The sequence below is a fragment of the Magnolia sinica genome, chromosome 17 (genome assembly GCF_029962835.1).
Source record: "Magnolia sinica isolate HGM2019 chromosome 17, MsV1, whole genome shotgun sequence".
Classification (NCBI taxonomy): Eukaryota; Viridiplantae; Streptophyta; class Magnoliopsida; order Magnoliales; family Magnoliaceae; genus Magnolia; species Magnolia sinica.
In genome coordinates this window covers 7,701,006-7,773,094 of record NC_080589.1, presented here as the reverse complement: position 1 = coordinate 7,773,094, position 72,089 = coordinate 7,701,006, and the positions used below count along the sequence as shown (strand labels likewise).

The 72,089-nt window shown below is 41.7% G+C and overlaps 2 protein-coding genes across 3 annotated transcripts; both read left to right on the top strand.

Annotated features, from left to right (window-relative positions):
- Positions 1-30,047: 30,047 nt before the first annotated feature.
- LOC131230911 (uncharacterized) lies at positions 30,048-34,493 on the top strand. 2 transcript variants are annotated; one of them, XM_058226933.1, is made up of 2 exons: positions 30,048-31,188; positions 33,864-34,493. In XM_058226933.1, exons 1-2 carry the CDS (start codon positions 30,092-30,094, stop codon positions 33,874-33,876), a joined length of 1,110 nt encoding a protein of 369 aa, XP_058082916.1. In that variant the 5' UTR covers positions 30,048-30,091; the 3' UTR covers positions 33,877-34,493. The 2 variants fall into 2 exon arrangements, with proteins under 2 accessions (XP_058082916.1, XP_058082917.1); XM_058226934.1 differs by lacking the exon at positions 33,864-34,493 and adding an exon at positions 33,581-33,782.
- Positions 34,494-46,180: 11,687 nt separating this feature from the next.
- Positions 46,181-63,854, top strand: LOC131230717 (uncharacterized). The gene is made up of 3 exons (XM_058226653.1): positions 46,181-46,390; positions 48,982-49,082; positions 62,726-63,854. Exons 1-3 carry the CDS (start codon positions 46,286-46,288, stop codon positions 63,408-63,410), a joined length of 891 nt encoding a protein of 296 aa, XP_058082636.1. The 5' UTR covers positions 46,181-46,285; the 3' UTR covers positions 63,411-63,854.
- The last annotated feature ends 8,235 nt before the right edge of the window (positions 63,855-72,089 follow it).

Sequence of the window (72,089 nt, the reverse complement as noted above, 5' to 3'; positions counted from 1 at the left end):
TACACCCCTTTATATAAGAATAGAAAGAGGTATAATCAAAATAGGAAACAAATTCCGCAGAATCTGCATTTCCACAATCGCATCTGCATAACTCTTCAATGATATCGAAGGTCTCTCGATAACAGTCATTGATATCATCTAAAGTCCTTCGATGATATTGAAACAGGACCAAAACTGTCCAACGATCAGGGGTGAAAAATTCTGACAATTATCGATGTCATCGAGCAACCTTCGATGGTAGTTGTAACATCCTAGATTTTCACTGTTTTGGATTTTCAAAAATCCTTAAATTTTTTTAATGTAATTAACTTATATTATCACTTACTGACCATTGACACTCAATGTTAGTTTATACACGGGTGATACCAGTAAAGAACCACATAAGTCCGATTAATCAACTGTAGGAAGCCAACAAATCCGCCGACCACTTGAACATTAACTTTAGCCCTATGATTTACTCATATAGGACCCAAATCTAATCGAACCATCGTTAATTAATCAAGACAATCATAACTAAATTAAAGATCTAACCGAATCCAAGTCGGATAAGGCCCGGATCTTGACTAATAGACCAAATCAACCACATTACTCTTTTAACTTAAAACTGACGGTTTAGAGTAATCATGACCAAATCTCCACTTTCACTGGCTATAAATAGGCCACATTATGAACATAGTTAATCCAAACCCTAATTATTGCCCACGAGAAATCTCAATACCTAATTTATTCCAGAAATGCCCTGATTTTCCGAACAAGCTCTAGACCGCTCGTTGGTGGGCCACTAATTTCAAATTTATAGAATAATGTTCGTCTTACTGGGCTTGACGTCCATCGAGGGAGTCAGACCTAGGTACTGTCCACAACCGCTCAACTTGAGCCAAAGGACGAGTGTATGAGAAATGTAAATACCCTAAAGGAAGAGGCTGAAACTTAAGTGAATTGGGTCGTCCATTCTTATGCAAAGTTGAGGATTTCGGACCATCTGTTTATGACCAAACTTCACACGTGGAGTAGAGATATTTCCCTACTCATATCCGTATAGTCGCGGCCCCGATCGACCATCGGTGACTGTTGAACAGACTTCTAAACATACCTGTCGATCGGCGCACCCAAATGGCGGGCCGACGTAGATCATCGTTATGGTTAACTATCCTACGGTGTATATCAATATGTACGCCCCATAGTGGGCCCTAGAGCTTAAAAAGACCCTCCCATAGGTCTAGTATAGTAAAAACCTAGCCCTTGGGGCCATTTACAACAAATCCGGCCCTATATAAGGGCTTCTTTGGGGCACCCCTCTCCCCATACGAATTTGCCCTAGAGAAAGGAAAGAGAGAAAGAGATAAAGAGAAGAAAAGGAGAGTGAGAGAGAAAGTGGGAGCCACCGCCTTGCATGCATCCCGACGGTTGGGTCTCGTCTATTCTGACCTCTTTCTTCCCTTCTCCCTCAAAATCCTCAAATTTCTTGTTATTGGAAGATGGATCTCACCTTAATTAAGGTAATGTGGTGATTCTCCCTTCAATTTCCATGAAATTCAGCTTTATCTTTAATCTTTGTGCATTATGCACGATGTAGGGCACTGACACTTCAAGCATACAAACCCGGCGCCGTTAGGATCACCTCTTCACTCTCCGATCGTAATTAGGTGCGGACTATTATTCTTAGGTGGCCTAACACCAATTTTAGTATGAATCTAATGATTTTGCTTATTGGATGATGTATTTGGGTAATCTAGAGAAACCTAGACAAGACTTTATACTTTAGGTCCTCCCCAAATTAATATGAAATGATTATGGATTGTTTGATGTTTCTCAACATGATTGGGTATGCATTTGATGGTTGCTTGTGTAAGATCCGTGTCCTAGTCCGTACCGTTCCGTTAGCTTCCGCGGTCCTTCCGGTCGAATTCCGGCAACCTTCGCACCGTATCCGACGTTTGCGCACGATCCTAAGCCGAGTCCCGCTTACCGAAGTCGGCTCGAGCCGAAACCTGTAACTTGGTGACCGCGCCGTCGCCGCAGTTCCAACGTCGCGACTCGCGCACCGAACCGATACCCATGGTAGAAGATGTAGGCCCACGTTCAATTTGAAGAAAACGCTGCACGTGCGAATTCTGAGAGAATTTCTACGACTTATTCCATCAATTAATCAATCAATCCCATCAATCCAGTACACATCACACATCGAGTCAAGTACAAGCAACCCATACCCTATCCTTACCTCTCTCTTACACAAGCTACCCAAAGTCAACCCTCACATCACTTCATCCATCACTCAATCCATCACTCCATCACCTCTTATCATTCCCATCACCTCACTCTCTCTCTCTCTCTCTCATTTCTCAATCTCCCAAGCAACCCAAACTCTATACGTCCAAGCTCTCTCCCTCCCAAATGTTAAGTGTGGCCCACTTTCCCTACTCTCTCATCTCCCATCTCAACCGTTGATCCATCATCTACCACCATCAAAAGAGAAGGCAAGGAGCTAAGGAGGCTAAGGGAGTAAGGAGGAGACCGATAGGTGGGTAATCTACGGTTGTTTTCAATTTTAAGGGTCATTTGTTGTGAGACCCACTTGATATATGTGTTGTATCAATGGAGGGCCCATAGTGGCAGGGTCCCTCCTCTCTCTCTCTCTCTCTCTCTCTCTCCTCTCCCTAAAATGAAGTGGGCCCCACCAAATCATGTTAAATCCACTCCATTCATCAACGGTGAGGCCAACCACATTTAGGCGAAATCCATTGTCCATTTTTGAAATGGTGGGAAGTCCCACATGCTATATATAGCATATTATAATTATTTTATATTAAAACTATATATATATATATATATATATATATATATATATATGCAAGGTGGTGGGCCATGTACATGTGGGACCCACCATGGTGCATGTGTTGTATCAACACTGTCCAGCATCTAGGGACTCTGGACGTGCACCCTTGAACGGGTGTGGCTAATGTGGAGTGTATGCACTGACAGGGGTGTGTACTTGTAAGCTAAAAAAAGGAGAGAAGAAAATGGTGGGCTACTAATGCAGGCCCCACCTTGATGTATGTGCTCAATCCAAGCCGTACATCCTTCTCCCCTGCTCATTTTAGGCGTTGAGCAGAAATTTGAGGGCAATCCGAGTCTCGGGTGGGCCATATCATAGGAATCAGTATTATTACCGTCCAAAACCCGCAGTGTCATTTCACTCGCCCAATCCTAATGAATATTGGACTCTGTTTGACTATATCGAGCAGGGGAATATAATGGGCGGGGCAGATTTCCTCGATGTGGGCCCCACCTGTGAAAAACTACAGAAAATCTTGTTTTTTTTTAAAAAAGGAGAAAGCAAGCAGCAGCAGTGCTGCTGCTGTCAAGACGCCGCAGGCAGCGCCTCAGCGTTGGCGGACGAACGGGCTGGACCCACGGTCCAGCCGTGGGCCCCACCACGATGTGTGTTTTCTACATCCAAGCCGTCCATTTGTTGGTCCCCCTCCCCGGCTGTGGACCATCCAAAAATCAGCCGTATATGGAACTCAGGTGGGCCACGCCATTTAAAATCACGTGAAGACATGCGTAAACATATAAAATCACTTGGTGGGGCCTACTTGAAATTTGGATGCAGCTGAAACTTGGTCTGTACCCTCAGCCAAGTGGGACCCACATGATGAGTGGGCTGGATTTGTGAACCATATCACAGTGGGCTCCTTGTCCACATGATTAAATGATAATAATAATAATAATAATAATAATAATAATAAAATAAATAATAAATAAATATTACGGTGGGCCCCCGCCCCCTGACCGTGTGACCTTATAAACAGTTTGGATGGAAAATAAACACTCCAGTGGGCCCCAGTCCAGTGGTCCCTACCCTGGTCCACGTGATTTTATGAATAGTTTGGATGGCATGAACATTACAATGGGCCCTACCCTAGTCCACGTGACCCCTTTGAACAAATTGTGTGGCAAATAAACATTACTGTGGGCCCAGGTCTGAGTGACCTTATCAAAGGGTTGGATGGAAAATAAATATTACAGTGGACCCAGGTTGTGTGGCAAATAAACATTACTGTGGGCCCTAGGTCTGAGTGACCTTATCAATGGGTTGGATGGAAAATAAACATTATGGTAGGCCCCACATGGGACCCACTTATATATGTAATGTAAACCACACCCTCTATTACTGTGGGCCCCACCATGATGCATGTGTTTCATCCAACCCATCCAATCATTTGGAAATTTTTTTAAGACCATGCGATGAGGCCCATCTTGGCGTATTTGTGGGCCGTTCATTGAGACCCACCTTGATTTGTATAAGGCCCATATTATGAGGCCCATTGTGACGTATGCAAGGCTCATGTGATTAGGCCCATCTTAATGCATTTATGGCCGCCCACTAAGGCCCACTTGAGATATATGAGCCCATGGTTTGAGGTCCATTTGATGTATTTGGGCCCTCGAGTCGAGGCCCAACAAAATCTATATAAGACCCATTGCAATGTATAATTCATGGCAGGCCGTGCCTTGGGAGCAATGATGGTTTGATGTCCACATTGCAAGTACAATATTGGTTAAATGTCTGCATTGTCACTCTCCCTAGGGCCCATTAATAGGCCCATACTTGCAGTGTGTAGGCCATCTAAGCCCATCTTCGTTTTGATCAGAGTCCATCACCATATAACATGTATAGCATAGATCTATGATTCATGATCATACGCATCATATGTATGCCTGATATGAGAAGTGACTGATCGTAGCATATGCCTTCGGGCAGATCATTTATGGGCTCCCTGATAGGCGGAGTCGCCCCACATGAGAGCTCGGTATGCGCAGGATTGTTGCATATTTGGTAGGGTGATTCATGCATTTGCATTTGTGTGATCATGATTATTGTGTGCTCTAGCAACATCAGGGCCATAGCCTCCAAAGACACATCGTGGGTAGCTGGATTGGATGCCGAAAATGTTTGGTTCTAGCATACGGGCGCCATAATGTCCCTGTGTGAAAATCCATAAACCCGATGATACCAGAGGATGACTCCAACGTAGATACTGAGTGGATATATGAGCGCACGAGGGCCGAATACTAGGAGGCCGCGTCTCCCATTGTGTCGTGGTCGGTTGGAAAGGGGTGTGATCTTACTCGCCCGAGGGTAGGGGCAATACTAGGCTGAGTTTGACCAGCTCGTGAATGGGTCTGCTATCGACGTGCCGAATAGGTATTGGCAGACTATTGGTTAGGCGGATAGTGAGGTTTCTTACGCTCACTTAGACTGTGCGGCTAGGAGAGAGGCAGTGCCATTTGGAGTGTACTGAACCCCGGTGATTATCTAGAATGAGAACTGTACTGATACCCGTTGAGGATTGGCATGCTTGAGTTGCATCTTGCATCGCATGGCCATGTTATGGCCGATAGCATTCATATCTTGCACAACATAGCCTTGGTACAGCTGATTACATTCATATACTCATCACCATAACTCTGCATTACTCTGATCTTGCATTCTGAGCACGCTTATATTGCGCACACACTTACACTGCCCTTTAAGCTTTCTATAAGCTTATGGACGATTGATGCATGCAAGTGATGCCAGGACGTAGCCGTAGCATAATAGCAGCAGGAGCGTGCAGTCGAACTTTTGGAGTTTTTGTCATCATCATTATTTTGTATTTCCTTTCAGACGCATTGTACTTAAAATTTGTTTATCATAGTGGATTTTGTGATGGTGTTCTTATGGTTATTGTTCGTGGGTTATGCTTGGTTATGCTCATTATGAATCAGACTGATGATTATAAATCCTCCTTCTAGCATCCAGGACCGGAACCTGGTGTATGGATGCCGGGAGCCGAGAATGGGGTACTACGGAGGCTATCGGTGCCGAATTCGGTGATCGAAAATTTTGTGAGCCCAGTTTCCGAGTTCGGGGCGTGACAGAAGTTAGTATCAGAGCATAACTTGAGAATAATCGAGAACAACATCACATGTTTGCTATGACTGTAGGTTCCGAGTGCGTAACCTTCCGATTGAATTTCTAAACGTGCGATTGTCAAGGTTGATCGGCATTCTTATTCTTCTTATAGGACATGCCGCGTATGAGAGTGACCCGATCGACTCTCACTCCACCACCTAATGCTCTCGCTTTACCACCTGCGTCTCCGTTCCACTGCTAGAGATCCCTCCTCTACAGCCTGAGGATGTTGTTCCTCCACCCAAGGCCGGTGCGGATCCGACCGTGCATGTGAGTGCCTCGCAGCTACAGCAGATGTTGCAGGCCGTGACGGCTACACTTCAGGGGCAGGGCAGGCGCCCAGTTGTTTCTCCAGCTCATGCCGAGCAGGAGCGTGCAAGTGCCCTTCTTCGAGAGTTCAGACAGCTTGATCCCCCGCGTTTCCAGGGCGAGCCAGATCCAACTGTAGCTGAGATGGCGCTCCGATGTGGAGAAGATCTTTGATACCATGTCATGGACGACCGAGCAGCGAGTCCAATTGGTAGTATTTCTTTTTCAGGGCGAAGTTGAGCACTGGTGGACCTCTGTTACCTGTGTTGCAGGACCTGACTATATCTGGACATGGGATGACTTTATCAACCGATTCGAGGAGCAGTATTTCCCTGACCATATTCGACGTCAGAGAGCGCTGAAGTTTGAGACTCTGGTGCAGAGGGACATGACCGTAGCGCAGTTTGAGGCCTATTTTGTGGCGCTATTGAGGTTCGCGTCGTATATGGTTGATGATGAGGGGCAGAAGGCCCGCCATTTCGAGAACGACTTACGTTACGGTCTTCAAGGCCGTATGATTGGGCATGAGCTTCCGACCTTTCAAGCAGTAGTGCGAAAGGCTCAGATCTACGAGACTGAGTGGGCCGGCTCGCAAAGCGACCAAGATCAGAGGAGGGTTCAGAATCGGAAGAGGCAAGCCCCCTCTAGTAGCTCCCAGCAGCATCGACGGCCACAGAGGTATAGAAGTCACCCACCTGCTAAAGCACCACAGCACCTCCAGAGCCACCCCAGTAGCTGTTTACAGTGGCTTATTTTAGATGCGGTGGGACAAGCCACTACCTGTCTGAGTGCCCTCGCCCTCATTTACAGCCACCAAGAGCACCACAGCAGCCTTCACAGCAACAGCCGAGAGCACCGCAGCAGCCGAGAGCACAACAGCGACCCCATCAGCAGCGACCGCAGCCACCTCAGCAGTCGAGGCCCCAGCAGCAGCAGAGACAGCAGTATAGGCCTCCGCAGAGGCAGCAGCAGCATCACGGACCTCAGAGGGGACAAGCACCTCCCAAGCCAGCTCAGGCTAGGTTCTATGCGGCTCAGCAGGATCCGTAGTCAACTGGAGGAGTCATTGAGGGTATTCTTTCCATCTCGGCATGTATCGCACGTGTACTGTTTGATTCCGGTGCATCGCATTCATTCATGTCCGAGAATTTTTGTTATTCGACTGGATTTTCGACAGAGTCTGCTCGCGAGGGGTTGACCGTGTCGACGCCTTTGGGGAAGACCACGGTATTGGGCCATTTCTATTCATCTTGCCCTGTTTTGGTGGGTGATATCTTTTTGCCCGCCGATTTATTTGTGCTGCCGATGTCCGATTTCGACGTCATCCTAGGCATGGATTGGCTTGCCGAGTAACACGCCGTGTTGTACTATTCCACGAAGACCGTCACATTCTCTATATCCGGCTTGCCACAGTTCCAGTTCATTGCTGAGTCCAGAGGAGAGTCATTGTCTTGCCTCATGTCCTGCTTAGTTGAGGAGCCCGTTGCCTTGTGTATCGATCAGTTACCGGTGGTCTGTGATTTTTTCGACGTATTTCAAGAGATTTCGGGATTGCCGCCGGCCGTCATATTGAGTTCCAGATTGATCTTGTGCTCGGTACCGCGCATATCTCGAAGGCCCCGTACCATATTGCACCGATGGAGTTGCGTGAGCTGCAGCGGCAGTTGGACGAGTTGCGTGAGTTGGGATTAATTCGTCCGAGCAGTTCTCCGTGGGGAGCGCCAGTACTCTTTGTCAGGAAGAATGATGGCTCATTGAGGCTCTGCGTGGATTACCGCGAGCTCAACCGGGTCACGATTAAGAATATATACCCACTCCCGAGGATAGATGATTTATTTGATCAGCTGCAGAGTGTACAGTTCTTTTCAAAAATTGACCTGCGTTTCAGTTATTATCAGATTCGTGTCCGAGAGGAGGACATCCCGAAGACGGCTTTTAGGACGCGTTATGGTCATTTTGAGTTTTAGGTCATGTCCTTCGGACTAACCAATGCACATGCGGTCTTTATGCAGTTAATGAACGAGGTCTTTCGTCCATATCTCGATCAGTTTGTTGTGGTATTCATTGATGACATTCTGATCTATTCGAAGACCCGTGAGGAGCATGAACAGCATCTGGTGATCGCTTTGCAGACCCTCCGTGTCCACCAGTTATATGCGAAGTTGGAGAAGTGCGAGTTTTGGCAGGAGGAGGTGAGATTCCTCGGTTACGTGGTGACGAGGGAGGGTGTCGCAATGGACCCCTTGAAGGTTAAGGCAGTGCGTCAGTGGAGCCAGTCCACTACTACGTCCGAGATCCGTAGTTTTCTTGGTTTAGCGAGATACTATCGGCGTTTCATTGAGGGCTTCTCCTGTATTGCAGCCCCGTTGACCAGGTTGACTCGAAAGGGTGCAAATTTTGTTTGGACAGACGCATGTGAGCAAGCATTCGTGGAGCTGAAGGACTGTCTGACGTCCGCTCCTGTCCTCACTTTTCCCTCTGTGAGTGATGGATTTGTTGTATTTACCGATGTTTCGCGTATTGGTTTAAGTATTGTCCTGATGCAGCACGGCAGGCCTGTAGCCTTCGCGTCTCGTCAGCTCAAGGTCCATGAGCTAAACTACCCCACGCACGATTTGGAGCTGACAGCAGTTGTCTTCTCACTGAAGGTATGAAGACACTATCTTTATGGGGTCAGGTTCGAGCTCTTCTCCGACCACAAGAGCTTGAAGTATTTATTCTCTCAGTCCAAGTTGAACATGAGGCAGAGACACTGGATGGAGCTCCTGAAGGATTATGATTTTGACCTTCAGTACCACCTAGGCAAGGCAAACATGGTGGCGGATGCCCTCAGCCGTCAGCCACGAAGCCTGGTGGCACATATGGTGATTCAGGAGTGAAGGATGCTCGAGGATATAGCAGAATATGACTTTGATTTTGGTCTGCAGTCTTCTATCGTTCAGCTATCGAGTTTGTCGATTCAACCCTCTCTTGTCGCAAGGGTAATCGAGGCTCAGCAGACAGATGAGTCGTTACAGGATTATCGAGCAGAGGCAGCATCTGAGAGTCAGACAGATTGACAGATTGGTACTGATGGTGGACTTCGCTTCAGAGGCCGATTATGTGTCCCGGATATTCCTGAATTGCATAGAGATCTTATGGCCGAGGCACATCGATCACGGTTTTCTATCCACCCTAGCTCGACGAAGATGTACTGTGATATGAGGCGATAGTATTTTTGGACAGGGATGAAGTGCCAGATCGCCAGTTTTGTAGCCGAGTGTGACACATGCCAACGTATCAAGGCCGATCACCAGAGACCCCCTGGTCTATTACAACCGTTGAGCGTCCCGATGTGGAAGTGGGAGCACGTATCTACAGATTTTATTATGTGTTTACCGAGGACTCAGCGCGGTCATGACGCCATCTGGGTCGTCGTTGATCATCTGACGAAGTCGGCACATTTTCTTTCGATTCGTGCGACTTGGCCTTTGGACCGGCTTGCGAGAATATTCATCGAGGAGATTGTGAGACTACACGACGTTCCAGTCTTGATCGTTTCTGACCGAGACCTGAAGTTCACGTCTCAGTTCTGGAGAAATTTTCAGAGAGCTATGGGCACTGATTTGCAGCTCAACACCGTGTACCATCCGCAGACCAATGGCCAGATCGAGAGGGTCAACCAGATCCTTGAGGATATACTTCGGGCCTGCGTGATTGACTTCAGGGGTAGCTGGGATTAGCATCTGCGATTGGCTGAGTTCGCATACAACAATAGCTATCAGGTGACCATTGGCATGGCTCCTTTTGAGGCATTATATGGCAGACCATGTAGATCTCCGAGTTGTTGGACTGAGGTTGGAGAGCGGCGTCTCCTAGGTCCCGAGCTTGTGCATGAGACATCAGAGGTTATTGATATCATCAGGCAGAGGATGCGCACAGCTCAGAGCCAGCAGAAGAATTTTGTTGATCGCCGGCGTCGTCCCTTGGAGTTTCATATAGGGGACCACGTGTATCTCAAGGTCTCGCCCATGAAGGGCGTGGTTCGATTTAGAGCGAAGGGCAAGCTTGCTCCAAGATTCATTGGACTTTTTGAGATCACTGAGCGCATTGGCGCCATGGCCTATCGGCTTGCCTTGCCATCTCAGTTGTCTGGTGTCCACAACATTTTTCACGTCTCTATGTTGAGGAAGTGTGGGTCAGACATAGTTCCTGTTATTGATTGGCAACCGTTGGAGGTTTGTGAGGACGCTTCTTACATTGAGCAACCAGTTCGTATCCTTGATTGGAAGGAGCAGGTCCTCGGGACCACGGTCATTCCATTGGTGAAGGTTCAGTGGGGTCACTATTCTGTTGACGAGGCATCTTGGGAGCGCGAGGCTGAGATTCGAGAGCGCTATCCGCCTATCCCCATCTCTTTGATGATTGGTCATATATTGTATCTTGTATGCTGTATTCGATTTTATATAACGATGCCTTATTTCCGTTTTTATTATGAGTTATGTTTTCTTGTGATGATTGTGTAAATTTTAAAAATAAAATTTTTATTTGGAGGGGAGAGTTGTAAGACCCGTATCCTAGTCCGTACCGTTCCGTTAGCTTCCGCAGTCCTTCCGGTCTAATTTCGGCAACATTGGCACCGTATCAGACATTTGCGCACGATCCTAAGCCGAGTCCCACTTACTAAAGTTGGCTCGAACCGAAACTTGTACCTTGACGACCGCGCCGTCGCCGTGGTTCCAACGCCGTGACTCGCGCACCGAATCGATACCTAGGGTAGAAGATGTAAGCCCACGTTCAATTTGAAGAAAACGCCGCGCGTACGAATTCTGAGAAAATCTCTACGACCTATCCGATCAATCAATCAATCAATCTTATCAATCAAGTACACATCACACATCAAGTCAAGTACAAACAACCCATACCCTATCCCTACCTCTCTCTTACACAAGCTACCCAAAGTCGACCCTCACATCACTTCATCCATCACTCAACCCATCATTCCATCACCTCTTATCATTCCCATCACCTCACTCTCTCTCTCATTTCTCAATCTCCCAAGCAACCCAAACTCCATATGTCCAAGCTCTCTCCCTCCCAAATGTCAAGTTTGGCCCACTTTCCCTAATCTCTCATCTCTCATCTCAACCGTTGATCCATCATCTACCACCATCAAAAGAGAAGGCAAGGAGCTAAGGAGGCTAAGGGAGAAAGGAGGAAACCGATAGGTGGGTGATCTACCGTTGTTTTCAATTTTAAGGGTCACTTGCTGTGGGACCCACTTGATGTATGTGTTGTATCAATGGAGGGCCCATAGTGGCGGAGTCCCTCCTCTCTCTCTCTCTCTCTCTCTCTCTCTCTTTCCTCTCCCTAGAATGAAGTGGGCCTCACCAAATCATGTTAAATCCACTCCATTCATCAACGGTGAGGCCAACCACATTTAGGCGAAATCCATCGTCCATTTTTGGAATGGTGGGAAGTCCCACATGCTATATATAGCATATTATAATTATTTTATATTAAAACTATATATATATATATATATATATGTGCAAGGTGGTGGGCCACGTACATGTGGGACCCACCATGGTGCATGTGTTGTATCAACAATGTCCAGTGTCCAGGGACGCTGGACGTGCACCCTTGAATGGGTGTGGCTAACGTGGAGTGTATGCACTGACAGGGGTGTGTACTTGCAAGCTAAAAAAAAAAGGAGAGAAGAAAATGGTGGGCTACTAATGCAGGCCCCACCTTGATGTATGTGCTCAATCCAAGCCGTCCATCCTTCTCCCCCGCTCATTTTAGGCGTTGAGCAGAAATTTGAGGGCAATCCGAGTCTCGGGCGGGCCATACCTTAGGAATCGGTATTATTACTGTCCAAAACCCGCAGTGTCATTTCACTCGCCCAATCCTAATGAATATTGGACTCTGTTTGACTGTATCGAGCCGGGGAATACAATGGGCGGGGCAGATTTCCTCGATGTGGGCCCCACCTGTGAAAAACTACAGAAAATCTGATTTTTTTTAAAAAAAAAAGGATAAAGCAAGCAGCAGCAGCGCGGCTGCTGTCAGGACGCCGCAGGCAGCGCCTGCTCACTGGCAGACAGACGAGTTGGATCCACGGTCCAGTCGTGGGCCCCACCATGATGTGTGTTTTCTACATCCATGTCGTCCATTTGTTGGTCCCCCTCCCTGGCTGTGGACCATCCAAAAATCAGCCGTATACGGAACTCAGGTGGGCCACGCCATTTAAAATTATATGAAGACATGCCTAAACATATAAAATCACTTGGTGGGGCCTACCTGAAATTTGGATGCGGCTAAAACTTGGTCTGTACCCTCAACCAAGTGGGACGCACATGATGAGTGGGCTGGATTTGTGAACCATATCACGGTGGGCTCCCTGTCCACATGATTAAAATAATAATAATAATAATAACAATAATAATAAAATAAATAAATATTACGGTGGGCCCCCGCCCCTTGACCGTGTGACCTTATAAACAGTTTGGGTGGAAAATAAACACTCCAGTGGGCCCTACCCTGGTCCACATGATTTTATGAATAGTTTGGATGGCATGAACATTACAGTGGGCCCTACCCTGGTCCACGTGACCCCTTTGAACAGATTGTGTGGCAAATAAACATTACTGTGGGCCCAGGTCTGAGTGACCTTATCAAAGGGTTGGATGGAAAATAAATATTACAGTGGACCCAGGTTGTGTGGCAAATAAACATTACTGTGGGCCCCAGGTCTGAGTGACCTTATCAATGGGTTGGATGAAAAATAAACATTATGGTAGGCCCCACATGAGACCCACTTATGTATGACCCACTTATGTATGTATTGTAAACCACACCCTCCATTAGTGTGGGCCCCACCATGATGCATGTGTTTCATCCAACCCGTCCAATCATTTGGAAATTTTTTAAGACCATGCGATGAGGCCCATCTTGGCGTATTTGTGGGCCGTTCATTAAGACCCACCTTGATTTGTATAAGGCCCATATTATGAGGCCCATTGTGACGTATGCAAGGTTCATGTGATTAGGCCCATCTTAATATATTTATGGCCGCCCGCTAAGGCCCACTTGAGATATATGAGTCCATGGTTTGAGGTCCATTTGATGTATTTGGGCCTTTGAGTCGAGGCTCAACAAGATCTATGTAATGCCCATTGCAATGTGTGATTCATGGCAGGCCGTGCCTTGGGAGCAATGATGGTTTGATGTCCACATTACAAGTACAATGTTGGTTAAATGTCCGCATTGTTACTCTCCCTAGGGCCCATTAATAGGCCTATACTTGCAGTGTGTAGGCCGTCTAAGCCCATCTTCGTTTTGATCAGAGCCCATCACCACATAACATGTATAGCATAGATCCATGATTCATGATCATATGCATCATATGTATGCCTGATATGAGAAGTGATTGATCATAGCATATGCCTTCGGGCAGATCGTTTATGGGCTCCCTAATAGGTGGAGTCACCCCACATGAGAGTTCGGTACGCGCAAGATTGTTGCATATTTGGTAGGGTGAATCATGCATTTACATTTGTGTGATCATGATTATTGTGTGCCCTAGCAACATCAAGGCCATAACCTCCACAGACACATCGTGGTTGGCTGGATTGGATATCGAAAATATTTGGTTCTAGCATACGGGCGCCATAGATGTCCCTGGGTGAAAATTTCTAAACCCGATGGTACCAGAGGATGACTCCAACATCGAGACCGAGTGGATATATGAGGGCACGAGGGCTGAATACCAGGAGGTCGTGTCTCCTACTGTGTCGTGGTCGGTTGGAAAGGGGTGTGGCCTTACTCGCCAGAGGGTATGGGGTAATACTAGGCTGAGTTTGACCAGCTCGTGAATGGATCCGCTATCGACGTACCGGATAGGTATTGACAGACTATTGGCCAGGCGGATAGTGAGGTTTCTTACGCTCACTTGGACTGTGCGGCTAGGAGAGCGGTAGTGCCATTTGGAGTGTACTGAACCCCGGTGATTATTCAGAATGAGAACTGTACTGATACCTGTTGAGGATTGGCACGCTTGAGTTGCATCTTCCATCGTATGACCGTGTTATGACCGATAGCATTCATATCTTGCATAGCATAGCCTTGGTACGGCTGATTACATTCATGTACTCATCACCATGACTCCGCATTACTCTGATCTTGCATTCTAAGCATGCTTATATTGCGCACACACTTACACCACCCTCTAAGCTTTCTATAAGCTTATGTACGATTGATGCGTGCAAGTGACGTCTGGATGCAGCCGTAGCATAGTAGCAGCAGGAGCATACAGTCGAGCTTTTGGAGTTTCTGCCATCATCATTATCTTGTATTTCCTTTCAGACGCATTGTACTTAAAAGTTTTTTATCATAGTGAATTTTGTGATGGTGTTCTTGTGGTTATTGTACGTGGGTTATGCTTGGTTATGCTCATTATGAATCAGACTGATGATTATAAATCCTCCTTGTAGCATCCCAGGATCGGAACTTGGTGTATGAGTACCGAGAGCCGAGAATGGGGTACTACGGAGGCTGTCGGCGCCGGATTCGGCGATCGAAAATTTTGTGAGCCCGGTTTCTGAGTTCGGGGCGTGACAGCTTATACATTCTTTACTCGATTCTTGTATGATGTTTTCCTCATAACATGTTGGATGCACTAACCCTTGTGTATTTTTTGTACTATGAGATATATGAATGCTTGGCTACCTCATTAACCCACACAACACACATGCACCTTTATTTCTTAATATTGTTAGCATTTGCATTGTATAAAATTTTAAATTTTTATGTTTGGAAATATGAATGCATGATATCGCTTGTGTTAGTAAATAAACCTTGATTGTTGAAGTGTTATTGAATATTATCAAACTCCTGGGTTGGTCAGGAATCTGAGGTGAGAGACGGTGGTCCCATTGGTAGGACTATCCTGAGGCTAAAGCCGTGGAATTGGGCGGGTGCGCCTGGATGACAATAGTTGGACTACATGGGTCACTAGTGCCCGATGTCGTCTGTCACGTACTCGCCTGAACTCGTGCGGTCTAGTCTATTCACGAACTAACCATGTATGTTAACCTTGTCTGCTCACGCCTATATGGAACCTGGATCACCCTTCAACCATTGAAGCGCATTGATAACCAATTGAAACTGATTCACTAACTCGAGAGTCGGGCATGGTGGAATGGGATACTATGTTCGAGCTGTCGGCCTACGCTGGGGTGACGAGCCTGCCCGTAGTGACTACGAGCGATCCCTCTGCTCAGCACTCCCCATGTGCTTGAAATCGGGGATGGGGAACCCGACAGGATCAAGGATTGCAGGGTCTTGGCCTCACATGTTGGGGGGCCTTGGCCTCGCAACCAGTTTAGGACATTGACATCGTGGGGTGTACTACTTTTCCCAATTTGCTGTTTGAATGGACTTAATTAAAAATCTGGCTAACACGATCATGACCGCATCGCATTAGTTAGGTTGGCGACTCAGTAGTTGAGGTTGCAATGAGGGTGGTTGGTCATATGCGATCGTTAGATGCAGTCGCTCGAGGGAGTGTTGTTGTGAGGGCATGCATCATATCATAATACATGCACCTGCATTAACAAGATTAGTTAGGATTTTATGAATGTATTGTCCTTCATTAAATTCATAACATAATTGATGTTTGTGTAACTTAAGACTAATAGTACCCACTGAGTTGATCACTCACTCCCACTCTAGAACGGTGTTTTAAAATACCAAGCAGACTCTTCAGTAAATGCAGGTGACGCAGAATACGAGGAGCATGACGGCGCGAGTCTGGATGAGGAGGACGAGTTGTCCTATTTCCAGTTGATGAGCCGCTCTCCTTAGTTTTCCGGGCAGACTTGGATCGCTAGCTAGGGGACTTGGCGAATAATTGCTTTGGACGTACCATTTTTTGTATTTTTGTTGGACAATGCCTTTTGCGACCCATAGTTATAATTTTTGGACTTATAAATATTTAGCCTTTTCCATTACAGTAGACTAGTTGTGAATTGTGATTCATGTTTCAAGTAATTCCATGCTGCGCATTTAAACCTGATTAATCATAAAATAATAAAATTGATTATAAGTGATACCCGGGAACTTGGGAGTCGAGTGTATGCACGACCCCCAATTTTCAGAGCGTTACAACAGCCTTCGATATCATCTAAGATCCTTCGATGGGATCAAAACAGGACCAAAACTGTCCACCGACCAGCGGTGAAAAATCCCAATAATTATTGATGATATCGAAACTGGTTCGATTTCATCGAACCTAGCAATGAGGAGAGAATCGCCATCATAAAGACTAAGTGATTTACGAAAGAAAAGAATCATCCTTTTAATGAGTTCTTTTTCACTTTTAAATTAAATGATTTTTTTTCTTACCACAGTAGTAATAATCAATTGATTACAAAATTTACATAAAAATGATCAAAATAAATATAAAAAGAAATTGTATTTATTAAATATAAACACTTACAAAGTTAAGTAGAAATTTTTAGCAATCTAATGATTGTGGCATAAATAGCAAGGTCATGAGGTTAAAGTCTTCCTTGGTCCAACAAGTTGGACGTAGATAAAAGGAATTATAATACAAAATAAGCTAAAGTCAGTCCATTGTACTAGCATGGATGAACCAGAGTATGCTACTTTAAGCTAGATCTAGTTCAATGTAGTACCGTAAATAAATTGGATTATACTAAGAGCTAACTTAAGTTAGGAAATAAGCTAAGATAAGCAACATTATGCTATATAATTGTGTTGTGTTGGAGTGGTGAGGGCTCAGAGCTCTTCGATCTTTTTCTTATTTATAGAATTTTTAGACAGTTATTGGAGAGAGATCTTCGTAACCACTCCTCATGTTTAATAATGTGAAAGTAACCGTTTGGGCTTGTAAAAAATTGTGACTTACCATGAAACACAATATGTGTCGGTTTTTTATTGTGGGATGGTTATTAGTTGTGCGCACGTCCTCAGTCCATTAAGCTAGGTGAGAATTCTTCATCAAACTCCACGTGTAAATAGTTATCATCTTTTCTTCCGCTTGAATGTGTGTTGTGCACTGTAAAGATCGGCCAACTTAGTATCATTGTTATGTCACTTTATAACTCCTTGGATGGTTTTGGTCGTAATAGTCTTTTCTACATATTGTTATGGTGCATCGGTTGAATCGTCATTGATCATGACTTTATTTCAATTGTTACTCGTTATCAACCATGAGGCCACCAAGATAAGTGGTTGACTGTATCACGTGAGTAAGATATGTGATAGATGTCCTATGATAGTAGCTAATTGGGCTTAACCATTTTGAACTACTCACGAATTTTCAAATTTTAATCAAATTCAGTTGTTAGATCAGCTGAAAAGATCTTACGGTTGCCTCTTATTAAAATTTTGTTGCCATGTTGCATCATCTGTGTCACTAAACCTAACGCGATCAGTGTTAGTGCACTAATTTGTACATCTTGTTTGTCAATTACGTGAGTCCTTGTGTTATGTAGTCAGTTGGGCTTTTGTAAGCTAAAGACCGAAGACACAAGAGTACAAGAGCATCAAGGATCGAAGAACATGTAAATGAGGTGCCTTGGTGACCCTAACCCTTAACCAAAAACAACCCTTGAACCTCTGGATGATCTTGACTCAATAAATAAATCTTATTGATTATCTCTTAATCGTAAAAACCTATTGGAACATGATAAGTAAGGCCAAAAGAAGTGCAAAGCTGCTGTGAAAACATATGCTTAAAATAGCAGTCTTCGAGTGATGTTCGATCCTATCGAGCAAACCTCGAGGGGTCTTCGAAGGCATCAAAGATCCCCACGATGACATCAAAGGAAAGTCAGATATATCCAGTAAGAAATTCACATTTTATCTGATTTTTATGATGGCATCGAGGTCTCTTTCGATGACATCAAAAGATAACTCAAATGTCTCTAGCAAGAAATATCATATTATCTTATTTACTTGATGGCATCGAAGACATTTTTTATGGCATGGACAGAGTTATTATCTACTTATTTTTTAACCGTTAAAACTTGAACTTTTTATAAAGAGCACTCGGATCTTGGGCATATGGATGAGTTTTTGGTACAATAGAAGCTTAGGTGACTCCTCAATCATATCTTTCATTCTAAGCCTCTAAATTAAAGAGTTCTAAGTCATCTTCCTTATAGGACACCTTACTAGGTCATTATAGGACATGAGTACATGATAGATTCATAGCTCAGGTGAACTACAATGAAACCATGGGATTTCCCACGATTAAAGCTTTACTAGCATCCTCTGTGGTGCATACATGCCATCCAACTCCATCATGAGGTGATTCCGATTTGAATAAAGCAAAAACACAAAAATCGACTTGACCCAAAACCAACTGTGGGCATTCAATTCCACTGTTTTCTATGGTGTGGTTTGTTTGAGCTTTGGATCTTCCTTGTGTTTTAGCTGATGTTCTAAAACAAGGGAATGAAATGATTATATATAATATTGATGCAGAAATCTGGACGTCCTCCTTAGACCACTTGATGCCTGTCAGAGAAGATAGACGGAGACCCTGGCTGCTACAGGGGACCCTCTGATGCTAAAGTCAGACAGGTAAACTAGGTCTAGTAGAACGTAGGATTTTTGGGAGTAGTTTGTGCGTAAGATTAAGCATACTTCTCACCATTAAAGATGCTCATATTTACAACTGAAATTAGGTCGTGGCGTAGAGGGTAATTTCTCTATTTAGTAGGGGCGTGTTGTAAAGGGAATTGTATCCCAAGCATATCGAGAGTATCTTCTAAGATCTTCGGCTGATTTCTCGGATAAATGTGTGTTGTAGTCGTCTCTCAAGATCTTTGGCTAAGATCTCGGATAGATCTCTTTAGTAAAGCTTAAATAGTTGGAACCAGTAGGAACATGCAGTGGGAGGCCGAGGTGACTTACATAGTTATTTCGAAGGGTAGTTTGCTGACATGGATTCTCAAATGAGTTATGGCCGAGTTCTCCCTCAACAATGGGCATATTACCCACCTGTCGACCTGTCCTTGGGAGTCGTGTCCGAGCACTGAGACCAAACTCATTTCCTTAGTAGAATGTAGACAAAATCGAGGCTTCCCGAGTACAATAGCTGAGAGCCTTGCTTCACACTAGGTCATGCTGTGGGGGTTCTTACCAAGAAATGACCCGAGTGACAGCTCATAAATGTATGAGACCGTGAAAGAGCTTGGTGTCTAATGGAAGCAGAGATACTTCATCCTCTAATAGTCGATCTTAAAGAAGATGCATTTTTTCTAAAAGTGAATTACTACTTTTTGGTCGTTAAGGAACTCCTTGGTCATGTTCGACGCTAATAGACCTGTGACGAGCACAAATGTCTAAGTTGACCTTATTTCCTTGGTTGGTCCATTTTTACCCATAACATATAATGTATGCATTATGGTGGCCTTCCACACATTAAGGGCACGTGGGCCTTACCGCGTGGGTGCAAAGCCGGTGTGGTCGGCATTTTAATAAGGCCTTCACATGATGTGATTTGATTGAGTAAATAAAAGAAAGTAGGACCTAATCACTTTAAAGCATGTTTTCATTTAGCTATCTTTTTACAGTAGCATGTGGTCCAATTAAATATCATCCGCACGTGGTCCAATTAAATACCATCGGAAGGGACATACCATGTTAGGTAAAACTATCTCTATCCGGGCCTAGGCGGCCCTCACCTGTCTTTATGAGAAATCTGCCACGATAGGCATTTGAAGACAGTATGTGCCTTACGTAGGCTCACGGACAGCAATAATTGAGGGATGGATAAGGTGCGGGCATGGTGCACCCTTAACTGTGGGCCCACCTTGATATATGTTTATGGCATCCACATCATCCATCCATTTTCCCAGCTCATTTTATGTCATGAGCCCAAGAATAAAGTAGATACAAATCTAAGGTGGACCACATTACATGAAACAATGGTGATTGAATGCTCACCATTAAAAACTTGTTACGGCCAGCCGTAATATTTATTTTCCATCCAACCTGTTCATAAGATTGAATTTATCTAGATGAAGAGAAAACACAAATATTAGCTTGATCCAAAACTTTTTTGGCCCACGAGAAGTTTTTAACTGTTAACCATCACCGTTTCCTGTAGTGTGGTCCAAATGAGATTTGGATCTACTTCATTTTTGGGCTCTTGCCCTGAAATGATATGGAAAAACAGATGGCCAGTGTGGATATGTTAGAAATGCATCAAGGTGGGCCTCCATGGTTAGGGTTGCACCGTGTTGGGTGAGGCTGGGTTGCACCTAGTCCGCTCCCGTAATAGAGCCATTCTCCCTGGTAGACGTGGTAGAAAAGCAGCAATTGGGTCATCCAAACCATCCATTCAGTGGCCTTATACCCAACCGTTGAAACCAAAAATGGTCACTGATAGACATTTAGAGATGAGGAAGAAAAAATATTAACGGTCGCGATTATCCACGGTGCCATCCAAGAAGGCGCACTCGGTGCGTGGTCGATGTTTGTATCTCAACCTGCCACGTGGACGGTGGAGATATTGCTCTACCCTATTCCGCTTCCTTGGAGTCGGCCATAACATTTCTCGAGTTGGTTTTCATTACGTTGCGATTCAGGATCCATCATCTGTCGTAGCCTAGTTGACGAGTGTTCATATGATCCGAACCGTTCATTTTGTGTACTCTATGCTATATGGGCTACTAGAAGAAACTTATGCTGAACAGATGATTGTAACTAGATGAATTTAGTACACTGAAAAAGAAAGTTTACATGGTCCCTATTCAATTCTTATTATCAAAGGTTAGGATCATCGATGAAGCGTGATTGTGGGGTAAGAGCTTATTTATGGAAGTAAAAAAAGAATATGGACGGTTCAAATCATCATACCATCACAGAATGTGGGCCAGTGGATGGCAACACACGAAGGATCCTGAGTCGCGACATATGCAAAACTAACTCTTATTTCTCTACAGGACCCTTGCTTCCCGTGATCCAAACCGTTTATCTGAAAGATCCCAACCATTAGATGTTGTTGCCTAATGCTAGATTGTCAGGAGAGAAAAATTCAACAACCCATACTCAACGGTAAGAAAGATAGAATATCAAAGGTTAGGATTTTATAATATGCAGTTTTTTGGCCATCCTTCATCTACGGCAGGGCCCATCAGATGAACCGTTTGGAGCAGTGGACTGGGTCCCCTCGGGGACAGGAGGCGGATTGCCTGCCACTCCGACGGCAGGAAGTTCCTGCGGTCGGAACCTAGGTGGGGCCCACCACGTTGTTTGTGAGAAATCATCAGCCCATGCTAAGAGATGAGTCCGAGGCAGATCCAAATTTCAAGTGGCCCACACTATCATGTTTATATGCCATCCAAACCGTTAATAAGGTCATTATCATTGGGATGAACTGAAAACATAAAATATTAGCCACATATGTGGCCCCATAAATGTTTCAATGGTGAGAGTTCAATCTCTAATGTTTATTGTAGCGTGGCTCACTTGAGTTTTGAATCTGGCTTATTTTTATGCTAGCCTCCTAACATAAGCTAAAAAAACGTATGGACGGTGTGGATTTCTCACAAACATAACAGTGGGCCCACCTCCGTTGCGACTCTAGGTCGCAGGCAATCTGACTTCCCGGAACAGAATCTATGCGTCAGCAATCGGATTGGCGGTACGCTTTAATTCCTGGAAACGGATTGGCTACTCCCCCTGCCACCAACGAATGGCCGGTGGTCGTGGCTGATGGTCGTTGCTCTGTGGGCCCCACCATGATGTATGTGTTTCATCCATCCCATCCATCTATTTTTATAGATCATTTTATGCTAAGAGACAAAAAATGAGGTATGCCACAATCTCAAATGGACCACATTAGAGGAAACAGTGTTGTAACGCCCTGGAATTTAGGGGTCGTGCATACCCTCGACTCCTAATTTTTCGGGTGTCACTTGTAACTGATTTACTAAATTATGATTAATCAGATTTAAAGGCACAACATGGAATTACTTGAAGCATGAGGCACATCCACAACTAGTCTACTGAACTGAAAGAGATCAACATATACAGGTCCAAAAAAATATAAATAGGTCGCACAAGGCGTTGCCCAACAAAATCACAAAAAGAATCATATGTCTAAAAGAATGGTGCGCTGAGCCCACGACTTAACGATCTATTATCCAGTCTCTTAAGCCGATGGAGAACCGTTCATCAACTGGAAGTAGGACAGCTCGTCTTCCTCATCGAGACTCGCCTCGTCAGGCTCCTTATGCTCTGCATCACTTACGTCTACAAGAGAGTTTAGTTGGTGTTTTAAAACACCGTCCCAAAGTGAGAGTGAGTGATCAACTCAGTGGGTGCCAGTAATCTTAAGTTGTAACAGACATCAATTATATTATGAATTTAATGAAAGACAATCATTCATAAACACCTGACTAATCTTATTAATGCATATGTATAATAGATGATGTGATGCATGCCCTTGTCATAACACTCCCTCAAGTGACTCCATCTAACGATCGCGCATAAACAACACTCCCTTATTGCGACCTCGACTGTCGAGTCGCCAACCTAGCTAGTGCGATGCGATGATAATGTTAGCCGAGTTCTTAATTAATTCCATTCATCCAGCAGGTTAGGGAAACTGATACACCTCACGTATCAATGCCCTCAACTGGTTGCGATGTCAGAGCCCTTCAACGTGCGAGGCTAGGGCCCCGCGATCCTTGATCACGTCGGGTTCCCCATCCCCGACTTCAAGCACATGGGGAGTACTGAGAAAGGGATCGTTCGCGGTCACTACGGGGAGGCGCGTAATCCCAGCATAGGCCGACAGCTCGGCCACAGTGTCCCATTCCACCATGTCCGACTCACGAGTCGGTGGATCGGCTTCAATTGGTTATCAATGAGGTACGACGGTTGTAAGGTGTTCCAGGTTCCATACATAGGTGAGCAAAAAGGGTTAACAAATAAGGTTAGTTAGCCAGTAGACTACACTGCACGAGTTCAGACAAGTACGTAACAGACGACATCGGATACGGGCAACTCATGTAGTCTAACTACTGTTGCCTACATGTACCCTCCCAAATCCATGGGTTTAGCCTCAGGATAGTCCTACCAAAGGGACCACCTTCGCTCTTCTTATGTTTCTGACAAACCCAAGGGTTTTGATGGTGATCCATAATATGACAACTATCAATGTATCAACTAGCATAAACCATATCATGTTTTCATACTTCTCAACATACGATTCAAATCTTTTAACGAGTAAAGCTAACATTATCATGGAAAAATGTGCATGTGTATTGTGCGAGTCAGTGAGAAAGTTAAGCACTTCCTACGTCTCGTAGATCAAATGCACAAGAGTTAACGAATCATACATGTTACAAAGCAACACCTTATGAGAAAATCAAACAAGACATGAGCATATAATCATCCATTGTAACATAATCATGTGAGAAGCACGAACAACATCATATGAGAACTAAACAAAACATACAATCCCCAAATAAACATCTAAATCCTAAGTTTTTTTTAGATTTTTCAAATACATCATCTAAGCAATTAAAATCATTAGACTCATAGTATAATTGGTGCTAGGGCACCTAAGGATAATAGTCCACACCTATGGATCGTTGGAGACTTGGAAAATGACCTACGAATGTGGATCTCGGGGTCAACCGGCCGGAATCCCTAAAGCAAGCACTGTCATGTTAGAAATTCATGTCAATTCCTTCTCAACACAAGAGTTTCAAGAAAAAGGGGTGATGGATCTTACCTATACGATCAAAGAAAAAATTCTTGTGGATGTAGTGTAGGGCTTCCTTAAAGAAAAGGTAGGGAGTTACAAGATTGGATTTCCTTGGGCCCCACCTCGATCTAAGGTCCACCCTCGTTCTTCTTCACTCTCTCTTTCTTCTTTTCTTACTCTCTTGCTCTCTCTTTTCTCTCTTTGGTGGTTGTAGTAAAGGAGAGAGTTTTGAGAGAGCTAGGGCTTTATTTCCTAGACTTGGGCCAATTGGCCTTAAGTTTTCATAAATTCCCACAATGGCCCTCTAGGACTCCCTATTAGGTTTGGGGCGGCCCTAACACCCCTTTGGCCACCAAATTTGGTTTGTAGGTGTCTCATGGCCCGATGAGGGGCCATACAAAGTTTGAGAACAAACGGATGCAGGGTCCTATCACACGGATCCGATCTTTAAATGGCCCTACGAGGTCCATTCCGGTTGTTGGGGCGGTTCTGGTGGCCTTCTAGCCATGAAACTTATAGGACAGGTGTTTCATAGCCTGATGAAGGGCCATGCAAAATTTGGAAACGATCGGATATGAGGTTTGATCGCACAGGTCTGATTTGCGATCAACGGTCACCGTTCCACGATCGGGTCCCAGAGTTTATGGACGGGCGTAGAAAAATACATTAGACCTTCACCGTAAATCTAAAAGAGATCCGACGGCTGGAAAGCTTGAAATCTCAGTTTTATTTACAAGTGTCAGATTTCAATTTTGGCCGTGGGTGTGTTGCATTTAGCAAGTGCCTCTGGAATGACGCGAATAATTAATTTCTCGGTGTCCACTGAGTCCACGGTCCGCAATAGGCCACAAACCCCGTGAGATCTTTGGTTCCCTAAACTTTTAGATTTTTTTGATTTTCCTTAGCCAATGTATGGCCTGCACGGGCTGTTGCTAAGTGTAAACGGGCTATATGGCTTGATGGCCCGCACTTGGTCTGATCACAACTAGATTGACCAACCTCAATGGGCTAACCTGGGTTGATTAATTTGGTGGCACCTCACACACGTGCGGTTTTAAGTGAACGGTCCTGTGACAGATCCTACATGAACGTCCCAGGACACTATTCTATTTGGACAGGACGTTACAAGTATTGAATGAAGGTCAAACATTACAAATTCTTTCGGAGCTATAAAAGTTTTGTAACAAGCTGTTATTTTTTTTTCCACATCATCCGGATATGTATGACCTAATCATCAGATTGGATGTCAAATAAATAGTACAGCAGTCCTTAGGAGGATTTTAGTGGTGGATATCCAATCATTATTGTTTTCCTGTGGTGTGGTCCAAATGAGATTTATATTGCTCTAATTTTTGAGATAAAGATCTAAAATGACCTGTAAAACTGGATGAAAAGAATGGATGAAAAACATACATCAAGGTAGAGCCCACATAGCAGGGTAGCCAACCCGTTTCCTTAATTCCTCCGTGGCCAATTGGGACGCCATTTTACTTGCGCTGGGATACTAGGTGTGGCCTCTGTGTTGTTTGTGAGAAATCTACCCCGTTCATCCGTTTTTCTAGCTCATTTGAGGGTATGCAGTAAAAAATGATGAGGATCCAAAACTGAAGTGGGCCACACAAGAGGAAACAGTGGGGATTCAGTAACCACCGTTGAAATATTTGTATGGCCACAAAAGTTTCGCATCAGGCCAAATATTTTTTTATTTCACTTCATACAGGTGATATAACCTTATAAACGGCTTGGATGGGATATAAACATCAAGGTGGAGTACAGGAAAGTTTCAACGGTAGGAAACTTTTTCGCCAGTTTTTCTCTCGGGTGGCGCACTTGAGTTTTGGATCCCCCTAATTTTTTATCGCAAGTCCGACCTCGTAAAACAGATGGCCGAGATACGTGCAGGAAATCCACGTCCGTCCAACTGGTCCTTAGCCACACCACATGATCTATGTGCAGAGGTTCCCTGCTGATTTACGGCCAGGATCACCCAACGTGGCAGAATTTGACTTGAGCTGCAAGGCTTTCTAGCCTTTGGTCGCTGAACAGCAAGTCAACCAGTAGCTAGCTACATAGGCATGTAGTTCTCTAATATTTTAAAATTGGTGGCGACTCATCCACGTGCATACTTTATATTTTTACAGTAATCAAGACCGTCCAAATCGCTGAGACGTGTGTAGAAGTTTCCATGAGAAGACGATACTAACCGTCCAAATTTGAATTGTGAATTCGGACTACTCACGTTTGGCTTTCGAACACCCATTTGATCTCCTCGGAATGGATGGTCAGGATTACTCTATCAGCCTAAATTACGAGGCAAGATCTATCCATAATACGGCCCACAATTTGGACGGTCTTCATGAACCTAAACATGTGCGGCACGTATGGAGGACCAGTCACCACCACTCAGAACATTGACCCGAACTACTGCCGGAACCTAGACGGAGAACATAAGCAGATTGCGTCCTGCCCACGCCTAGATGGACTCGGTCAGGCAGAGGCTCTGTGGACCCACCGTGAAGTATGGGTTCTATCCACGCCGTCCATCAAAATTTTCAGTTCATTTTTAAGTATGAACCTAACAATGAGGCAGATGCAACGCTCAACTGGACCAAGAGGTTGGGATTGAACGTCCATCGTTAAAAAGAGCCGTTGAAGTTTTGATCAAGCTATACTTGTGTTTTCCCTTCATATTGGTCTATTTGATCTGTTCAGAACAGGTTGGATGGAAGATAAACTTCACGGTGGGCCCTGGGAATGTTTCAACGGTGGCGTCATTATGGATGTTGCTTCCTGTGGTGTGGCCCACTTGTGAGTTGGATATATCTCTATTTTATTTTTACGGTCTAAATTGATCTGGAAAATGGATGGACGGAGTGGATGAGACCCACACATCACGATGTGCCCCACAGATCCCCTGACTGGACCGAGTCCATGCACGGAGGGAAGTACGCAATTCGTTTCAAACCTATCCACCGGTTGACTGCTGTGTTAGTTCAGCGACATTTTTAAAATAGTGGTGGCCCATCCTCGTGGCACTGATGTATAGCTATCCAGACATCCAGACCATTCAAATTGTGGGTCCTAAAATGAATGGCGCATATGTCTGAAATTGTACGGGTAAAAAGTCCTAACCTTAAATTTAGTGGCCATCAAATGGGTGGTTGAAAGTAAAACATTGAATGATTCAACACATACGGTTGACGAGTCACCACCGTCCTTTCAACCCTTCTAGACGAACATGTGACTATAGTCTAACCCCATATCCACGGGCCCAGGATGATATCATATAGTTGATAGTTTCTCGTAACAGCGCCGCCCGATACTGTCTTTATATGATCCTCGACGGAGGATATGTAGGGTATCCTGGGCTTTTAATTTGAACAAGTGGCGTCTATTATGTACTGATCCAAACCGTTAGAAAGGGGACACTATTCCATATGAGCTGCCAAAAATATCTCAGGCTAGAAGATCTTATCCATCCAAATTTCTATCCGATTGCAGAATCACAGATTGGACGTTCCTAATCGCCCACGTTGGCCTGTTCTTCTTTTGAATGTAAGATGGCATAGTTCCGTCCTCAAAATTCCATTTTTATATCACAAAAAGAAAGTGGAACCTGGAACCAAACATATCAATGGTCTGGATCGCTGGAACGTGGCATCATTTGCACGAACTTAAAACCCGAATATCCCATACATATCCTCGGGTCGAGTATCATATACATTGCTCTCCAGGAGAAGGTCATTTTAATTGTACACCACAATCCTCTCACCCATACCCTGTCAAAACGAACGGCGGACGGCGTACTGAGTAAACTTTGTGGGGCCCACCGTGATGTATGCGTCTTATCCAAGCCGTCGATCATTTTTACAGATCATTTTAGTGTATAATCCCAAAATTGATGCATATCCAAATCTCAAGTGGACCACAGAACCGGAAACAGTGAATTAAATGCTTACCGTTGAAAAGTTCTTGGGGGTCACAGAAGTTTTGGATCAAGCTGATATTTGTGTTTTCCCTTCATCCATGTCCTTGTGAACTTATGAACAGGTTGGATGAGAACTAAACATTAATGAGGGCCCTAGGAAGGTTTCAATGGTGGACGTCATTATCCCCACTGTTTCCTGTAGTGTGGTCCACTTGAACTTTAGATATGCTTATATTTTGGGATTATACTCTAAAATGATCTTGAAAAGGGGATGAACGGCGTGGATAAGACAGATACATCCACGGTGGGCTCCACAGAATTAGCGTACTGAGTTACTCAGTCCGTAACTCGCTTCCATTTCTGGCCAAATCCGTTCGCCCCTTCTGTCCCACCGCGCGATGATCCAGACCGTTAATCCAGAACGCCTCGCAGCACATGGCTCTTTTACAAAACCACCCATAAGAAATTTCTCTAGAAATCATTCTTCAGGATTGATGAGTGAGATTACGGCTATCTACTCCGTTGACATCCACATGAACGGTTAGGATCCTCACTTGGTGGGCGAGACGACGTGCAGGTCGAGCGAACCTTCCTCGGATACGTCCTCTATAGAAACGAACGATACGCAGTACCCAGATTTTATCATTTCTAATGAATGGGACCGTTGATTCTATAATCCAGATCATTGTTTTTTTTAAAAATAATAATAATAAAATTCCACCGTGGATTCGGGCCACGAGAAGAAATCCTAAATATCATAAAATCCAGAATGTTTTCTGATAAATATCCATCAGCCTGTAGTGAAAACCTATGGTCTGGATTACCAAAATGTGAGCCCCACTTTTCAAAAATGAAGACACGGGTAGACTACCTAAAGATATGTACGCACGTATCATATATTTCCCCTCCAGTGGTCGACGTCAAATCACCGCTATTTCCTCTGATGTGTTCCACCTGTATTTGAATTCTTCTTCATTTGTGGGTTTATTACCCCAAATGATCTGAAAAACCAGATGGACGGAGTGGATATAAATAATACATCAAGGTGGGCCCCACCACGGTCATTCCTGACCGAAGTAGGTGATCCGCCGACCTACGGAATCCGCTCCCCACCCCTTCGATCCTTCCACTATTGCGTGTCAAAGCAGCACAACCGGAAATTCTATGGGCAGTTATCTGATACGCTGGCCGTGTGTGACACTTGATAAGCGGGCACTTATATATGGCACACCTGTCACATAATCAAATTAGATTTAACACCGACTAAATTGTGGAACCCACTCGCTCTAAGTTACAGTCCAAAATAAAAATTTCCTGGACAATCCTAACTGTTGATTCGGAGACACTTGTTCGCTAAAATGAAGATAATTTGATATATTTCATTTTCAACCGTTCAATAAATGTCCGCCAATCTTATGGTCAGATAATTAAAAAGGCCGACACCATGTTACATCGTATCAAAAAATCGTACCGTTTTAATTTGAATTACATCCAAGTAATTTTTAAAATTCGAAAGTGCCTGCGTATCATCCATCACACTTGCGGAGTATCTTTTTCTAAAATTCGAACGTGGATTGCGTCCTACCCCCGCCCGTCTCCAGCTAGGAACGAGCAGGAGCTTTGAGTGGCCACCGTGATGTATGGATTTTATCCACACCGTCTATCTATTTTTCCATATAATTTTATAATATATAATTAAAATTTAGGCAGATACAATTCTCAATGGATCACACCACATGAAGCAGCGGTGTAATGATTCTCACCGTTGAAACTTTTTAACAGCCCACGGTGATGTTTATTTTCGAGAAAAAAATACAAACATCAGCTCCATTCAAAACTTATGTAGACCACAATAAGTTTTTAACGGTAAGAGTTTAATCACCACTGTGTAGTCCATATGTGTTTGGAACTGCCTATTTTTTTGGCTTACATCTTAGAATGATAAAAAAAGTAAAAATGGATGGACGGTGTGGATAAGACCCATACATCACGGTGGCCTCAAAGCTCTTGTCCGTTCCCAGCTGGAGACGGGCGGGGGTAGGGGTAGGACGCAATCCGCTTCCAAATTCTATATAATACAGCAAAAGCTCGAACAGGCATTCTCCTCTCTCTCTCTCTCTCTCTCTCTCTCTCTCTCTCTCTTCTTCCTTCTTCTTTCATGGAGCTCGAGAAAAACCCTAGCAATGGTGGAAACCAGAAGCTTCCATCTCCCGACCTCCAAAACCCTATCCATGGAGACGAGGTCGACAGTTCCTGCTCTACTCCGTACGTCTCTGCACCTTCAAGCCCAGGCCGTGGGGGGCCATCATTCTTCTTCAGCGCTCCTGCAAGCCCCATGCATTACATCCTCTCATCCTCCGCCTCTCTCTCTTCTCCGCCGCCACCTTCTTCCTCTGGAGATATCACCGTTCATTCCTCGGCTGAATTCGAATTCTCCTCCAGATTGCCTCCCTCAACTGCATCCCCTGTCGGATCCATGATCTCCGCCGACGAGCTCTTCCTGAACGGCCAGATCCGGCCCATGAAGCTCTCGTCTCACCTCCAGCGCCCCCAGATCCTTGCCCCGCTGCTGGACCTTGAAGAAGAAGACGAGGAAAGCAAAGGGTCCGAGCGGTCAGTCGAGAGAGGGCGAGATCTAAGGCTGCGGAGCAGGTCCGTACACAGACGGGCTAGATCTATGTCGCCGATGAGGAAAGCGCCGTTCCAATGGCAGGAAGAGGAGGAAGACGGAGAAGATCGAGAGATTGACCGTCCGGATCGAAAGCAGGCAGAGGAGATGGATGCATCAACAGCATCTACACCGTCCGTTTCAGCATCGACGTCTCGATCTTCGTCCGGAAGGGGTTCCAAGCGGTGGATTTCATTAAAGGATTTTTTGTATAGAAGCAAAAGCGAAGGGAGAGGGAATGGGAAGGAGAAGTTCTGGCACACGCTATCGTTCTCTCCTTCTTTGAGGGAGAAGAAATCTCCGCCGTCGGAAGCGACAACCGGAGGAGAGAAGGAGAAAGGGAAGTGTCAGATGCCGCCGAAGAAGGCGGTGGCTGGAAAGGCAACAAATGGGGTGAGGAAGAGGCGGGGCCCAGCACCATCCCCCCACGAGATGTTTTATACTGCAAACAGAGCGCAAGCGGAGGAGATGAAGAAGAAGACATTCTTACCGTACAGGCAGGGGCTTTTGGGGTGTTTGGGGTTCAATTCCAAGAGCTATGGAGCTTTGAATGGGTTCACCAAAACCCTAAATCCAGTCTCTTCCAGGTAATTTGAATTGGGACTTTACTGTTACCTTGTATAGGTTTTTTTTCCCCTTTTATTGGAAGTATTTTCTTTTTTTTGTTGGATTTTATTGTTATGCGATTGATTAGAAATTACGGGTTTTCGCCCCAAGAAATATAATTGTGTTTAATTACCTTTAATTAGTATGCTGGACCCGACATTTACATCAATCTAGATTGTTGAAATCGCGGACCTTGCCGGGGAATGGAGCATGGCCTGAAAATTGGGCTGGTAGACCCCTTGGAACCCATTGATCATGCTCATTGGCAATGGGAATTGGAAATTGATGATTATTCGGAGAGATGATATCGCCATCTGACCAGTGAAATTTTAGCTCTTGGTGCCCATGTTTTGGAAGTTGTAGATTTCGTTTGATGTGATTCCTCTGTGTGCACCCAAGCTGCTTGCCTCTCCAGTCCCACCATCTGATGGGTAACTCCAGAAAAATCTAACAAATTCGGTCATTATTTCATCAGTGATCAAAGTTTCTTCGAAAAGTTCATTTCGAAAAAAAAAAAGAAGACCAAGAAGAAAGAAAGAAAGAAAAAAGTAGATAGACGGTCCTGATCATCGCCTTTGCAAGGATAGGAAAGAAAAAGGTTGATAGACAGTCCTGATCATCGCCTTTGCACGGATAGGACATGGGTAAAGATATCTGACAACTCTGAATTTTTCCATGTGGTCCATATGCAATGGGATCTATCATCATGTGGTGGGCAGAAGGGATGAGCAGCTTGGGCCCCCTCCCTACGCAGGGAGCCTTCTTGACATTCCTCATGTTTAGTTGTGGAATGATCACAAATTGTAATTACCATTCATCGGAGCTGTGTGGGGCCCACCAGCGATGTCTTTGTGGAATCTAGATCATCCATCTGGTGAGCCTTGTCAATTCGCCTACATCCCAAGAATCATACTGATCTATAACTCATGGGGAGCAATGTACAATCCTGCTTAGAACTCACATATTCAAGTGGTCTGGTCCACCTGAGTTTTGCTGTCCCTTCATCTGGGTGGACCCCATATTCCTTCTGGAAATTTCTACAGTGGGCGTTATGTTTCGGGCTGGATTTTGAAGGAACTTACACATCATGCATGTGATCCTTCCCTTGTTTAGTTTAGGCTAGTTGGAAATTGAAGGGAATACATCCAATTAATGTGGGTTTGATTGATTTTACATCCATATTTATGTTTTTTGGAGTTGGTTTTTGTTCATTTAAGAACAGCCTTTATGAAATATGAATGCTCTTTTGCAGTACCTGTATTTTCTTTCATCTTTCCTTAGGTCAGCTCTGTTTGTTACCATGCTTTGATTTGCACATGTTTGGGAGGTAGCTGTTTGTTCTTATATCTTTTACACATGTGAGCTTAGGGCTGCTCATTACAGCTGACGGGGACTTCTTTGTTGGTTAGAATATTTGGAAGCTCCTAGTCCAAAAGCTGTTTGGTAGTTTGAATTAGGAAGGGGTAGATAGGTGAAGTAGGGTGTAACTAGGGCAGTTTGGGAATAAACTATATAAATAGGGTGGTGAAGTAGGGGTGCAACTAGGGTGGATTGGGTCTGGTGGGGGGTTCAACCCAAGCCTGATCCGACCTCAGGAGGACCCAACCTGAATTCCAACCCAAGGTGCCCAACCCGAACCCAACCTGAATTCCTTTATACCCAACGCAACCCGACCTAACCTGACTTAAATTTGCTCTACCCTGACCCAACCCTGCTTGCTTGAAATCGGGTTGGCTTTTTCCAACCCAACACGAACTCAGGTTAGGTCTATCAGCTTTGGGTGGAACCTGAACCCAAGTTGCGGCCCTACTATGAAATTGCAATCTCAAGTTAGGGCATCTTTGAGTGCCACTGATAATGAGTTTTAATGCATTTTCTCCTGACCGGCATTGACACCCATCGATTGTGTCCCACTTAGGCGTCCAACCAATAGGCCCCGAAATTTTATTAGTATGGATTTAGTGTGATGCAGAGTTTGATGAATGGTTCAGATTTTCCAACACATGGAACAATTGGACACGTGTGTGATAGACGGTCAATCCCCTCCTTAGTTCATTTTTTTCACTGCCTCATTTTTTAAGAAAAAATAAATAAATAGAGGACAACAGCTTTCCCAACATAGGCCAAGATTTAATGGGCTGGAAATGGGGATATTCTTTAAGGCCTGTTTGGTAGAAGCCTAAAAATAACTTCATCTAATTTTAGTTAATTCTAATTATGTATTAGAGGTCATATGTGCTTGTAAGAATCTGTGGTCGGTGTGGGCTTTTAGCACCTCCATAGGATGCCGGTATCTGACCCACATCATCAGGAGAGGAGGGATTTCTTTGGTGAAGGATACTGAATCTGACTGACCTGTATTGCAATGAACAGGTAAGACGGCGAGTCCATCTTTTCCACATTATCATCAAGGGACCTTTGCTGACCCATACTTGTAAGGTAATGGATTCACAATCTGACCCACATTCGGCGGTGGGGTGGGACCCACATGGGTGATGACCTTGACCTTTTAGGTTGTTTTAGTGGGCCACTGATCTGCCAAAATTTCAGATGAAATGGAGTGTCCTTTTTGGGAGTTTCTACTTTCAGCACGTTGGGTTCGTTATTTGCTGGGGGAGGAGGTCCCAGCTCTAATTTCGTTTGTTGCTTTCCTTAGGTGGGCCTGGTGATGTTATGTTGCTTTCATTGCCTTTGCATTGGGACTGTGAGAAGCTCTATTTCCTTGTTTTCTTATCTTTTTGTAGCTGTAGATGGAGCTTTGCTCAGCCCACACGCATGTACAGATCAGCTAATGAACACACCACCGGAAATGCCAGCTTGGCAGATGGGTGAAATATCCAAGCCATCCATCAGTTGGACCTCACTGTGTCCATGTGAGGTGGTCCATTCTGTAGGTATGACATGATACGAGAAAACTTTTCAGTTGCTTTTTTCACAACCGTACATTTGTTCATTGTAGCCCATGTGACTTGTGGGCCCACCTGTGATTGGGACAGGGAATTTTCAATAGTGGTTCCTGTCTGTTGGATGGTTTGGATATTGCACCTGTCCACCATGCTAGCATACGTGGTGGTGGGTGTGTTAGCTGACGTGTACACGCGTGTGGGCTTGGCAAGGATTTGGATGGGGATAGGATTATTATCTTTTATGAGGCGTGCAAGGGGCCCTTGAGATAGGTGAGACATGAAAGAGGTGAGATTGATGTCGACATGATAATGATGTTTGTTGTTATGATAATGCTCGAGTTGTTGGACCGGAATCCTGGGTACAACAGCTGTTTTACTCATTGGCTTGAAACACCCAAGCTCTTTGGGCCCCGCACTCTATGGTCATAAACGTGTAATCCACCCTGTCATCAGGTGTGTTCTGCAATGATAGGTGTTGGACCAAAACTCTGACAGAACAATAACTCAGGTGAGCCACACTGGAGGGATAAATGGGGATGGGACACTAATCATAGGCTTGTATGTGGGGTCATCATGGTCTGCATCTTTCATCAAACCCGTTCAGCAGGTGTGAATAGGGGTGTACATTGAGTCAAACTGAGTTGAGCTGGCCTCAGCTCCACTCGGCTCGGCCACTAGGTGACCTCAGCTTGAACTTGGTCCTTGAGCCTGACCGGCCAGCTCGGCTTAGTTCAGTGGGGTGTACATTGAGTCGAACTGAGTCGAGCTGGCCTCAGCTCCACTCGGCTCGGCCACTAGCTGACCTCAGCTTGAACTTGGTCCTTGAGCCTGACTGGCCAGCTCGGCTTAGCTCGGTCAGCAGCTCGGTCCAGTTCAAGCTGAGTTTGAGCCAAGATTGAGCCGAGTTTGCCATTGCAGCATTTTCACAATACTTAGACCGCACCTTTAAAATCCAACTATATTTGAGACAACAGCAATGGTTTCACAAATGTTTTATCAAACACCTTCTAAGCAACATAAAAATCAAGAAATGAAGGATGTTGATTTCATATATATATTTGTGTGTGTACCTTCCTTGCCACTCGCGACACTTCTCTGAGTCATTTCATCAAACATTTGTGAGCGACATCAATATCAAAGCATCTGAGTCACTGAACTGGTTCGATCCGAGTTCGATTCAAGCTAGGTTCAATCCGAGTCGAGTCAAGCTGGGGCCAGCTCGATCTCATTTTTAAGCTCAAAAAATCAGCTCAAGTCGAGTGGAATCGAGCTTTTTCGAGTCGAGTCGAGCGAGATAACTGAGTTAGCTCGGTTCGCGTACACCTCTAAGTGTGAATCACCGTGATGAAGTGAAAACACAAAAATCAACCGGATCCAAAGGTAGAGGTTTTGGGTGCACTTAGACACTGTTCCCATTGGTGTGGCCCATCTAATTTTTCTATTGCTCTGATCCTTGTCATGTACGGTGAAAATAAGGGTTATCATCTGATGGACGGAGTGGATTTCACTTATAAGCTGAGTACGACCGACCCATTTTGCTCGATGGCCCTCCCTTGCTACTTGGGATTTTAGCATGTGTCGCCCAGGCCCGCATGCTGAGATGGTCCATTCATCGGATCCGCTTTCGTTTCCTATCCCTTTGATACAACCGCTTGTTTTTTACAAGCTATATATAGCATGGATTGCATGGTTAAGATCATCAAACCTAAATGCTACTTTGGAATCACAAGCAATAGAAAATGAGATCCATTGGATAGATGGATTGAGATTATGATTGGACCTATTTTGTTTATCTACTTAATCTTGATCGTCCATTTTCCATTCTAAGGATTGGATGCCCAGGGTCATCCGATTAGCATGATTTTTGGTTTTCTCCCCCTGTTGTATGAAGCGAATAAAGTGGACGGTTCAGATTGATGATTGGACGTCGCACGTGTCATTGAAAAGGTTTGAGGATATTGCTGGCGTCTTATGAAGATGGGGACGTTAGCAAAACCTTATCTGTTTATTTATTTTAATGGTGCGAGAAGATCTGACGCCACTAATCAAGTTGACTTTGAGTTGTTTTGCGAATCTTTTTCCATCCAACCCTGTTGAGGCGGCCATCAGTAACAGTATCCCATCCTGTTGAGGCGGCCGTCAGTAACAGTGGTGTTGACCTCTGTAGGCCCCACCCTGATCCCTTCCAAAAATTTAATCCTCTCATCAGTTACGTCCCATTATTGTAGGGCGGGGGCGGATTAAGTGCTGCCCCTACCGTGGCCCACCTTAATGTATTGCGCCGTCCATCCGTTTTGCGAGCTTATTTTAAGGCATCAGCCAAAAACTGAATCATATCCAAATATCAGGTGGATCACATAAGGAAACGGTGGTTGACCCTTAAAATCTTTCAATGGGCCACAAGTTTTGGATCCGGATGATATTTGTTATTTGCATAGGATAAAGCTATTCCTTTTGTATGGTCTTTTTTGCCTTGCAAATTTAAGAACTTTTGAAGGTGTAGCAAATGTTATCTTGAATTGAGATGAACAACAGAAGTTATGGTTGAAAACGATAAGACCTAAAATATAATTACTCTAATATAAATTAATGACCTAGTTGAGAGCAATAGAGTGCTTAAACGAGCAGTGCGCCAATGAGCGAGGAATAAACAATGTTGAGATTACAAACCATTGTCGACTTAACATATGATTATAGGTGGATGCTTCCTAATGCTGAGGTATTTTTTTAGATCTCACATGCAAATGCAAATAGAATCTCATTACAACTACTAGTTATGACTAAGTCAGACCGGCATAAAGTGGGGACGGATTGAACTATTATCAAATGCTAAGGGGTTCCACGTTGATGAGCGATAGAGAAGATAAATGTTCCAAAAGACTGAATAAGCAGTGTTGCGTTGGATTTGATTTGTTTGATCTTTTATTTTTATGATTGATTCTGGATCATTTTTTTTTATTTTTCTTCACTATTTATAAACTTTTTAGTAATGTCATTGTTGCATATGTGGCGATATTGTATATTGGCAATTGTAAAGTGGCGGTTGCCCCTAATCGTTTATGTTTTGCCTTCGTCGAATGCGGCCTCATCAAGATAGTTGTAGATCATTGCTGATGTAGTCCTAATGATTCCTCGTTCTTATACACGAATTATCCGACCAATACGACTTTTCGACACTCGATCATCAGTGAATTGTCATTCCCATTTACATTGTCAAATTTGACGCTTCAAGATTTTGCCCAAACACAAACATACATTATAATGGGCCTTAAAACTTTTCAATGGTGGTCGTTCAATTCCCTGTGTTTCCCATGGGTGGGCCACTGAGATTTATATCTGCTTCATTGTTTTTGGCTCATACCTTAAAATGACAGGCAAAAAGAGATGGATGGCATGGATATATACATCAAGGTGGGCCCCATGATTAGGGCCGCACGTCTTGAGTGATGGCAACGCCGCACCTAATCCGCTACCTAAAAATTGTCTTGATCCATAGTTTGGGTGGGCCACACCATAGGAAAAGTTGAGAGGTGATGGCTATCGTTAGTCTCCGCGTGGGGTATTGTTTATATGCCATCCAGCCTGTTCGTTGTATAAAGCCCATTGGGTTGAAGGGGACAGGCCAAAACCTAGTCCATAGGTGGGCCATACCACGTCATATAGTGGTTATGTCCGTGATTTCACAGTCTATGATACTGTGGCCCACCTTAGCTTTAGATCCATCTGATTCCAGGAGCATCCCTTTGAACAGGGATGCCTGTGATGTACGGTTTAGATGTCCTACACACATCACCATGGGCTTCACCCGAGTCGTTTGAACGGTGGATTGTGTAGACTTTCTGCAGTTCATGGTGAAGATTATTTCATGACATAGCAACTGAGATTTCTCTGACAACCGTTCATTGCTTACTTGGATGACTGAGATTTCTCTTTAGCTTTCTAGTATAAATCAAGGTTTTTGAAGAAAGGTTGTCCATTGGCACTCTGTAATACAACTAGGGTTGGCATGGATCCGGTTGGTCGGTGGGTCAGCTGGTCCGACCTGCTTCTGATGCAGGTTTGAGCCAAGCTAATGAGCTGGGCTCCTTGGTGATGGCAGAAATGAAAAATCAGGCCAATCAAACCATCAAATAGGCTACACTTGAATTTGAATGTTTTGAGTGGTATATATTATTTTTTAAGGATTGGCCCACTTTATGATTGGATCCCCAATTATTATTTTTTGCTGAATAATCATTTTGGTATGTACATACTGGATTAATTGAATATCAGACACATATCATGTAGGGCCAACATTTTTAGATTTGCCTATGTGTGTGTGAACCAAAGGCAATGATGTAATTTCTCTTTTGAAAAAGCATACACTTGGGAATATTGGTTTGTGGAGACACTATTTGATAAATTCCAAATCACAAAGGCATTTGGCAGTAAAAATCCTAAACTGTAAGATGTGTAAGTTAAGAACATCTCTCCACTTGCAGAGAGACCGTGGAGTGACTTAGGTCAAGTCACCGTGAGTCATGTCGAGTCAGCTGACAGCTGGGACCTAGTTTCCTCATAAATCACTGGGTGGGGTGGACTTGGCTGAGTTTCGAGTTGACTCAACGAGTATTAAAAGGTATGGTTACAGTTAAATGGATCAAGCTGGGTTGGGTTGCGTTGGGTTAGGTTGGGCTTGATATATTTTTAAGTGGGTTCGGACTGGGCCATACAGTAATGAGTTGTGGTTCAGGTTTAGGCTGAAATTCTTGGCTTGTTTAATAAATAAGTCGAGTTTGGGCTAATCTTAATCCAATCCCAACTTGACCCATTGTCCTCCACTATTGGAGTGGTGGGTTGGGCTTGGACTGCTTTGGAGTCAGAGCCTAACTCACTTATTAAATCAATCAAAAATTTTGCTCACACACAGTGTGTGTGTTGTGGTGGTACTATGAGGTCAACATCCATGAGGTTGAGCTGTGTGGTCCCATCGTGATGTGTGTCCAACATCTATCCCATCAGTTAGATGCATCATTCCAAGGTGGGCCACAGGCTTAAAAATCAAGTCAATCTATGACTTGGGTGGGCCACACCACATACAACAGTTGATAGGGGTTACCTTCCTGTTAAAAGATTCATAATCATTTATTGGGCTCACTTGGATGTGGTTCAAAAATCTAGCCCATCCATTGTATGTGTCCCACTTGGATGAGGGATCCAAGCAAGTTTCAGCTGCATCCAAAACTCAAGTGGGCCCCGCCAAGTGCTTTTATATGTTTTAGTCATGTCTTCACATTGTTTTAAATGGTATGGCCCACCTGAGTTCCATATACAGATTTTTGCGATATCCCAGACCTAAAGGGGACCCATCGAATGCACAATGTTGATGTTGGACACACATCACGGTGGGCCTACACAGCTCGACCTCACAAGAAGTTCCCGTGAGCTTGAACTCATGGTACCATTTCCATATATATATATATATATATATATATAAAGGTTTTGGGTCAAGTAGGGTTGTTTAGCCCAACCCAGTAATAACCCATATGAGCAGGTTTGCCACTGCTTAAATTGATCACATGTTTAGCCTAGCCCTTTGCATGACCCACTACCAATTTAGCTTGGCCCGAGCCCACCTCAAAAGCAGGCTGGGCTAGTTGAATCGACCCATTGCCTTCACTACTCTCCAAAACACAAGGTAAGAAGAGGAAAATTTGAGAAAATTTTCAAGTCTGGCCTATGAGAAAGCTTGCCGGATATTAGAGAGTGGAAGGCCGTTGGTTTGACTATGCTTGCGATCACCGGTGGGAAGCTTGGTTTGCCCATGAATGGAGCCCTTGTTTCTGTTCTTGCAGTGGCTAAGGGTCATTTTGGTGGACGACTAAAAATGGGTTCATCTCATTTAGGTTAGTAGGTAGGTGTAACATACAGTCCATGAGTGGGCCCCACGCACAGTGTAGAATGATAATCAGAACCGTTCATGTTCTTTTGTTTATGCTAGGACATCCAGCAAAGAAAATTACTCTTAAGATGAAGATTATAACCATCAATCTATTTAAACGAATTCATATGATTTAAAATAAAATTTCTTTATCCTTTTATCTTTTTTATTTTTTGGTACTAACAAGGCTTTACAAAATACTTAAACTAAGAAAGGATAATACACACATACCCACACACATCTCTAAAAATCAAAGTTTAGCATCATCATTAGAAACTGATTGTGGTATAGCAAATTATTTCTTGTAAGCCCCACTCTATGGATGGCCTGTATTTCAAATACTTCTATCAAGTTTAAATATGGACAAGTGAGTATATGATCACACACAAGATCCATAGTTCAATTGGTAAACTGAGTGAAGATAACCTCGTTTTAACACTGATGTCTCTTGTTGCTAAAAAAAGAAGAATAATAACTTAATGTGTGTCCACCAACAATAAATATAAGACACATTTTAACTCTAATTTATTATTATTATTATTATATATTAGTTATGAACCGTCCAATATCTGTCCCAAAATCTGAACGGCTTAATTTGATTGCATATGCACCAGGTGGGCATTTCAGAAGCGCATTCCAATGAATCATCGTAAGGCTTGAGTATCAAAGGGTTTTTTTTTTTTTTTTTTTTTAAAATAATAATCTAGAAAAAAAACTAGTGGATGTTTTCCTGACCGTGGGGTCCACCTTAATATATGTGTTGTATATCCACACCGTTCATCAGATTTTATTTTATTTTTTCCTCTTTCTAGGATCATTTTATGGCATGGTCTAAAAAAAAAGCAGATTCAAATATCTAGTTAACCACATGGTAGGAATTGAATTCCCACCGTTAAAAACTTATCTAGCGATGGAAAATTTTGGATCAAGATGATATTTGTGTTTACCCTTCTTTAAAGGGTGTGTGACCTCGTCAAAATGTTGGATGACAAATAAACATTATAGTGGGGCCTAAGAAGGTTTTAATGGTAGGCGTTCAATAACCAATGTTTATGTGGTGTGGTCCGCTTGATATTTAGCTCGGTTTCATTTTTAGGACAATGTCTTAAAATTATTTGGAAAAAGGAAAAAAGCTTGATATTTAGATCGGCTTCATTTTTAGGACATTGTCTTAAAATTATCTGGAAAAAGAAAAAAAAAAATTGAATGGTGGAGACATTCAATACATACATCAATGTGGGCCCACGTTGAGGGAAACATTCATTAGCGTGCTACCCGTGCTAGTGTTTACGTGTCTGCTAAGATGAGCGCGACGCTCCTTGGGCTGTACAAACAGTTAAAGGAGATCAAAGTTACAAGGCCCCACGATGATATATTTATTATATTTACACCGTTCATTCATTTGGCGAGATCATTTTACAGCATGATATAAAAAACGAGTAATATACAAAGCCCAAGTAAACCACACCACACATGGACGTCGGACGATGATTCTCACCGTTAAAACATTCATAGGGTCCACTGCAACTTTTATTTTCCATACAATCTGTTCATAAGGTCACACAAACCTGGATGAAGAGAAAAACATATATAATATTAATCATCTCGTAACCCCTAAAATGGTTTCAATGGTAGATGTTCAATCCCCTACTGCCTTTTACCGTGTGGTCCAATTGATAGTTGGATTTGTCTTAATTTTCGGATGAAGCCTTAAAACGAGCTCGTCAATCTTTTGGACAGTTTGGATATAATACATACCTCATAGTGAAACCCATAGAGGATAGTGACGTTCCCCCGCACACCCAAGTGTGGGATGTGTGGTACATCGGCCAATCCGCTTCTCGTTCAAGGAGGGACTCCTCATGAAGTGGATTTGGCGGTGCATTGCAACATAACTATATAGCTGGTGTGGGTACATGTCATGCGCAGATGAGCGCTATGCGCCTCGTTCTCTAAGTTGCAAGAACGGTTCAAATGAGATAAAAGTTACATGCCCCACAATGATGTATTTATTATATCCATTCATTTTTTGAAATTATTTTAGAGAATAAGGCAAAAAAATGAATCATATCGAAAGCTCAAAATGGACCACACCAAAATAAGCAGTGAGGATAATGATTTTCACTGTAAAATATTTGTAGGGCTCACTATAATGTTTATTTTCCATCCAATCCATTAATAAGGTTAAAAATACATGGATGAAGAGGAAAAACAAATTTCATATTGATCCAAAATTTTTGTGACCCCCAAAATAGTTTTAATAGTAGACATTCAATCCTCTACTACTTTTTGCAATGTGGTCCACTTAGTAGTTAAATTTGTCTTATTTTTCTTCTCAAGCTTGAAGGCGAGCTCACCAAATGGATGGACAGTTACGAAAAACATCGGTTAGGAGAAGAAATCCAACGGCCAAAATTCAAACAAAGATTTGTGACCCACTTAATGAGTGTCCTGCTTGAAATTTCGAATTTAGAATTATCACGGTGCACACTACATGATGAATGACTTGGATCTCTTACAAGTACCCCCAATATGTGGGCCCTCATTGAATTTGGACCATCGCACTATATATACGAAAATGCATCGCGGCACTTTCATAGGTTGATAGGGGTGTACATTGAGTCGAACCGAGTCAACCTGACCTCAGCTCGACTTGGCTTGAACATTGATTGACCTCAGTTCGAACTCGGCTTGGCTCGGTCCTCGAGCCTGACTGGCCAGCTCGACTCTGTTCGGTCAGCAGCTCAGGCCAACTCGGGCCGAGTTCGAGTCAAGATCGAGTCGAGTTTGCCATTGAGTCATTTCCACAAGCACCTGAAGTGCAACTTCAAAATCCTATTATTTTAAAAACATAGGCAATGATTTTTATCAAAAACCTTTTAAGTAACATTAATAAATTTAAAAAAAAAAAGAAGAGAAAAATGGTATTTGTTTCATATAGATACCTTGCTTGCCACTAGCTAAATCTTCCTTGTCAACCAGCCAAACCTTCCTTGCCACCAGCCACATTTCTTTGAGTCATTTTATCAAACAGTTGGTGAGCAACATCAATGACAAACTAACCGAGTCACCGAACCACTTCAATCCCAATTCGATTCGAGCTAGATTCGATCCGAGTCGAGTTAAGCTAGGGCATACTCGAACTTGACTCGAACTCATTTTCGAGCTCAAAAATCAATTTGACTCGGCTCGAGCTCAGCTTCGAACCGAGACGAATAGAGCTTTTTCGAGTTGAGTCAAGCAAGCTAATCGAGCTAGCTTGGTTTGTGTACACCCCTACAGGTTGACAGGGGTGTGCCTTGGCGAAGCGGATTGGTTGGTGTACCACACACCAGCTATATAGCTCGTGTGTTAACATCAGCAAGTTCCATGCACCCATCATGAGAAATGTGTTATATCGAATATGTTCATCCATTTTATAAGTTCATCGTCAGGCATGAGATAAAAAATAAGAGAGATCCAAAGACCGAGGAGACCATTCTGAAAAAAAGAAGTGGAGGATTGAAGTGTACCATTGAAACCCTTATAGGGTTCACATAAGTTTTGGATCAATATGAAATTTGTTTTTCCTCTTCATTCAGGTTTTTGTGACCTTATGAACAGATTCGATGGAAACTAAATGTTATGGTGGGTCTTATGATATTTTTAATGGTGAAAATTATCGTCTCCACTGCTATTTGTAATGTGGTCCATTTTATCTTTGGATATGATTCATTTTTTGGATAGTATTCTAAAATGATATCTAAAAATGGATCAAAGGTGTAGATATAATAAATACATCATTGTAGGGGCCACGTAACATTGATCTCCTTTGAACCGTTTGTACAACCCGGAGCTTGAGGAGCCTAAGCGGGAAGCGGATTAGCTGGTGTAGTCTTATAATGAGGTATGTGTTATATCCAAACCGTTTATCCATTTGGCGAGCTCGTTTGAAGGCCTGAGACATAAAATAAGACAGATCTAACTATCAACTGGACCACACTGCAAAAAGGAAGAGGGGATTAAATGTCTACCATTGAAATCTTTTTTTGGGTTGCGGAAGTTTCAGATTAATATGAAATTTGTTTTTCCTCTTTATTAAGGTATTTGTTACCTTATGAACATATTTAATGGAAAATAAATATTATAGTGGGCACTATGAATTGTTTGACTGTGAAAATCATCATCTCCTCCGCCACCTGTGGTGTGGCTCTAATAGTCTTTGGATATGATTCATTTTTTTTTTTTTTTTTTTTTGATAATGCTCTAAACTGATCTCTAAGAATATATAAACGGTGTAGATCTAATAAGTACATCACTGTGGGCCATGTTACTTTATATCTTTTGAGCCGTTCGTACAACTCGGAGCTCGAGGAGCGTCAGTCCTCGTCTTCGCATGACACGCACCTACAGCACTTATATAGCTGATGTGTGGTACACCAGCCAATCCGCTTTCGCGTCGCTCGTCTTCGCGCCTACACTAGCTGATGTGTGGTACGCCAGCCAATCCGCTTCCGGCCAGGGGACGCGGATTTCGGACCCGGATTTCCTGCGAAAGCCTTTCGCAGGAATTTCCTGTGCTGAGAACTCAGGTGGGGCCCACTGTGATGATTTTGAGAAATCCTCTCCATTCATCCGTTTTGCGAGTTCATTTTAGGACATGAGACCAAAAATGAACCGTACCCAATTCTAAAGTAGGTCGAAAGTGTGAGAATTGAATTTCGACAGTTAAAATATTCGTGGGCCACACAAGTTTTGAATCATTCTAATATTTGTTTTTTTGAGTTCATCCCAGTAGGAATGACGCTATTAATGGTATGGATGGCGTGTATACATCACTGTAGAATCCGGGGAGGTTTCAACGGTAAGAATTTCCCTAACTACCTTTTCCTTTAGTACGGCCCACTTGAGTTGTGGATCCTTCTCAATTTTGGTCTCACAGTCTAAAATGAGCTCAAAAAACGGATGGACAGGGTGGATTCCATACAAACATCACGGTGGGCCCCATCTGAGTTCCCAGTGCAGGAACTTCCTGCGAATGGCTTTCGCAGGATATCCGCATGGTGACAGGGACAGGTGGCGCGACTTCTGTGGAGCAACTATGATGTATTTGTCACATCCACGCCGTTCATCCGTTTTCCAAGGCTCATTTTATGGCATGAGATGAAAAATGAAGCATATCCAAATTCTAGCGTACGTAACAAATACATCATTCGGCAGGGGTTGAACGCCTACTATTGGAAACTTCTTGGGAGCCACGGAAGTGGATCGAGCTTCATTCAGGTCCGTGTGATCTCACGAACAGATCGGATTGAGAATAAATAACATGGCGGGCCTTAGGAAAGTTTTAACGTTGGGCGTCTTATCCCCACTGTTTACTACGGTTTAGTCTACTTGAACTCTAGATATGCTTCAATTTTGGGCTCCTGCTTTAAAATGATCTGAAAAAACGAATGGACGGCTTGGATGAAATTAATACATTAAGGTGGCCCCACGGAGTCCTGACCCACGTGGCAATACTGAGTGTTGGGGTCACCAGGCAATCTTCGTCCCTCTCTCTCATTGGAGAAATGCTCCAGTGCTCTTAGAGCACTGTAAGTTGTAGTACTTGTAGTTTCACTGGGTGAATTATACTAACCAATCCATTAATCCATACCGTTCATCAGGTCCAATGCACATAAAATCATATACCAACATGCAAACATAACTCGAATATAACAAATCTTAACCGTTTGATCAGTGGCCTTTAATATGGATGGTCAATTTTTTTAACAAAAATAGTTCCAATAAACAATTTGATCCATCTACTTGTCAGGACCCATCATGGATTTCTCATGATCCCAAAGAACCAATTTTAATAGGCAATCTCAATCGTGGATTGGAAAAGGTATGGATATGAAAATAAGGCCAAAATCAAGTACGGATTGGATCATCCGATCATTAAAATGCAATTTTTAGTCCACGAAGAGGGTTATGAACATAATAGACAGTTCAGATTGATCGATTGAAGTGTCCATGTGAACAGATACAACTAGGAGTACCATAAGTAATAATGCTCACAGTGCACTGGAGCATTTCTCACTATCCTAATACCAAAAGTAGGAAAAATGACGTTTGTACCAAAACGAGAGGGTATAAATATCACTAGCCTTTTAAAGAAGATAGAAAGGCGTTTCTCCTCTCTCTCTCTCTCTCTCTAACTCCCCTTACAAAAACGTTTTTTTCTTTTTTTTTTTCTTTTTCTTTTTTGTTTTGTTTGAAGAGGAGTAAGAAATGGGATCTGAAGCGAGTTCATCTCCATCAGGAAAACGAAGTAGAGATCCGGAAGATGAAATCTATCTCGACAATCTTCACTCCCACAAACGGTATCTGAGCGAGGTATTTTTCTCTCATTTTCATCTCTCTGTGAATTTTTTGGGCTTTTTTTTTTTAAAAAAATTTTAAAATACTTTTGGGGTTGTTTGATTCTTGGGTTTCTATTTTCTTCGGTTGAAGTGATGGATTTTGATGCGGTTTCTTCGAAAAATGGGGATTTGGGGTTGTTGGGTTTTTTTTTTTTTTAATTTATTTATTTAATAAATTTATTTAAAGATGTATTTTTATGGGATTTTTGTTTTTTGTTTTTTGAATTGGGTTGTGGTTTTCGAGGGATTTTGATTTTTTCCCTTTTTGGCGATGAATTTAATTAATTTATTTGTTTGTTTTACAAATAGGTAGAAATTAATTGGGGTCGTTTGGATGCCTATAAATGTTTTAAGTGGTAAATGATTTACAGGTTTACAGGTAAAAAGGTGGGATTTCATTTACATGCTCTCCATTTACAGCCTAACATCTATATTTTGAAAGATTGGCTCTCCATTTACAGGACCTAGACAATTTACGGGCTATCCAAACACAGACAATCATTTACCTGTAAATCATCTACAGCCTAACAGGACAGGCTGTAAATGGTTTACACCTGTAAATCATTTGGGAGCTTGTAAATGGAGGTAAGCTGGAAATGGAATGGGAGGTAAATGAATTGAGAGTAAATGGCTTCCTCATTTGTGTTTGCATGGTAGTAAATGAAATGCATTTGAAATCTAAATATTCTGTTTGGATGGGAGCAAATGGGAGGAATTGGAATGCATTGGAAAATTTCAATATATTCACAGGAACATATGCGATATCCACAATCAGCTTTAATATCCCAAATTATTGTACATATGTGATATTTAAAAGAATGATTGTAATATGCTCATTGAAATATATACTTTAGCCAAAAAATGAGGAAATTTCGAGTTCGGGTGGGCTACAAGCATAAGGATCACAAACAAGCAACTTGCCAACATTTTTTAACCGTCCATTTAGATGGCCAACCTTTGGACGGATTGGGTTATTCTATTGGTGTGAATTTAGTAATGTGGCCAATAATTGGATTGTTTCGGGGTATCATCAGTGTGCCATGTGTATGGCGGACATGTGCGTAGCGACACCTTTGTTTACTCGTGCACTCTCCAAGGGATCTCAAAAAGGCATTTCACCCCATTTACTTCCAAATTCTCCTTCACGAAGAGGATTTCATTTACAGGCCCATTTACTCACATTTCATTTCATTTCCATGCATTACTCACATCCAAACACACCTCAAATTACATTTTCCTTCATTTACTCCCAATTCCCCCATTTACTCCCATCCAAACAGCTCTTATAGGGGCCATTTGGATGGGAGTAAATGGAGGTAAATAGGTGTAATTGAGAGTAAATGAAGGTAAACGGCATTTGAGGTGTGTTTGGATGGGAGTAAATGCATGTAAATGGAATGAAATGTGAGTAAATGTGCATGTAAATGAAATCCTCTCGATGAGAGAGGATTTGGAAGTAAATGGGGTGAACTGGCCTTTTGAGCTCTTTTGGAGAGTCACACGTGTAAACAAAGGTGCCACTATGCACATGTCCCTCACACATGTATCATGCTAATGGTACTTCGAAATAATCCAATGATTGACTACATCACTAAAATCACACCAAAAGAATGATCCAAACCATCCAAAGGATGGCCATATAAATGGACGGTTAAAAAAGTTGGTAAGTTGCTTGTTTGTGATTCTTACATTTGTGGCTTACCTGAGGCTCAAAATTTCCTCATTTTTTGCTAAAGTATGTATTTCAATGGGCTTATTACAATCATTCTATTAAATATTGCATATGTACACTAAGTTAGGATATTAAAGTTGATTCGGGATGTTGCATATATTCTTGCGATTATATTGAAAAATTCAAATGTATTCCAATTCCTCCCATTTACTCTCATCCAAACAGAATATTTGGATTTCAAATGCATTTCATTTACTCCCATCCAAACACAACTATGTAAGCCATTTACTCCCAATTCATTCACCTCCAATTCCATTTCCTATTTACCTCCAATTACAAGCTCCCAAATGAGCCCAAATGAAATGGGGGTAAATGCTGTAAATCATTTATTGGCAAAAAAGGTTATTCAAACGCAGAGTGTAAATCATTTACAACTTGCCCCATCTATAGACATCCAAATGACCCCTAAGTTCTGTTGCGTCAGGATGGGAAAATAGTTTCATGTGTGCCGAATATTACAAGTTGGGCCTGGGGTTAGCTGATCCAGGCCTTTGAATTTATTGGCCCAATCATGGATGGTGGACTCCCCTTAGCTCTTCCAGATTGAAAGATCCTAGCCATCAAATGTCTAGCTTTTTTTTTTTTTTTTTTAAATTTTTATCTGGACTGTTGCTATTATAGGCCATTGATTGAAGGGTTAGGTTCTTTCACATTTTGGGATTTTCCAGGTCATCCCCATCCACATTATGGCCCATCAGTTCAACTGCTTTGATCGCCTAATAATTGCTTCCACTTGTATGAGCTGTTGGTGCTTTGGAATTTTATAGTTCTTCTTCTTCTTCTTCTTCTTTATTTTGGGCTGATGAGATTTTTTGGGTTTTTTTCAATTGTAGATAATGGCGTCGAGTTTGAATGGATTGACGGTTGGCGATTCAATGTCTGAAAATCTGATGGAGTCCCCAGCAAGATCAGAAGGCATGAATTATTACCCCAGGTTTGATTTTTCCACCTTACATTTTTTTTTTAAAAATTTTAAAATTCCATTTTTTTTTTATTGATTTTGGATTTTAATATGATATTGATAAGATTAGGGAATTGTTTTAGTTAAAGCAACAGTGATGAGTTTCAGATGAATCATCGTTGGTTTTTTTTTTTTTTGCCCTTTATCTTTGTAATGTTGCTTATAGAAATGAGAAAAGATCACCGACAACCCATTGCATGTGAATTTCACATGCAATCCATCCCAGATGTTAATGTATGACATATGTGGGACATCCGATTGTAGCATAAGGTGGGCCCCGCCATGAAGATCGCTTGTCATGAAATTCGGTTTGGTACACTCATCAGGTTGGCCATACCAGATGAAAACAATGCATGGTTTTAGATTAGACCAATTCTAATCCAACTTACATGTGTTGCTTGCCTGATTAGAAAAACTCGACATGTTGGGTTGGGTTGCATTTGAAAGGCACATGTGATGGGTTTAGGTGATCATTCCTTCATGATAAAAATGGAGCATTTTCGGCCTGTTTGGATGCATCGTCAAAAGGGGTGTTTGACCCCTAAATGTTGTTTTGAGCCAAACCTCTTTTCGTGTTGTGTGTTTAGATGCATTTTCGCAAACCCCATATATATGATCCCCATTCGTAGAAATAGGTGATAACTAGGCCAGTTGTCGAAAATTGATTTACGGGAAATTAACTGACAAAGTCAATATGCACTTGCTTTTGCAGACGTTGTTTCCAAACGGGTCCTTAGGGAGCCCATTAGTTCGAATTCTCTTTCATTTTCATTCACCGTCTATCAGGAAGATTTACTTGGATTCATTAACTTCTAAGCAAAACTAGCTGATCGAAGATGATGTAGAAGGAGAGATTTTTTATGAGCTTTGCTATGCTCATGCACGTGTACAGGGCAGCTCATGTACACGCTAGGATGTTAGTAGGATCAAATCTGTCAAACCTACCATATATTGCTGTATAGTTATTTAGGAAACAGATCTGTAAATAGGAGATATTATGCTGTCATTAGGGGATATAGATGCTGCTGTAATTATGAGATATTATGCTGTAATTAGGGGATATAGATGTTGTTGTGCTGTAATTAGTGGATACTGTAATTAAGGGATATATTGTAATTAGGGAAAATGATTTTTATATAAGAAAAGGACCACTCGATTGAGGGTCATTGAGCAAATCTGACATGGTATCAAAGCCACTCTCTGCTGACAGTTTAGAGTCCTTTTGAAAAAGTCTGCCTTTCTTCATTGACAATTGCCCATTATATAGGTAGATTACAAGCTATTTAGGGAAGAAATACAAGTTGATCTTCAGCCCCTACCATATATACATCTATCTAAATATACTGTACAGCTAATATATCCTAATTAAGGAAGGAATAAATCTGTATAACTGTCATATCAGTCAAAGCTGTAGATATTAGCTGTAAATCTGCTATTAGCTGTAAATCTGCTGTAGATATTAGCTGTAAATCTGTAAAGCTGTAAATCTGTAAAGCTCTAAATCTGCTGTGTAGATTGATATTTCCTTTGACATCCCCCCTCAAATTGATGCTGGTAAATCGACAAGCATCAATTTGCTAACGAGAAAATGATGGCGCTGACGTGGCATGGATTTTGTGAAGATATCAGCGATTTGCAAAGTTGTGGAGATATGTGGAAGAGTGATGACTTGATGATCATAGGCTTCCTTGATTGAGTGACAGTCAACCTCGATGTGCTTGGTGCGTTCGTGATAGACTGGGTTTGCGGCAATTTGGATGGCACTAGTGTTGTCAGCATGGAGTGGAGTAGGATGTACGGGAATGAAATTGAGCTCTGTGAGGAGACCACGCAGCCAAATGATCTCGGAGCATGCTGCAGACATGGCTCGGTACTCGGCTTCAGTAGATGATTTGGAGACGTGGTCCTGCTTCTTGCATTTCCAAGAGATAAGGGCATCACCAAGAAACATACACCAGCCGGTAGTAGATTTCCTGGTGTCTGGGCAGCCAGCCCAGTCAGCGTCACTATAGGCTTGTAGCTGAAGTGAAGAACCGGAAGGGAAGAATAAGCCACGAGTAGGTGTCCCAAGAATGTAGCGAATTATGCGGCGACTGCAGATAGATGGAGATGCCTCGGTGCTTGCATGAATTTGCTGACGGTATGAACAGCATAAGAGATGTCTGGTCGGGTAATGGTTAGATAGATAAGACTACCAACCAACTTCCGATAGGTAGTAGGATCCTCAAGAAGCTCCCCTTCGTCACGTCGATATTTCACATTAAGTTCCATGGGGGTGTCAACCGAAGTAGTGTTGGTGAGACCGGCTAGCTGAACCAGATCTTGACTATACTTGTGCTGATGCAAGAGGAGACCGTGCGGCTGATGATGCACCTCTAAACCCAAGAAATAGGTGAGCTGGCCAAGATCTTTCATGTGAAATGTAGAATTCAACAAAGTCTGAACCGCAGAGATTGCCTCCAAGTCAGAGCCAGTGATGACGATATCGTCCACATAAACAAGGAGGACGACGATACCTGTGGATGTCCTTTGTAGAAAAAGAGAGGAGTCATACTGACTTTGAGTGAAAGAAAAACTAAGCAAAGTGGATCGAAACTTCTCAAACCATACTCTTGGTGCCTGCTTCAAACCATACAAAGAACGTTTCAGTTTGCAAACATCACAGCTTTACAGATTTACAGCAGATTTACAGCTAATATCTACAGCAGATTTACAGCTAATAGCAGATTTACAGCTAATATCTATAGCTTTGACTGATATGACAGTTATACAGATTTATTACTTCGTCTTTGGAATGAAGGAAATAAATCCATGTGAAACGACTATAGTCGTCAATAAAAGTGACAAAGTATTTGTAATTAGCATGCGAAGTGACTGGTGCCATACCCCATACATCACTATGTATCAGATCGAAAGGTTTGACAACATGCGGTGTGTGAAAAGGAAAGGGTAGAGTTTTACTTTTGCCAAGTCTGCAAGAATTGCAATCAAACTGAACAACACTAAGAGATGGTGTTTCATTATTCCCAAGAAAACCAGATTTCAATAAAGCATGAAGTACATTAGAGTTTGGATGTCCGAGACGTTTATGCCACGCTCGGTAATCAACATGAGCAGAATTACAAGCGACAAAAGGCAAAGAAAAAGAAGACAAAGGAAATTGAAGAGGAAAAAGACGTCCCACTTTAGGCCCCCTCGCGATCATCCGCCCTGACTGTTGATCCTGCATAACACAACCAGATTTAGAAAACTCTACTTTACAATCATTATCAACTAACTGACCGACAGACACAAGATTGGTGGTAAGACCGGGAGATACGAAGACATCAGTGAGAGAGGAGGAAACATCACCAGTGGCCGTGATAGGTAAATGATTGCCATCAGCAGTATGAATTTTGAGATTTCCAAAATATTTGTTTACATTGGTAAGAGAAGCAGCATTGTTTGTCATATGATGGGAAGCCCCGGAATCAAAGTACCAAGGAGATGATGTAGTGAAGGGTTTACCTGAGAGTCCTAAAGCTGAAAATGCAGAAATGATCATTTGTTGAATCATGTCAGGGGTCACGGGTTGGACTGAAACGGGAGCAGAAGCAGGAGCACTTTGTGTTGTATTCACCAAACTACCCGCACTAGAAGAGCCAATTGAGACAGTATATGCTGTCTCCGATTTCTTGGGGGGTCGAGTTGGGCATTCCTTGATGATATGGCCATCCTTTTTGCAATAGTTGCAGAATTTTCGGGGACAGTTTGCAGCATAATGACCAAATCCCTTGCAACAGAAGCACTGAACAGTGCTCATATCCCTGCTTCGTGGCCTGCCTTGTGCTGCATAGGCTACAGGAACAGATGTAGATCGTCGTTGTTCCATGGTGGTTTGAGTGAGAAGGCGCTGTTCCTCGCGAAGAAGATCATTTAGGCATGTATCCAAGGAGGGGACAGATTCTCGGTTCATAAGATTGGATCTGGTGCCTTCAAATTCAGACCTTAGTTTCATTAGAAATTGATCCCTCTGAGTAGTTTCATGGACAGATTGAACAGAACTAAGACCTTCGGATGGTAAGTCAGCATAAACTATATCAGTGTATTCAGCCCAAAGATTAGTGAATTTAGAGTAAAAATCAGAGATAGACTATCCTGTTGGAGAGTGGCCAATTCATGTTCAAGCTGGAAACGACGAGCAGTGTTTTGTTGACTGTAGACCTTCTTCAGGTATGTCCACATCTGAGTTGCAGTCTGAGAAGATCGAAGGTTCAAGATGATGTTGGGTTCAACGGATCCCAAAATCCATGCCATAACTTGTGCGTCCTTGACTTCCCACTTGGCGTGTCGGTCTTTGTCTTTGTCTTTGTCAGGAGCTAGGTTACTGCCATCAACATGTCCCCACAGCTCCTTACCTTTGACGAAAATCCTGAAATGAAACGCCCAAGCAGAGTAGTTCTTGCCATTGAAACGAATCAAAGAAACATCAGACTTATCGGAAGACATGAGGTCAACAGAACTAGAACAAGAATAACCGAGACTAAGAAACTTGAGAGCACGAGACAAATGGAAATTTAGAGCTATAGCTCTGATACCATGACAGTTTAGAGTCCTTTTGAAAAAGTCTGCCTTTCTTCATTGACAATTGCCCATTATATAAGTAGATTACAAGCTATTTAGGGAAGAAATACAAGCTGATCTTCAGCCCCTACCATATATACATCTATCTAAATATACTGTACAACTAATATATCCTAATTAAGGAAGGAATAAATCTGTATAACTGTCATATCAGTCAAAGCTGTAGATATTAGCTGTAAATCTGCTATTAGCTGTAAATCTGCTGTAAATCTGTAAATCTGTAAATCTGTAAAGCTGTAAATCTGTAAATCTGTAAAGCTGTAAATCTGCTGTGTAGATTGATATTTCTTTTGACATCTGCAACCTTGTCTTTGGTCCAATTTTTGTGGTTCTAGGCTCTGGTTTTTTGGGTGTGGGTTCTGGTTTGCAGTTTTTTTGGTACATTTCGAGAGATTCTAGTTATGGCTAACAACTCCAACTCAGAAGTCTTTCAAACTCGGTTTACAGGGAAGAATTATGCTGCCTGGGAGTTTCAGTTTCGACTTTTTGTCATGGGAAAGGAGTTGTGGGGTTATGTTGATGGGAGTGATCCAGCACCTACCGATCCTATAACATTGGTTCAATGGAAGGTGAAAGATGCTCTCGTGATGACTTGGATTCTTGGGTCTATTGATCCACTGCTTATACTCAATTTAAGGCCGCACAAGACGGCTAAATCGATGTGGGAGTACTTGAAAAAGGTCTATCATCACGATCATTCCACCCGGCAATTTCAGTTGGAAACTGATCTTGCTGCCTATTCCCAAGGTACACTCTCTGTTCAGGAATATTCCTTTGGTTTTTAGAATCTTTGGGCTGAGTTTTCTGACATTGTGTATGCCGACGTGTCGGCCGAGTCCCTCTTTGCTGTTCAAGCAGTCTATGAAGTTAGCAAAAGAGACCAGTTTTTAACGAAACTAAGGCCAAAATTCGAGTCTATTCGCTTCAACCTGATGCACAGGGATCCTTCACCATCTCTTGACGTGTGTTTTGGAGCACTTCTTCGAGAGGAACATCTTCTTACTCAATTTTCACTTCCGCAAGAGAATGTTGTCGCATACGCTGTTCAAGGCAAATGGAGGGTTCGAGACATGCGTATAGTTCAGTGCTACAGTTGCAAAGATTATGGGCATATTGCTGCCCATTGTGCTAAAAAGTTCTGTAGCTACTATAAACAGAAGGGGCACATCATCAAAGAATGCCCAACATGTCCTCAAAACCGACCCGTGAATGCTTATCATGCTATTGCTACTGGCCACACTTCAGATGGGGTAACCAACACTCAAAGTCTTGCTCCAGCATCATCTTCCACTGCTGCTACACCTTCCCTTTCACCAGAAATGGTGCAGCAAATGATTATATCGGTATTTTCCACTTTAGGGCTGCAAGGTAAGGGTACTATACATACTATACCCTCTCAATCTTGGCTTGTTGACTCTGCTGCATCTAATCACATGACTAGTTCTCCTAATATGCTTAGCAATGTTCGTAAGTACACTGGTTCTTTTAATATTCAAGTTGCTAATGGCCATCGTTTACCGATTACCGGGGTTGGTGATATCGCACCATCACTTACTAATATTTTTGTATCACTTGGACTTTCTACGAGTCTTATCTCGGTTGGACAATTAGTGGATGATAATTATAATGTTCAGTTTTCTCGTGATGGTTATCATGTGTAAGATCTGGTGTTGGAGAGGACAATAGCGAAGGGGCCTAAAGTTGGGAGACTGTTTCCATTATACTTTTCCATTCCTAGTATCATTTCTTTAGCTTGTACTACTGTCTGTTATAATTGTGAAGTATGGCACAAACGTTTAAGTCATCCAAACAATGTTTTTTTTAATCTCATTTGCTGAATTCTGGTTCGTTGGGAAAAAAGATTCTTCTTTGCCTCATGCTTTGTCTTTTGATTGTTTTACGTGTAAAATCGGAAAAAGTAAGATTCTTCCCTTCCCTTCTTCAGGGAGTAGGGCAAAGAATTGCTTTGACCTTGTTCATAGTGATGTATGGGGCATTACTCCTGTCATTTTTCATGCTCATTATAAATATTTTGTGACATTCATAGATGACCATACTCGGCATACTTGGGTATATTTTCTGCGCTATAAGTCTGAAGTCTTTGCTGCTTTCAAATAATTTCTAGCATATGTTGAGAATCAATTTACCACTAGCATTAAGACTTTACGATCTGATTCTGGTGGAGAATATGTCTCATGAATTTCTTGAGTTTCTTCATCACAAAGGAATTGTTTCTCACCGCTCGTGTCCTTATACGCCTTAACAGAATGGCGTGGCTGAGCGCAAAAATCGACATTTGTTAGATGTTGCTAGGACCCTGTTATTTGCATCTTCTGTTCCTCCTAAATTTTGGGTTGAAACTTTAGCTACAACAGTATATTTGATTAATAGGTTGCCTTTTAAAGTGCTAAATTTCAACTCTCCATAATATTGTCTGCATAAACAACACCCTAACTTTCTTGACTTGTACACTTTTGGTTGTGTCTGTTTTGTGCATATACCTCCGCATCAACGTCACAAACTCTCTGTTCAATCTGTGAAATGTGTCTTTATGGGATATAACTTATCTCAAAAAGGATTTGTGTGCTATGATGCTTCTTCCAATAAATTTCATATATCTTGTAATGTCGTTTTCTTTGAGCATCAATATTTCTTTCCTAGTTCTATTACATCATCTCCTACAGTTTCTGTTCTTTCTCACTTTGATAATTTGATGTGCCCTTTTGAACGGTTCAAGCCCGGTTTTGTGTATAAACGCCGTCGACCATCTCTACCCCTTCTTGAGCTTGATCTGTCACTTGATCCTGTTTTGCATCCTCCTCGACGATCTGGCCGTACTTCTCATCAATCGAATAGGTATGGTTTCCCTCATACCTCCTTCACGGCTACCTTATCAACTGTGTCGATTCCCAATTCTTACTCACAAGCTGATAAACATGAGTGTTGGAGAAAGGCTATGCAGGAAGAACTTCAAGCTCTTCAAGAAAATCAAACTTGGGACATGGTCCCTTGTCCTTCTCATGTCAAGCTAATTGGGTGAAAGTAAGTTTTTTCTGTGAAACTTCGGCTTGATGGGTCTGTAGACCGTTATAAGGCTCGTTTGGTTGCTCTTGGTAACCGCCAGGAGTATGGGATTGACTATGAGGAGACCTTTGCTCCTGTCGCTAAAATGACCATTGTGCGTACTATTATTACCATTGCAACCTCTCAGGGATGGTTCCTTTGCCAGATGGATGTGAATAACGCATTTCTTCACGGTGATTTATAGGAAGATGTTTACATGACACCCCCTCCTGGCCTCTACTCGTCGTTGACATCGAACGTGTGTAAGCTGAAGCGCTCTCTGTATGGTTTGAAACAGTCTTCCCGGGCTTGGTTTGGTAAGTTCCGGGCTACTTTGCTTTGATTTTTTTCATCCATAGCCAGTATGATTCTTCGTTGTTTCTTCGTATGACTTCTGTTGGTATCGCTCTTCTTCTGGTTTATGTCGACGACATTGTTATCATTGGGACTGATTCTGCCCTTATTGATCAATTCAAGCAGGATTTTCATGATTCATTCCATATGAAGGATCTTGGTCTTCTCCGGTATTTCCTCGGTTTGGAAGTTCAGTCCGATTCCTCCGGGGTTTTCTTGCATCAGCATAAATACACGGAGGACTTGATTTCTTTGTCTGGCTTGCAGGACTCCTCTTTAGTGGATACCCCTTTGGAAGTGAATTTCAAGTATCGACGTGAGGAGGGGGATCTCCTTTCTGATCCCATGGTGTTTCGACAGTTAGATGGTAGTCTCAATTATCTCACTATTACACGGCCTGATATCTCCGTTGCTGTCCAGCAAGTCAGTCAATTTATGTAGTCTCCTCGCCACCTTCTCTTGTCGCAGTCCGCCGAATCATTCGATATCTCTGGGGTTCCTCTCACCGTGACTTGTTCTTCTCTACTGGTACTCCTCTTCGCCTTGTGGCTTTTAGTGATGCTGACTGGGCAGGATGTCCTGATACTCGCCGGTCTGTCACCGGGTGGTGTATGTTTCTTGGTGATTCACTTATCTCTTGAAAGAGTAAGAAACAGGATCGTGTTTCCAAATCTTCAACCGAGTTCGAGTACCGTGCCATGTCGGCAGCCTGCTTGGAGATTATGTGGCTCCGTGGCTTGCTGAAATAGGTTTTCCTTAGTCTACTCCCACTCCTCTTCATGCTGATAATATGAGTGCTATTTAGATCGCTACCAATCCTGTCGTTCACGAGCGTATCAAACATATCAAGGTGGACTGCCATTCTATTCGGGAAGTTGTTGATACTCGGGTTATCTCTCTTCCACACGTCTCAAGCGACCTTCAGATAGCGGACGTCTTCACCAAAGCTATGACATGACTACGTCATCAGTTTCTTGTTGGCAAATTGATGCTTCTTGATCGACCAGCATTAATTTTTTTTTTTTGGGGGGGGGATGTTAGTAGGATCAAATCAGTCAAACCTACCATATATTGTTGTATAGTTATTTAGGAAACAGATCTGTAATTAGGGGATATAGATGCTGCTGTAATTAGGAGATATTATGCTGTAATTAGGGGATATAGATGCTGCTGTAATTAGGAGATATTATGCTGTAATTAGGGGATATAGATGCTGCTACAATTATGAGATATTATGCTGTAATTAGGGGATATAGATGCTGTTGTGCTGTAATTAGGGGATACTGTAATTAAGGGATATATTGTAATTAGGGAAAATGATTTCGATATAAGAAAAGGACCACTCGATTGAGGGACATTGAGCAAATCTGACACAGGATACGTGCCCGCATAGCATGTAAGTACAAGATCCCACACTATATAAATGCCCTGAACCAATAATCAGGTCTATTGACAAATAAGGTGGTTTACATTTTATGAAACAATTGTAGGCTAGGGTTTTCTAAGTTGACCTCCTATTTCTAACGTTGTGGCCCACCTGATGAGTGGACCAGCCTGATTTTTTCCAAGATCATCAAGGTTGGGCCCACTTGGTGGCCAGCTTGGATATTTTACCTTCCACCATGTGCGTGGTGGTGTGGTCTCTTTTTTTTTTTTTTTTTTTAAAGAAAACTAATCAAGAGAAAGGAATTGATATTTGGAGCCGTAAAATTGTTAGTAAATATTTCCATAATGGTGGAGAGAACTCTCCCCTTAACTCTTAACTTTATTTTTGTTTTGGCCCCCCTCTTTCTCATGTTTAAGTCCATTGTCAATGTAATGGCTAGGCACTGTTATCTAAGCAAGTAGAAAATAGGAAAATTACACTTATATTAACTAGAGAAGACTTGATAACCTATGGTCTAACTGAAGCTATGGCCCTTGATAGAGAGGAATGTTGGAAAAGGATTTGCGCAGTCACCCCCAATTAGTTGGGATAAGGAATTAGATGATGATGATGATTAACTGACTCTTTAAAAAAAGATGAAGATGATTAAATGAAAATGAAGGCCTGTGACCTTGGGATGTCCTGATATCTAGAATGGTTGGAGAATCTAATGGGAGAGCCTCAAGATGCTAGAGGCGGGGCTGTTTCTCCCAATCTTTGTTCAAGCAAATGGCCAAAGGTATCACCAGTTGCTTGTTCTTTTGTTCTCCTAATCGTAGTTAAAAAGCTTGAAGAAAAACTAGACTTGAACCAACCAGGTTTCAGCAAGACTTGAAAAACTCAATCTAGTCGCAATTCGGTTAGAACTCGAGAGAAACTCTATTCAACTTGAAACTCAGCAAAATTCGAAAAGGAGAGAAACTCTATTCGACTCGAAGAAACTCAGCAAAATTTGAAAATAACTCGATAAAACTCAACCCAATTAGGCGCAATTTCACAATAATTTATATATTATTATTTACATTTTCTTAAATATTAAACAGTGTTTTAAATAGTGAATGGTGTGTAGCACATCGTTTACTTCTCTGAAGCATAAGGCATAAGCTACAGTGTTTAGTGTAAGCCACATGCTACTTCTGAATTTTTAATTAAAGTTGAGCTTGTTGCATAAAAAATTATGATATTTTGCACCAAATTAGACTGACTAATAATGAAATTTCATGATATCTAGTACAGCCAAACACAATATATAATAGGAAAAATAGGGCAGAGATTTTTTTTTTTTTGAAAGTTAGCGAAAAATATATTAAAGGAAAGGAGATATACAAAAAGGAGAATCTGCTGAGGGGGCAGAGATTCCTGAGAAAATAGGGCAGAGATTAACTATAAAGATGAAGAAAGAGCAACTAAACAGGTTTAATTCTGTTACGTTTATTGATTTTACTAAAATCACTGAAAAGATTAACTAATTTTTATTGAAAAATAGAAAAATGTAACATGCCATTGAAAATGTAAATTGATTTTTTGTTTTAATGAAAATTAACTTGTAGTGTAAGCTATGTAGTGCGTAGCTAATATAAATTAACATGTAGCATAGGCTACATGCAACTTAAGCTATTTTCATGAGCTACGTAACGCTAAGGTTGAGCTACGCTACGTAGCGTAAGCTACATGCTACATAGCGTAGCTTTTTAAAACACTGATATTAAATAATACTAAAAAAAAAAACTCAACAAGGAAAAAAAAAACCCATGATACTTTTTGAGTCAACTCAATTGGGTTTCAAGTTGGATTGAGTTTTCGTGTTTTTAAACTATGCTCCTAACTCTGAATGCAAAACCCATTCGAGTGGTAGAGGAGGGGATAAATGATTAAAAGGGAGGGAAAAAGACGAACAAAATAGAATTTTGGAGCATTGCCGTTGAAGCATTTTGATGAAGGCCAACGCATTTTCTCACCCCTACTTGAAGAGCCATATGCCTTTCTTCACTCTTCCTCGTGGGATTGCTCCTTGAGTTTGTTTCTGCAATGTGCTGAGTGCAGAGCTATGTGAGGGTTTTGGCATGAAAAGGGGACTGACTAAAATCTTGAAATCTAGATGCATCAAAATCTAGATTTGAAGATGGTTTTCTGCAACAAAATGACATGATTTTTCTAAATATGGTTATGAAATTTCATTTGTTTTAGTGTTGTCTAGGGAAGGTCTGGAACCAAGATGTCCCATGTCGGTTATGTATCGGCCGTAACGGCCGATACGTAACGTTAACGGTGGGGTCTGTTACGCGATACGGGGGCGTAACGGGCGATGCCCCGATTTTGCTACCGTAACGGCCGTTATGGGCCCTGAGTGTGTTACGTTGACACTTAGTTCAATCCAATGATCTAAACCGTTCATTATTTTCAATACACATTTTGTGGATTACCATGCAAATATTATACCAACCTGACTAATAACAACTATTTAATGAATGGCCTCTAATATGGATGGTTGTGATTGTTTAAACGAAATGGGTCCAATCAAAAGTGTGATCCATCTATTTGTAATTAGGGCTCATTGTGGAGTTTTATGATTTTAAAGAACCACTTTTAATTTGTCAGGCAATCATAACTATCCTATTCATGGCTGGGAAAGGAGATGGTTATTGGAAATAAGGGCAGATAAATGATGGACCGGATCATTTGATCAATGTGATTTTTGCATGGTAGTCAATGGAATATGTTCTAGACTTGATAGACGGTATAGATCAATCAATTAAACTAAGAAAACCAATGCAACTAAGAATGCTATAACTTACTGTGCTTCCGGAGCATGGAGTATATCTTAGGGATTTTTACTGCAAAATGCATAAGGAATCTATTTTTAACCAAATATTGATAATTGAAAATGATAGGGAGGTGCTTTTTGAGAAATGAAATTATAAGAATAACTCCATTTATTTGTTTTCTTTAATAAAGAATGAAACTAGAAATTTGTGGGGCCCAACGTAGTATGTGTACCCATCAAACCGTATGCACCACACCAAGGAGATAATATTTGGTCAATCAAACCATTAAATGGGCTAAACTTGTATTGAGATATTTTGAATGGTGTACGTTATTCTTTTCGGATTGACCCATCTTATGATTGGATTTTCCATATATATTAGTGTGCATTTGCTAGATGAGTTGGATGTGAGACATATATCATGTGGGCCCTACAACTTTTGATTCTCTACTTTGTTATAAAGAAAAAGCAAAGGCAGGTAATAATGTAATTTTTCCTCTTAAAAAGAACTAATTGGGAATAGTGGTTCTTGGAGGCACTATTTGGTAAAACCCCAATCCTTGTGGAATTTTGTAGTAAAAATTGTTAATAAAGCCACACACATGTAATTATAGTATAATTACACTCATATCCTATGATTCATTTAATTCTAGTTGTACTAAAAAGATTTCATAATACCTAGTTTATAGGGAATTTTACTGAATTTTACAAAATAATACCTCACTAATATGATATTTACATCTGGTACTTTCTAAATTAAGTTTTCATTAAGCTACCTTATTAATCAAGTTACTACAATGACAAAAATGCCCACCAATTAATGATGCTGCTTAAGAAGAATTAAATAGGCACATGGAGCTAAATGTCACTAATGGGGAGTTATCATAAAAGAAAATTCCTAAAAATGAAACCATACTTCTGGGTACTGCACATGCCACTGTGTTGATTGGGAAGGTTGAGGCGGACGATGTCACCATGATTAGTGTGTTTTGAAGTTCCCAATTGCATTTGCATGCAAGGAAACACCTGAAGGTTTTAAGACTCGGACGATGACTCGTCTGAGTCTTAACTCAGACTCAGTCTGACCCAAGCCGGTTCAACACCTCTACTCAGAATTTAAATAGGGGGTGACTCGCCACTAAACTCAGGACCAAATGAGTCGATCTGATTGGCTTGTTAACAACCGATGTGGAGGTATTTTGCCCAAAGATGTGAGATACTTTGGTTAGGAAGTTCATACCCAGTTGGGCCAAGGCGGTCACATCAACTTTTTTATTTTTTATTTTGTACTTATCTGATTGAAGGGATGAGATCTCATCACACTACTCACCAATTGTCTTTTTTTTTTTCTTCCTTTTCCTTTCTTTTGTACTTTTTGGATTGAAGGGACGAGATCTCATCACAGTACTCACCAATGTCAGAAGATTCAGATGATTCTCGATACTGTGACAACCCGCTAAACACTTCCATGGCCCAACCTGACAGCCTCAGTACTTTCATCGGTCCGGTTTCACCTCACAGGCATCAGAGACTGCTTGCCGGGTACTCTTCACCGCCGCCTACCCATTCATACCCTTCATTCGGCTGCACTCCAACTTCAACGGCTTGTTCTCAGCCTCGCCAACGCGGTTCAGACTCAGAAGGCCGTTTCCCATCATCGCCCAGCGACATATGCCACTCGGCCGACCTGAGGCGAGCTGCACTCCTGCGTTCAGTGCAGATGAGAGTGCAGCCACATGGCCCGCCAGCCTATGAATTGCCATACAGTTCGGAGCAAGAGACCATGCAGAATATAGACCACGCTGAAGATCCTCCCTGCCCATACGTGAAACCTTTAGTTGATGAGAGGGACTACCAGAGCTCGCGGCAGGTTCCAAGCATGCTCCTTGACGAGTGTTCCACAATGGGCCTGTCAGAATCTGGGGCCCGGCGTGAAAAATGTTACAGGATGATGAATTTCAATCTTAAAGGGGAGGAATCCGGGGAAGACGTTTTTGGAGGAAATGGGCCGGGAAGAATGAGTCTAGTGTCCTCTAGGAGATCTGTGCTGCGAGGGAGTGCTTCGAAATAACCGAGCAAATGCTTCCTCAAAGATGGCGACAGTTCTTCGCAGGACTGATGTATGTCAAACAATGCCAAATTCCAAAAAAATGTTTTATAGGCAGAAGAAGAATGCTAATCCCAAACACCCATCGTCAAGTGCCAAACATAAACAGAACACATGCCGGCATGGCCCATTTGCGGGCGCCATCCGGGATGTTAACTGAATGTTCCAAATTTTAATTGCAATGCACATCGTGGGGACCACTTTTTGAACGGCCTGGATCTCATTTGGGATGCATTTTGTCCTTCAGCACTGGAAGATGGGTTTAGCATTCTTCGCATCCTGTATTTTATAAAGGGTCGGCGTACGTGTTCATTCCTAATGTGTAAAGGTTGTGATTTTGTAGCATTTGGAGTGAAAATATCGTAGATCTTTGTGAAAGCTGTTTGTGGAATCATTTTGAGGACCCCAGTGATCAGGTGTCCCTATTTGGGTGAAAATGGAAAAGGCCCACCCCACTGATCAGGTGGGCCTAGCTGTCATTTGCTAAACGTTTCCTACAACATTCGTTGGGGTGCTAGTAGGCTAAATGGGCTGGGATGGGCCAGGTCTGATCTGTTCAATCTGAGCCGATGAGCTAAATAACTGGGCTAGGATGGGCTTTGCCTGCGGCGTGAGCATCTAGATTCGATAAGGTGAGCCAGCCGGGAAATCGCATTGGACCAGCCTCTTGGCCTGGTCGCTAAATTCCTGTTGGCTGCAGGGACTGTTGATGTCCGTCTCACATCCACGCCATCGATCCATCAGTTTCGCCAGCTCATGCGCAGGAGAGGCCAAAAGTGGGCCCTTACACAGGGACCATAGAAGTTCTGGAGCTGGCTGATATTTGTGTTTTCTGCTGCATTATTTTGGGCCACACTTTCATGACACGACGATTGATCTTGACGTGTTGTGTGCTTGTTGGATTGTTAAAGAACACATATTGCAGAGTTTTGGTTAGATGACTTTGATGACTGCATTCAATCATGTCATTGTATTTTGATTTTAAAAAAATAAAATAAAGAGCTGTGAATTGATTGTCAAGATGGTCTGTGTGCTTGTTGGGTCATTAAAGACCACATCATGGAGTGTTTTGGTTAGAAGGCTTTGATGTTGCATTAAATCATGTCATTGTATTTTGATTTTAAAAAAATATATTAAAAAGCTGTGAATTGATTGTCAAGAGGGCAACAGGATGCTTGTCTCTGTCTATTGGCATAAAAGAATCTTTAAGAATCTTTGTGAGAATTTGTCTGGTGAATGGAGAGAGAAATCTGAGTTTTTAGGGGATTGAGGGCAAAACTGGTAATGTATTTCATCAAGTGGTCGTGAGTGATGATGTGCATTGGTTCTTAGAATAAAAGAGCATGACGTATGCGATGTGTATTAAGGATTGATAAGGTTGTAAAAGACAGTGTTTGGCCCAAAGGAGTTTGTTATTTTGTAGGAGTCGAACATGCTAGGGTGGATAGTGTTAATAACGTGAGATCAAATGGTTTATTTTGCCACAAGTTGTTGAATTATTTGGACTCCAGTTATTGGTATTCAACAAGCCTCATATTGTAAGAATTGCTCATATGTTGTACTCTTGACTTAGAGGAAGGATTACAATGATGCATTAGGTTCCATGCCTAGGTTTAACATTTTAGGCCCATAATCTTGCATCATCTAGTTTACCACCCTATCAATTGGATAAAGTTAAGCATGTTGTTTATGCTTTAAGTGATGGTTTTTTTTTTTTTTTTTTGGATCCTTACTATTGCTCCGGTGGTACACTTTGTGGAGTTTCAACACCTGGTCAAGGGTTCGAGTGTTCGTAGGTGGTGAAATCCCACTATGGCCTGAGTGTGTGGGGGTGTATGCTTGTTAAAAAAAAAGAAAAAAAAAGAGCTTTCTTGTGATGTAAGCTTTCTTTCTTTCTTTCTTTCTTTTTTTTTTTTTTTTAAAAAAAAAAAAAAATTTTATTTTTATTTTTATGTGAGCTTTGAATCTTTCTTGTTATAGTTATTCTCATAATCTCCTCAAATTAATTATATTCCTTTATTCCATTAAGGTCATGGTGTAAATTGTTGTAGTTAGTGCCCTCGAAAACTAATGAGCACTTTGATCCACCAGTCATGTGGATGTGATAGGGTCAATTTTAGCCATTGATATTGATAACTATGGGTCCTCTTGAACTTATATCTTATACCTTAGATAAATTTAGGGTTACGTTAATCTTATATTTTGTGGGTTATGTGAGGAGTACGTGGTACATTCTCTGGCCTTGAAAACTTGAGATTTGACACAGTGGCCACTGACTGAGAGAGTTGTATTTTATGGATCTTAGTACCCTAAAGAGTCATGATTGACACGGATGCTTGGGAGGCATCTCTGAACATCATTGATGAAGATTTATGGCTATCTTGTGTGAGGGGATTGATTTGGGCAAGGATGGAAAGTCTCTACCATCAGGAGTCGACTTGGTGCTAGTTGTACCTTTAGCCTTGAGTGTGTCCTGAATATATGATCTTGCTTTGGATATTTAGACACTTACAAGAGTGGATTAAAATTCAAGTCGATAGTCTAAGGGCCATTAGCATAGACTCTGATCATGAGATCAAGGATGATGATGCACATTAGTTGACTAATCCTTACACCTAAGGGCATATGAGGATCTTAGATTTTGACTAGGCGGCTTTGGCCCACTTTACGTGATTTTCTAGAGGTCATTGAAAGTGGGTGGTGTTTGGTATATCCATTACGGTTTATTAATCCTTCCATGAGCCAATAAGAAATTCACAAGGTTTACTATGGGCTTATTTAGTTCTAGATTTGATTAGATCAAAGACTTATCAAATGATTTTTCTTCTTAGCCCAATATTTAGAATGTTTTAATCAGCTTTAAAAAGATTTTGAATCATTAAGGTTTTTTCAAACCGTTAAAATTGTTTTGATCTCACTTAATGATAATATGATGGTTGATTGCTTTATTAGCATGGGATTTGGATCTATGATGGATGGCATAGACAGTGAAAAGATTTAATAATAGGTATGAGTATGTGTGAGAAGGATCAACACTTCCTTCATGGTAGGGTTCGCCGAAGTTTGTAAGGTGGCAAAGCCCTTTACTTTGCACACTCTTGAAACCTAACTCATTTTTTATATTAATTCTATTGGAGGGAGAAATACTACTGCTGCTGCTACTAGAGAGAGAGAGAGAGAGAGAGAGAGAGAGAGAGAGAGAGAGAGAGATCCTTCCCTCTCATCATTCTCCACCATCATTATCACATTCCAGTATTCTCTATAGTCCACGTGTTAACCTTGACTCCCATTAGATGTTAAACTTTCAAAGGCGACAAGTTTAGCCTTCTACAATGTCCCAAAAATGATCTCGAAAGAAAAAGAATGCTGAATATCCCATTTGCATTCGTAGTAGGAAGTATTATGCATGTGTATGTCTATATTCGTCCTAACATAGACTCTGTGATTGAAATGCGTGGAAGATACATGTCAAATTCAGAAATGGATCATTGGAGGGTGGCAAAGAATGTAATGCAAATTTTTTTATTATTATTATTTAAATTTTATTTTTTGCAAATGATGAAAGATCTCACGTTCACATACAGACCAATTGATAGGCTTGAGCCAACTGGATATACAAACTCAGACTATGCTTGGTGCCTTAACAACATGAAGTCCATATTATGTAATGTTTTCATGATTACTGATGGTGCTATTTCATATGATAAGAGTGTAAAGTAGATACTAACAACTTTATCTAGCATGGAAACAATTTATTGCTTGCTATGAAGCTGCATGATATGCGATATGGTCAAGAAACTTTATCTCAAGGCTTTGGAATATGAATTAGTTCCAAAACTGCTGAGAATATGCTACACTAACATTGCGATAGTGTTCTTTTTTAAAAACAACAAAAGTTTGTCTAAGTTAAAAGCACTTAGATATAAAGAAAGGATTTAGAATCATCTAGGTCGGTTGAACAAATCAATATAAAGCTGATGGTTGCAGGCCTACTGGCTAAAGGCTTATCTCCCAAGTCATTTAAGGAATTGGTAAATAGTATGTGAGCGGTTAACATTAAATATGTATTTTGTTGGTGGGAATATATAAATATGCAAGTTTTGTGCACGTTCTAGTTTATTCAATACATTGGATGATTAAGTTTTATGGTATTATGATTTTTGTGCCTTTTATTATTATTTCTTGTGCATGATTAAAGTAAATGAGCAATAGTTTGGTTTTTGAATGAGACATCTCTTGGTAGAGATGATAGGATTGCCTGAAAATTTACATATATAATCACACTTGGCATGAGATTTTCATACCAAGCACCTTACCCATCAAGTTCCATGTTGTTGAGAGTGCTTATATTTCTGATTATGCTTGGTCCCATTCAATAATGTTGTGACAACTACTATATTTCGATATTAGTAGTCTCATTGAATATGATTATTTATGAAATTACTCGCAATCTATTAAACATATTTAGTAAAGTTTTAAGCTCGTAAAATATACTAAACATACATAATTCATTGCATATATCATGACTAATCCAAATGAGAGATTATTAGAATCAAATAGGCACACAATACATTGGCTGACCAAGCGATGTATTGGACAGATAGGATTAGTCAAATGAATATTAGATGGGGCTCAAAATTGTGCGCCAGGTACAACCTCTTTGTGTGTCTCGATCTATAAAATCTTTTAAAAAAAATAAAATTTAAAAGGGATTAGGGTTTCTCTCTCTTTGGATCAAGAAAGAGGCATGGAGTTGATAGAGTCGACAACGATCGTGTCAATGGGTAAGATTCATCACTGACAATCAAACACCCCTATAATCTCGTCATGGGAACAATTTCCTTGTTGGAGACGTGTGAGAAAGAGGAGAAATATCTAGTCGAATGTCTTTTTCCTTGGCAACGCTTGAACTATGGCGTTAATGGCCGACACTATATGTTTTATGGACTAGAATCAAACTTTTGATTCCATGCATGTGATTCTGAAAAGGCAGCTAACGGATAACAAATTGCCCTCCCTTGTTTTTTCTTTTTAAAAGAAATTAAAGTGGATTCACCTTTAGGTAGTACAGCGTTTTGTTTTGTTGTTTTTTAAAAAAAGCCTTTTGATTTTTAGATATTGTAATCCCTTTAACATTCGAAGGATTTTATTTTATTTTTCAAACATCATTAACACTTATTTTTCAGTGATGGATTAATAAGTTTTCGAAATGTATAAATTAGAAAATTGTTATACAATTCGCAAAATCCTTGAAATTGTTGCATTTTGATAAGAAATCCATTACTAGAGGTGTACACGAGTCGAACCGAGTCGAGCTTGGCACAACTCGACTCGGCTCGGCCACTTGCTAACCCCAGCTTGAACCGGCTCGGCTTGGTCCTCGAGCCTGACTGGTCAGCTCAGCTCGGTTTGGTCAGCAACTCGGGCCAGTTCGAGCCAAGATCGAGCTAAGTTCGCTTGTACAGCATTTTCACAAACACATGGTTTACACCTTCAAAATCTCACTGTATATAAAACAACAACAATAGTTTTATAGGTATTTTATCAAACACCTTATAAGCAACATAAAAATCAAGAAAAAAAGGGTATTCGTTTTATATACGTACCTTCCTTGCCACCAGCCACACTTCATCGAGTCATTTCTTCAAACACTTGGTGAGCAATAGCAATATCAAAGTAACCGAGTCACTGAATTGAATCGATCTGAGTTCGATTCGAGTTGGGTTCGATCCGAGTCGAGTCAAGCTTGGGCAAGCTCGAACTCGGTTCGAAATTTTTTCGAACTTAAAAAATCAGCTCGACTCGACTCGAACTCAATTTTGAACCGAGTTGAATCGAGCTTTTTCGAGTCGAGTCGAGTGAGCTACTGAGCTAACTCTACTCGTGTACAGCCCTATCCATTAGCGATCATTTTGAGAAATATTAAGGCAATTCATGCAAGTTTGAAGAGGCAATATTTCATGGTATGCTTGAAACATGCATGTATTATAAGTAATCCATTTCAATATCTTAGTAATCCATCACTAAAAATGGATATTAGTTTTGCTTTGAAAGAAGTCCCTGAGCTTCTTTTACAAAAGATAATAATAACCTTTTGACACCAAAAGGTTGGAAAAAATAAAAATAAAACCTTACTTTGTCGCAAGGTTGTCGGTTGGTAGAACCTTTTGTACTGAAAAGCAAATTCATTTTTTCTGAAAAGTTATTAAAGGGTAAATCTGTTATTTTCCTTCCCACCCGTGCAATGTGGGCCCCATATTCACATTTTACCAGGTGAGGGGTTCCCAATAATTCCAGTACTTTTGAGAGCTTTTCATGAAAATCCCATTTCTCTTTTAATTTCCTTTTTACCTTTTCTGGAATGTATACATCCCTTGTATTGCTATGCATACATTGAAAATTTAGCATTAGATGTAGATTATTTAAAAAGGGATAGCCAAAAATAAGAACTCTTCTAGTTACATTGACACTTAGTTCAATCCAGTGATCTAAACCGTTCATTATTTTCAATACACATTTTGTGGATTACCATGCAAATATTATACCAACCTGACTAATAACAACTATTTAATGAATGGCCTCTAATATGGATGGTTGTGATTGTTTAAACGAAATGGGTCCAATCAAAAGTGTGATCCATCTATTTGTAATTAGGGCTCATTGTGGAGTTTTATGATTTTAAAGAACCACTTTTAATTTGTCAGGCAATCATAACTATCCCATTCATGGCTGGGAAAGGAGATGGTTATTGGAAATAAGGGCAGATAAATGATGGACCGGATCATTTGATCAATGTGATTTTTGCATGGTAGTCAATGGAATATGTTCTAGACTTGATAGACGGTATAGATCAATCAATTACACTAAGTAAACCAATGCAACTAAGAATGCTATAACTTACTGTGCTTCTGGAGCGTGGAGCATATCTTAGGGATTTTTACTGCAAAATGCATAAGGAATCTATTTTTAACCAAATAGTGATAATTGAAAATGATAGGGAGGTGCTTTTTGAGAAATGAAATTATAAGAATAACTCCATTTATTTGTTTTCTTTAATAAAGAATGAAACTAGAGATTTGTGGGGCCCAACGTAGTATGTGTACCCATCAAACTGTATGCACCACACCAAGGAGATAATATTTGGTCAATCAAACCATTAAATGGGCTAAACTTGTATTGAGATATTTTGAATGGTGTACGTTATTCTTTTCGGATTGACCCATCTTATGATTGGATTTTCCATATATATTAGTGTGCATTTGCTAGATGAGTTGGATGTGAGACATATATCATGTGGGCCCTACAACTTTTGATTCTCTACTTTGTTATAAAGAAAAAGCAAAGGCAGGTAATAATGTAATTTTTCCTCTTAAAAAGAACTAATTGGGAATAGTGGTTCTTGGAGGCACTATTTGGTAAAACCCCAATCCTTGTGGAATTTTGTAGAAAAAAATTGTTAATAAAGCCACACACATGTAATTATAGTATAATTACACTCATATCCTATGATTCATTTAATTCTAGTTGTACTTAAAAGATTTCATAATACCTAGTTTGTAGGGAATTTTACTGAATTTTACAAAATAATACCTCACTAATATGATATTTACATCTGGTACTTTCTAAATTAAGTTTTCATTAAGCTACCTTATTAATCAAGTTACTACAATGACAAAAATGCCCACCAATTAATGATGCTGCTTAAGAAGAATTAAATAGGCACACGGAGCTAAATATCACTAATGGGGAGTTATCATAAAAGAAAATTCCTAAAAATGCAAAAAAAAAAAAGAGTTATCTGTTTTGCATGGTAGTAGGGATGTGGCTACTTGTGAGTGCTGTGTAGGACCCACTATGATGTATGTGTTTTATCCATACAATCCATAATCCATCCATTTGTCTATATCATTTTAGGGCATGGGCCCAAAAATGAGACATCAAAATCTAAGTTGACCACGCCATAGGAAATAGTGGTGATTGAACACCCACTGTTAAAACCTTCCTAGTACCCACTATAATGCCACCATAATGTTTATTTTCCATCCAACCTATTGATTAGGTTATATAGTTTTTTCGATGGAACCAGCAAGCAGCTTCTTCAGAAGGCGCAGGAGCCTGGGGGTACCTAGATGAAGGGAAGAAACAAATTAAATAATAGCTTGATTGAAAACTTTTATAGCCCACAAGAAGTTTTTAACGGCGGGCATTCATCACCACTTTTTCTGCATGAGAGAGACCTGTCTGCAACAGCCAGAAGAGTTAGAAGTGTTAGGAATATCATAAAAGCATGCTTTAGTTGGTTGTGCCTTTCCCATATTTATGTAACAGTTAGGTCCATTTATATATTTATATATTGGTTCCTAGCATGTATGATGAACTGATAGAATTTGCATTTATTGAACATTCATATCCATTGATTGGTAGCCATCAAAATGACAACAAATGAGAAAAAAAATATAAGTCAAGGAAAACTATAATATATTGATTTTTTCCATGAGTAAATAATTTTTAATTATGGCCCAATAGGTGAACCCAATTGATAATTTAACCTACCATGTTACATGTATGCACAAGGTATTCGCTAGTGGTAACCATAGTCATAATAGTCAATGTCATTAATATTATGATACGGACCTAAAATCA

Bases quoted from the DNA above. Each gene is read 5' to 3' on its own strand.
- LOC131230911 (XM_058226933.1), top strand. From the start codon at position 30,092: ATGGAGCTCGAGAAAAACCCTAGCAATGGTGGAAACCAGAAGCTTCCA.
- LOC131230717 (XM_058226653.1), top strand. From the start codon at position 46,286: ATGGGATCTGAAGCGAGTTCATCTCCATCAGGAAAACGAAGTAGAGAT. The intron at 46,391-48,981 runs GTATTTTTCTCT...TTTCAATTGTAG, and splicing joins ACAAACGGTATCTGAGCGAG to ATAATGGCGTCGAGTTTGAA. The intron at 49,083-62,725 runs GTTTGATTTTTC...TTTGGATTGAAG, and splicing joins GGCATGAATTATTACCCCAG to GGACGAGATCTCATCACAGT.